Source organism: Gavia stellata, chromosome 4 (genome assembly GCF_030936135.1).
Source record: "Gavia stellata isolate bGavSte3 chromosome 4, bGavSte3.hap2, whole genome shotgun sequence".
Taxonomy (NCBI): domain Eukaryota; kingdom Metazoa; phylum Chordata; class Aves; order Gaviiformes; family Gaviidae; genus Gavia; species Gavia stellata.
In genome coordinates this window covers 58,010,060-58,077,969 of record NC_082597.1, presented here as the reverse complement: position 1 = coordinate 58,077,969, position 67,910 = coordinate 58,010,060, and the positions used below count along the sequence as shown (strand labels likewise).

Here is a 67,910-nt window from a genome sequence, read left to right as displayed (position 1 = left end):
CTGTTTTATGGCATTGTGTCTGTATGGTTTTAGATACCACAGGGTTCCCTGTGTAGATGTATAATACGTTACACTATCCATATAGGGCGAAGCTTGCAGAGGAGGGCAGAATTTTTTGTGTGATTGATATAAATTAATATATCCCTTAGACCCTAGACTTGTTTGTTCATAGTGCCTGTCTTAATAGTTCAGATAAGAAGCCATTCCACTTCTTCATGCTGGGTTGAAAGGTGCCTGTCCTTCTGTCTTTGCTTAGTAGTGATGCTTTTCTTTACCATGGTTGGTGGGTATTTGGCCTTCAAAATGGCCCCATTGACTGCCAGTTTGTTGACATGGCTCAGCGTTCCTAATGTTTCACGATTCCTGAGTGCAGTTCCAATGAGCTTGAGAGGCCTGTAATAACCCAAGGTCGTTTTGAGTCCACATCGGTAGGCAAACTCTGTACAAGCACTTTTGTGGGAGTCTCTAAAATGGCGTTGCGTTTTTGGCAGGCTCTAGGTGAACCCCTCTACCGGGTCAGCACTGGGAACTATGAATACCGCCTTATCCTACGTTGCCGGCAGGAGGCTCGCACACGCTTTGCCAAGATGAGGAAGGACGTGCTAGAGAAAATAGAGCTTCTGGACCAGAAACACGGTGAGTACCACTGCTGTGTCCAGCAACTGAAGAGGCCAGGCAGGCATCGCTTTGGCCTTCATGCTCCTCCTTCATCTCAGCTCAGAAGTCTTTGCTGAAGAACCCTTCTGTGGCTGTGTCTGAGACACCCACACTCAGAGGCCAAAAGGGATTAATGCGTAGGAGACTGTAACTAATACTGGCGAGGGAGGCTTGATCACAGCCTTCATGCTCTGCTTGTGAAGGGGGTTTTTGCCTCATTTGTTCCCAACTTGTCTCCACTACAGTGCAAGACATTGTGTTCCAGCTCCAGCGTTTTGTTTCCACGATGTCCAAGTACTACGATGACTGCTATGCCGTGCTCCGAGATGCGGATGTCTTTCCCATTGAGGTGGACCTTGCCCGCACTACTCTCAACTATGGGCAGAAGGACACTTACACGGATGGGGCAGAAGAAGAAGAAGGAGGAAGTGAGAGAGATGGTAGCGGGAAGGAGGAGGACGCAAATGGTGAAAAGCTCATTGATGATGCCTGAGTGTGCCGGCATGGCTAGAGGAAAGACTTTGCAGACTGTTAGAAAAAACATGTATTTCACATGGCGATTCATCCTCCATGACTTTCTGTGTATGTTCAACCTGGGATTCCTCCTCTGCTTTGGGTGGGGGTGGCTGGTTGGATTGGGACCAACCTCTGCTTTCCTCTCTCTTCCCTTGCTTGTTTCCCTGGATATTCCTTTTTCCTCCAGAGACTTCTGCCACCCAACTTGGGTACTGAGGTGTGAGAAGGAAAATCCCCTACCACACCGCCATGTGACTCTGTCTACAGGCAAGGACACTGTTGTGTGTGTGGGATGCACCACTCCCCTTGGCACATGGAAGCCAGTTAAACATCTGGAGATGATTACGAATGGCAAGAACAGTCCCTTCTGTCCTCCCCTTGTGCTATGGGAAAATGTTAGCACCCGCATTGTTTTCTTCACCCCACTGCTCACCGTCTTCAAGCTTCCCATTCTCTGGCCTGTTTCAAGCTTCCTCCATCTCTTCCATCTGTCCCCATGGGCTGCAGGACTGATTTTTGTAGGATGTTCACTTCCACCTCTCCCAGCTCTTTGCACCACTGTTTTTAAGAAATAGGAGCAAGTCCAAACTGATGCCTAGAACTTGTGGTGGTACATGTGATCTGATCATGCCCCCATCGGAGGGGCTGGGGCAAGCTCTCAAAGCACGGGCTGGTGGAAATAATTGCCTGGCATGCTGAGCTGCTGCAACGATTTGGGTCTCTTCCCCTGGCTACCATACTTTTCACAGTCCCTGAGCTCCTGCACAGTTGGCAATGTCTGCACACTCCATAGCTACACCCTAGGGCTAGAATCCTGCAGGATGTGGCTCTACGCTTCCCTGCAGGAAGGAGGGACCTGGCTCAGGAAGGAGCCCTCCTACTTGGCAGAGATGCTGAGGTGAGCATACTTGTCTGAGGCAGACAGGTTCCTGGGAATAACAGCAAAGCTGCATGCATTTCCTTTCCATCGTTTTCTTCTCTTATGGCTCCTTGTGATGGATTATAACCAAACGTGCTTCTTCAGGATGTGCAGCCAGTCCTGCACACTCTTTCCTTGTGCAGGTGCCGGGAGGAGCCACCTTAGAACTGCAAAGGAGATACCCCATCCTTAAACTAGAGAGGAGAGAGAGGAAGCCTTGTGGAGAGAGGAAGACATGGCCTGTAGGCAGAGACTTTAAGATTTTGAGTGGCACACGTGAATAACGTATCACCCCTACCACCCCCTGCTCTCCTTTTTGCACAACCATTTTGTGCTGCCTCTGGGCCAGCCAGAAGCAGTAGCTAACATCCCATTCCCCGGCACAAGGGAAGGAGGGAAAGTAAAACCCAGGTAAGTGAGGCTGCTTCTTTCCTCCTTCCTTTTCTCCCTCTACCTTTGTGGGCTGATCCCAGATGCAGATGGCACTTTCTCATTTAGCGGGCAGCACAACTGCCAGGAGCGGTGTGCTTCTCAGAGGCAAGCGTTTTGACTTCTCTGTCATTACATTCTAGTGGTAGTGAGAGAAGTTATTTAAGGGCATTAATTTATGATTGAGATGTTTGTTTTGTTTTTTTCTCTTTGATTTGTTTTTGGAGCTTTGTCATCTCTGTGGGTGCCTGGAAGAAAGCCATCCATGGTCAAGCTGCTCTGGAAGATTTAAGCAGACTGTTGTCTCTAATAAAGAAAAATGTGACATTTCATTTCCTTCATGGGTTTTCTTTAGAGATTTGTTTGCTCATCCTCCATTGGTTTTATTTTTAAAATACAATAATGGGAAGACGGCTGTCATGTGCTGGCTATTTTTTTCTTGCTTTCTTGCTTCTTGGATAATCTCTATGCCAAGCTGCGGTGGTCACTGCAGCACAGGTTTCCAGAGGAGGAGGCTTATAAATGCTGTAGCAAGGCCAATCCTCCATGTAATACCAGCTTCTCTGCATCTGGCTTCCCAGGGGAACAGCAGCCTTGTAAAGCCACCAGTTGCCTCAGTCCTGCCCAGTGGCATCCTTGCACCCCTCGAGGACCAGCTTGTCCACACAGCTCAGCTGTTGCATCACAAGCTTGAGCTGATGCTTAAGTCCCTGATCCTCTTTCAGAGCTGTTTGTTGTGCCAAAATATGGAGCAGTTAAGAGGAACAGAGAAAATACTTCAGCGGACTTGCCTGAAAGCCAACAACGCAAAGTGGAAGGCAAGCGTAGCCACGTTTTTTGCAACCTGCCTGGTGGAGGGGAGGGAAGAGGGCTGGGTCTCTTACGGCACCGGCTGTAGCAAGATCTTGTACACTGAGGGCTTTTATGTGCTTTTGTGAAAAGATTTAAGAGCAGGAGGCTTAGTGGGAAATGTTGACTGGTGACAAGGAAACAGAGGGGACCTTATTCTAGTGACCTAGAACACTGGTCAGTGGTGCTGACAAGGGTGGTTGTTTTCATGCTGTGGACCTTGGACCTCTGGGAAGTTGTGAGTTGCTTCTTGGAGGGGGTATTGGTGAATAACGAAAACCGGGCCTGGGGGACAGGGGTTTGAGGTTGCTGGGGAAAGAGCTACAGAGCAACTTGGTCGAGCAGAGCAGAAACAGTGATCTTACCTTGTGGGGAGGAGAGAACAAGCTTGCAGAGCAGTGAATGAATGCCTACAGGGCTCCATCACCCCTGCTGCTGCTTCTCATTCTCGCAGAGCTTCGCATCTGGGGTTTGTCATGGTGATTAGTCTGATTTGGGATGTTTTTAAATGGGTTTGAACAGCAAAAAGCCCAAAATCACTGCTGTGAGTGGCTCACAATCAGAGCTGACAAGGGTGGTGTTAGCTGTGGTGGGGACAGGGCACAACCACATGGGGTTTACCTTCTCCCCTCCAGTTTCCAGTTCTTATGTCTCTTCTTAAACTGACATTCTTCAGCAGCTTTATGTTGCTCATCATTTACTGTTCTTTGCTTAGGAGCAACTGGCATGAAACCCTTTCCTTCATGTCCCTCCTCCCCCTCTGGGTTTAAGTAGCTTTATGGGTCCTGCAGGCTTCGCCCATTACCCAGTAATTTGTAGTCAGTCTGGTCTGGAAGGAAACACCTATTTTGATGGTCCCATGAACTGCCTTCACTGTAGCCCTCTGCTTTGTTTTTGATCCTTCGCCATAGTCACAGGTTCCCCCAGGGCCTCTGAGGTGAAGCAGTTCAGGAAACCGGAAGAAAGGGCTTTGCCAGGGGTGTTTATAAAAGATCCAGTCCTAAAGCAGATTAGGAGTGGCTTAAGCATGCCAGGGAAGGTTGTCCTCTCTGAATCTAAAAATCCACCACTGCAGCAGGGGTGAGAGGATCATGCCTGGCTTACCACGTGCTCCAACACCCTCGTTAGTGGCAGCCAAGGGCTGTGGCTTGTCCTTCTTCCTTACCTTTGATTCCTTTACGTAAGGGGTTTTTCTCTATTTAAAAGGAACATACACATGCATCTGGTGCCATTCCTCCTGAGTGGGTAATTGCCTGGGACACGGTTATTTACCTGCCCTGAAACCCCCACCCCCATAGGGGCCAAGTTTTTCCCTTCACACGTCAACAGGACTCACTTCAGCCTGGATAAAGCTGGCTAGCTGCTATTCCTGTCAGCGAAGCTCCGTCTCGTGGCTGGTCGCCTGATGGCATTAGTCTTTCTTAGATGTCTTCTTGTTGCTCCTCAGCAGCAGCCTCTAACCCAGCACTTTCCTACTTGGAAAAACAGCATCATGTGTCACTGCCTCGCCTTTACTGCCCACAAAAGATGCTCCAGACAGAGGTTGTCAGAGCAGTTGTTGCACTGGTTTGGCAGCGCAGGGAACACAGTGTTTACCCCCATGCTGGCTGCAGCTGGAGGTGGCCCAGATAATAGCTATGAATTACACCACCTCCTAAGCCTACTGCCAGCTAGCCTGGCGCTATCCCGACCATGGAAGTGGGACGGAGGAAACACTGACACCAGACCAAAGCATACCAGATCTGATTACAAAGAGTCTCTAATTGTTTGTGTTCAGTATTGTGACAACGCAGAAGGAAAAGGAGAGTCCTTGGCAGCCTCTTCAAAAGACTTTCTCCAGGGCTGGTTTGGAAGTGAGGAAAGATTTTTTTTTTTTTTTTTGGTGTTTGGGCTGCTCTGAGCCTGTGTTGTACCAACAGGTGCAGGATGCAAGTAGACGTATCACTGGTTAGGTATGTGGACATATGTACATAAGGACCAGCTATTCTTATACCTCTCTCTCTTACTTCTCACATCTGCTTTTGTCTCAACTTTCTCCGCCCCATATCCCACCTACCCTCCCACACTGAGGTGCATGCAAGCAAGGCCAGTTTTATACATCCCTGTTCCTCTGCCCTGGCTAAAAACTGTCCCTCTCCACCGTCTGGTCAGCGTTGCAGGCGTCTCGTGACAACACCTCCCCGTCCCCCTCAGGACACCCGCCTCCCTCCCCGCTCTGCTCCTCTGCCACATGGTTGGCCTCCTCGCTGGCCGCCACCATGGTGTTGTCAGTGCTGTGGGCTGGCTGGTGGTTGTCACTGCTGTGCTCCTCGGCTTCCTGCATGTCAGATTCTGCTTCTTCCGTGTCACTCCCGCCGCCTGCGGAGGGGTTCTTGTCCGGGGGAGGTTCCTTCTTCTTCCCTCGGTTCAGGCAGCAGTAGGTGGCCATGGCCAGGAAGACAGCAGAGAGCACCACCTCTGAGCCCGCCAGGTAGAAGATCACCTCGTAGTTCTTGAGAGCATCAACCAAGCGGCCTGATGGTTGGAGAAGAAATGAGACAGTTAGCCTCAGCCTACGCATTCCTGCATGGACAGCCCAGCACAGGCGGGCAGCACCTGCATTTGGCTGAGGACTCATTTCTCACAGGAAGAGCAAGAAGCCTGAATACCTAAAAATCACCCTGGGCAAGAGCCACACTGTACTACCAGGGAGAGTACTGTAAGACTGCGGGGTTGATGTTTTCCCTTGTTTGGACAAGGTTAAATAATTGTGACGCACTGATGTTATGGTCTTGCATCGTGGTGGGCCATCATCTTCTTGCCAAGGTGAGACGAGCCTCTGAGGACTTGGCTTGTCCAGTCTCAGAAAAGAAACAAAATTTGAGAGGCATTGCTATTTCTTAAGCTATCATGTCAGGAGAACATTCAGGGGAGGAGAAGAAACATCTCTTTGGCCGAGAAATCACTTTGGTTGGCCCACACCTGATGATTTCTCGGCCAAAGAGATGTTCTCAATGTATCTTCTGAATGCACTGGGGCTGGCAATGGAGAGAGGGTTCCCAGTCCTTGGTGCTGGGGAGCCTGAGCAGTCACCCTGCTGCAGTCAGGATGGGGCCCTGGTGAGCAGAGGCTTCATCCTGGTCCCGCGTGCTCCTGACTGTGCATGTGACCCCCAGACCCCCAGTATCTTCTGAATGCACTGGGGCTGGCAATGGAGAGAGGGTTCCCAGTCCTTGGTGCTGGGGAGCCTGAGCAGTCACCCTGCTGCAGTCAGGATGGGGCCCTGGTGAGCAGAGGCTTCATCCTGGTCCCGCGTGCTCCTGACTGTGCATGTGACCCCCAGTCCCTGCTGCATTATGGTGCATGGCCTGAAACCAGCCCCAGGGCACACTGAGGTGCCTCCCGGAGCAGTCATGGGAGGCACGCGAAGATTTCCTCTGCAGGTGAATGTGTCCCTGTTCACCCAAGCCGGACACCAAGCGAGGAGCCTGCGTGCATGCGCACACGTGTGTGTGTGCAGCTTATCCTGTGCCAAACCCTCTCAGCCCCACAGAGCGAGAAGCAGCTCAGGAGGATTACACTAAACAAAGCCACTTTGTTCAACCCCCCCTTCTTCCAGCCAAGCACTGCTCCCCCAAGTCCGAGCCATCGGGTTTGCCAGCACACTCAAGCTTCCCGTACCAGGGGGGTCCTGCAGCAGCAGATCCCCATGGGGGAAATGTGGGAACCACACTTGGCTCCCCACAACACCGTTCTTTTGTGACCCTGCACCGTCTGCATCCCATTGTGCATGCACACAGCACCAAGGCACAGCTGAACTGAGGGAGAAGGGCTAAAGGATGTCCCCCATCACCACCCACTGGTGTGCCTTGCTCCTTGGAGCAAGGCACTGTTAAATCCCCCTCTCCTCCCATGATCTCTCTGCAGCTGCCGCCGAGACACGTATTTCTTGACCCTCCCTGGCCTGGGACTGCTGACTGCGCCACAGCTTGTAAGACGGGACATGAATTATTGTTAGCATCAAGGGGGGTCTTCTCTTGGCCACCAATTTTTACCTGAGAGCTGTGTGGAGTTTCTGAGGGAGGGTTTGGCTCATAACTGGTGGTATGTGCTGGGGAAAAGATCGTTCACACAGGGGCCTTTAGAGGGTCTAAAGCCCACTGATGGGCTTTAGCCCAACTGTTGCAGCTGAAGGAAGGGAGTGCAGGAAGCAACAGAGTGGTTCCTGCCTGGCGATTTGCCCATGGTCTGTCCCTGACACTCCCTCACAAATCGCACATGCAGGGAACTGCACTTCATTTGGAAATAGGCCTTTGGCATGATGTGGCTTTCTTAGACCTGATCAGACACTTAACAGTAACCTACATGAACCTCTTGGGTGAAGGGTCTCTCCCCATTCAACAGCCTGTTTATGGGCTGTTTGTGACATGGACCTTACCAGGGACTGTGGCCTAAACTAGACTGGTTGAGAAGCTGTCAGTGTCTTAATCCTCTTAAAAAAAAGTAACAGCAAATGCCTCAGGTGGCTCTACAAACTGTTTTGACTTGATTGACACCAAAATGCCCGTGCCTTGGTATTGGGGCCAACACAAATTGAGATCATTATTCACAGCACCAGTCAAAAGGCCATGGACACCAAGGAGAACTTTAAAGACACTCACCTTGACCTACTGAAGACTCTCAATGGTTTGCCTGCACCATGTGCCTGACCCTACCCATAAGATGATTTTATACAGCATTCACAGTTAAGGCAGAGACCTGGATCCCAGCATGAAAGAGAGGGAAGTGCCACTGATCAGGACTGAGGGACACTGTAAATCATGCCATTCTGGATAGTTCTGTATGCCTGCCATCGCTCAGGTCTCTGAGCAAAGCAGAGACGGAAATACCACTTCACATCTACTTCACATCTGCTCTGATTCGGTGTTGTGGTGCATGGAGTGAGACTGGGAGCTCTCACTTCAGATCTCAGCTTCCAAAGAAAATTTGAAGTTGAGAAACAGGGTCTTTCTTCAAGGACCATGCCCATGCCCAACACCTGCAATACCGTGGAATGGCAGCCAAACAAATCACCTGTGTTTTGCAGCAAGAGACCTACCTGCAGAGGGTGGACCAATGAGCACAGCAAAAGCCTCAATAAGTAGGACCAGCCCGATGGCACTGGAGAACTTCTGGGAGCCAACGATGGCCATCAGCACCTCGAACTGCAGTGCCCCCACCATGCCGTAAGAGATGCCAAAAAAGACACAGAAGATGACCAGCCCCGTGTAGTTGCTAGCCCTGGCACTGCAGATGTCTGTCAAGCCATTGAAGAGCATAGCAAAGCTGAACAGGTATGCCACGTGAGGGCGGACCCACTTCAACCCTGCCACCATGCCACAGGCTGGGCGGGCAAAGATGTCTATGAAACCAATGATGGAGAGCAAGAATGCAGCCTCTGTGTCTGGTACGCCTGTGTCCTTGGCGTAGTTCACCAGCAATATGGGGGGCACGAAGAGACCCAAGACCAGGATGAACTTTGAAATAGTGTAAATGATAAACCCTCGGTTGGAAAAGATACTAAAATCCAGAAGCTTCTTTCCTTTCTTGGGCTTCTTCTTGGCTTTCTTGGCTTTCTTGGTTCCATCAGTGGTGCTGATTCCCTCCTCTGATTTCCCTCCTATGGGCAGCATCTCCTTGGCTTCATATTTGTCCTGAGCTTTCTCCATCTTCCGCTTCATGCCCATATCCAGGGGTCTCATGACGGCCCCACAAGTGCAGCAGTTAAGCAGAAGGCCCCCCATGATAAGGAACCCTCCTCGCCACCCAAACTTCTCCAAAAGCACTTGCCCCAATGGTGAGAGGGAGGATAGGAAGACAGGGCTCCCAGCGGCAGCCAGTCCATTGGCAAGAGGTCGACGCTTGTCAAAGTAGGTGCCCAGCATGATCAGCGAGGGCTGGAAGTTCAACGCCATACCCAGACCTACATAAGGGCGAGAGCCAGGAAGGAGACAGGGAGTGCAAGAACATGAGACGTGGTTTGCAACAAGCTGAAAACCCCCCTCAGACTATCCTAGTCCCGAAGTCCCATGGTGGGATTCATGCATTCCTCACAAGCCTCTGCTCCTTTATGTTGGTGGGTTGCCACTGGAGAAGATGGGCTAAACCAGCCTGTCTACCTGAAGTGTATTTGAATCAGGTAACTGTGACCATGTTTAGACAGGACCTGTGCCTTAAACAGGAACTTTGCCTCTCTCCCCTACCACTACCATGCCACCCCAGTTGCCATGATCATTGAGCATCACTTATGTTTCTTCTGTCCCTCTCCCCTCAACCACAGGCCCTGCCTGTTTAGATCCAGCAGATGCATCTCCCACAGGTGCAACACTCAGGACTAGATGCCTTCTGTGAGCAGGTGCGAATAGGTGAGGGGAGACCTGGTGCTAGACATGGCAATACTAGAGGGAGATACAACACGGCCTTGGCTCTCACAGGTAAGTCTGTGTCGTCCCCCCGCAACTCCTGGGGCTCTCACCCGTCAGCACGCCAGCTGTCAGATAAAGCTCAATGATATTGGTGGTAAAAGATGCCAGGATCATCCCAGATGAAGCTAGCAGCCCGCCAATGAGCATCACGGGCCGGCAGCCAAACTGGTTCACCATGATGCTGCATACTGGTCCTGGGAGGAAGCAGAGGAGACAGAGTAGGAGACCAGAAGGAGACAGGACAAGTGGAAAGGGGCAGCCAGCTCAAGCAGGGCACTCAGGGAAGGTGAAACACTAATGATGGAGATCACTGCTTGGCTGCTTAGATACACATCCGTTGGACCTGGCCAAGGGAGAGAGGCTGTGGTGTGGAGACCTCTGATTTGCCCTGCCCGGGAAACAAGAGGGGCTTGGTGTGATTGATAGGGGCAGCACTTCAGCAACAGAAGCAAACCCTATGTCAACTGTCTGCGAGGCAGGTGGGGGTGACCCCTGAGGTCTCCTGGGGCAGAGGAAACAGGGACGTGAAATGCAGCACACTTCTAGAAGAGAAGTGGTGGGACAATTGTATTCTGCATGTTGGTTCATGACCAGGCCAGTGAGCGTGAGGAGAACCCATGGGGACATGGTCTGGGCCTGTAGCAGAGCAGAGGAAGGCACAAGTTGGGGCGGGGGAAACTTATCCAAGCATCACCTGTCCCATAGAGCATGGCCAGCATGATGGAGGAAATCCAGGCTGTGTCACTGTAGCCCACATGGAAATCTTTCATGAGCTCCTTGAAGTAGACACTGACAGCTTTCGGGAAGGCATAGGAGAAGCCGGTGATCACAAAGCAGCCGAGGAGCACAATCCAGCCCCAGCCACCATCTGGGGGCTTCATGGGAGCTGGGAGATGCCCTTCCTCTGGGTCAGCTCTACCCATCGTCTAGCCTGGGAGGAGAAAGGCAGACCAAGAGGAGGTAGGGCAACAGAGAGATAAGGAGAGAGAGAGAGAGAGAAAAATCTCCAGGCACTGTAAGGAGAGCACAGCAAGCAAACATTTACTACAAGGTTTCTCTCCATGGCCACCATCTCCAAGCTCCAAGAGCCTCACTGGGGGACCACATCATCTCTCTGCACCTTCATCCTGCCAGGCAAGGAAGGACTGCTTCATGGTGAGAGGTCAAGCCACAGCTGAGCGGAGTTGGGAAGGTCCCCCTGAGTTCAGGGCAGCCCACAGCTCCATAACCCCTGGTCAGATGCAGCCAAGCCAGAGTCACAGCTCCCAGCTGAGACTGGAGAGCTGCATCTGATGTGGTGGAGCACCAGGATCTGCAGCACTGCACCTGCTCCATATCCAGCCTTGCCTGCAGGCTGGTGCGAGGTGAGAGCCAGCAACATGAACCCTGCTGGGCTCCCACGATCTTCCTTTGAGCCTCTCCCCTCCTGGTCTGCTCCAGCTGGGAACCTTCCAGGACCTGCCCTGCTACAGAGCCTCCAGCAGTGGGGCACAGGAGGTCTATTAATCCCGCTGTGCTTTTCTCTGGGAGGCCTCTGTGCACAGCCTTCTCCCTCACCCTCCCTTCCCTGCCAGGAGGGGCCAGATATGGGAAATGGGTGAAGGGGGAGAGCACAGGCAAACGGGTGGCAGTGGTTATTTGCATGCCAGAGAGATTAGGGCTCTGTACCTACACGAAGGAGCCAGAACAAAGCCTAAGGGGGGAGAAGGAGGGAATTAGAGGGGATGTCTTGTGAGTCACTCTTGGGACTGTTAAGCTGCCCAGGAATTTTGCTCCAGTTGGCTACTGTGGGTATGTTTTTCTCATTTCTCCCCTAGGCACCAGGTCTGGGCCATACCCCTTCCAGCACCATTGGCCTCAGTTTCTTGGTCAGCCAGGCTTATTTTCACACCTGTATGCAAAAACATCAGTGGCCTTTGATTATGGATGCTCCTAAGTAGCATCAGACAGGCGTTAGAAAGCAGGTGGGCTTTCTCCATGCCTGAGCTGGGCTTTGCCAGGTCCAGTTTGCCCTATCACTGTCCTGCTGGCAGTACACCCCCAACATGGGTCCTCTCTGCTCCCAGCTTCCTTGGCTGAAGGACTACAAGAAGGCGGCAATGTCCCCATCCCTTGGCACTGACAGTCGTGGGAAATGCCAGCAGTCACACGCCTACTGGAGACTGCCAAGGGGACAAGGACACTCCTATGGATGGTATACACAGGACTAGCACCTGAGAGCTTTGGATCTGGGTGTGTTTCTCAAGGCAGTCCCTCTTCTTCGTGTCCTCCAAGCAATGGGGATGACTTGCCCTGATTCCCATAGCACTGCTGTTACTCTGCAGGCTAAACAAGTGCAAATCCTTTAGGCAAAAGCATAGATGGCACAGGCTGGGGAAGAGTCCAGGTAAAGGGCCCTTGCTTGGCAAGAGGTGGTCCTACCCTGTGACACCTCTGAATCTTGCAGAAAAGGAGAGTGACTGGTCTTTCTCAGGCTGCAGGAGGTTCAGCATGCAGAGCCAAGGCTGGAAACAAGACTGGGAAGTGCTCTGAGAGGGGTGGAAACCATAGTTCAGGGGATGCTGGAGGAGGGACTTGCAAGACAAGACAACTAGGCCAGTTCTGGACCCCTCTGCAAGGGACATGGCACCTGCACCCACAGTACATTGACATGAGAAGGAAGAAAATGGTCTTGGCTGGTTGGTTTTAGTCAGGCGCCTGAGACAAAGTTGACCTGTGGAGGGACTGGTGGGATTGGAGTCAACAGCCACCCACAGTGGTCTCCCTCCTTCCCCTCCCTGGGGAACCATTGCTCCTGAAAACGCTTGAGGGTTTCTTCACAGCAGCACCCAGGCATCTGCCACCGCTACGGCTCCCTACAGCAGAGATCCCCAAACTTTCAAGACCCCATCAGCCATGAAAAAAGAGAGCAGGATCTGGCTCTGAGCGTGGATTGGGCAGCTCTTCTGGATGGCCATACCCCAACAAACTCTCGGGCTGAACCACAGGGGCTGGCACAGGCTACTCCAGTCTCTCCCCACCACCCCAGGTCTCAGGGACTGTGTCAAAGGCCGGAGGCATGAACTGAGAATAGGGTGCTATAAAGACATTTTCAAGGCAAACAATCATTGCAAGGAAGAAAATATTCATTATAGACTCTCCAGACACCCATAGCTTCCCCCTCACACCCTTTCTGGTGTTATCTGGATCACTGGCACCAGGACAGCCAGACTGAACAGTATCGCTCAGCTTCTGCCATTAACCACCTGCTGCTCCTCTCCCAGCTCCACCTGACTGACAAGCTAGGTACAGGTGTACAAAAGGTGACCTGCTGCAAAAGCACAATTTCTCAAGCAGTGTGGGTGCTCCACCACTGCATCATCTGCTGCGCATTGCTACCTCAAGTAAGAGTGACTGACACCAAACACACCCTGAGCCTTTTTATCCAAGCCTCTCTCCCAGCCTCGCTCTTCTTGATCTCATCCTGCACCACAAATCAAATTGATCAATCAAACCATTGCAATTCATCTTTTTTCCCCCCCCAGTTTCCTAGCAAGAAAATATTTGTCCATCTGTGGCGTGCTCTTCACAGATTTCTGTAGCACCGCCTGTCAATGATGAGTCAATAGCATCTGATTTTGAAAAGCAATTTAGACAAATATCCATCAGTACTCTTTGAGTTTGGAGCTGGATGGGTACCTCTGAAGGAGCCACTTGCTCACTACTACGCAACTGCACAGCAAGGGGTTTTTACCTGCCTGCAGCTAAACTTTGGCTGAAAAAGATGAGGTGCACCAGAGGAGCTCACCTGTGGAGATGCCTCCAAAGCTAATATGCTATAGCAAAGCTCTGCTGGTGATTTATCCCAGCTCTGGGCCAAGCAGTTCAGAGCTGCCTGGTTCCTAACACCATAGCACACACATTGGCTCTTCTGCTCATGGCTGCACATGGTGGTTACACCATGTACCCTGCACCTGCCTTCGCATACTCTACAGCTTGCTATTATTTTCTCCTCAGTCAGGGAGATTTATTCACAGGTAAAAAAAGCACCTAAAAGCTCATCAGCATGGGCACTTTCCCATTCCCCATGCATCACACAGAGGTGGACCAGAGCAGGCACTGCCACAGAGCTAGCTGCAGGTGCGTGCCAGAAGACTTGCACCAACACCAGCCCAGGCTGGGAGGGCGAAGGCCACAGCAGGTTCAGCCATGGCTGCCAGTCCCTGGATACACACAGAGCACAGAGCAGTCAGTGCTGGACAATGCCCAGCAAAGCCCTGCTGTGCCAGGCAAGCTGCATCCAGGAGGGTCCACATGAATGCTAGGATGGCTCTCTGTGCCTCCACACAGTAGGGGGGGGGGGGGGGGGGATATGTCTTTTTATTAAATGCCAGGGCCACGATTCATGCCACTAGCTTCCCCAGCCCACAGAAAACACCCTGAGAAAGCATTCATTAGAGAATTAAATGAGCACAGCCCTGGGATGAGTTGTACCGTCGGCAGCTGGTGCCTGGATGCAACCATCTCTCCGCGCCACTGACCTGCACAACAAAGCAATGACCTCCCAAGCACAGGCTGAGCCTCCAAGGGCTGAGTGGACCTGTCAGCAGTGCTCCTTTCTCCCTCTGGCTGGCACTTCCCGGCTCTGGATGAGGGTGCCCCGTTAGATGGTCCCGCTGGCTCTTTGCTCCATGGTGGTCACGCTGTCAGCCAGGCACGGGGCGATGCCTGCAGGAATCCAGCGCCTGTCAAGCGGTCTCTTGTGCCACGCTCCTTCCTTTGGGGCAACTACGCCCCAACTAAGCTAATCCCCCTCTCAGCCTGCTTTCCTCAGGCTCGGATGCTGCCCAGCAAAGCCGCCCGTGGCCAATCCGGGAAGACGCCCCGTGTGGGGGACCCCCTTGCCCCCTGAGCGTGCAGGTCGTACCCCACAGCACTCCCAGCGTGGATGTGGGTCAGCAGCCACTTATGGTTTCAGGTTGGCAGAGACCAGTGGGTGCTGAGCGAGCAGAAAGCACTTCTCCACTTTTAAGAGGCTTTTCCAGCCAATGGGGAGAAGGTGGCTGCCTGCCGCGGCCCGAATCCCCCGGTAATCCCGCTGCACAGGGGCTCCTCGCCTTTCCCCCAGCAGAGCAGGGCAGGCTGGCGGGGGGCAGATTCGGAGGGACCAAGGGAGGAGGAAGCAGGGAGAGGGTGGGGAGTGCTGGTGATGGACCCAGCCAGGAGGGAGGATACAGGGGAGGGGGGCAGTGGAGGATGAGGGCACGGGCCCATGCTTTAGTATGGGGCACAATGGGGGAAGGGGCTGCTTTCAAAGCCCCCCACCACGTCCTCAGCCACCAGCCAGAAGGATGGGGAAGCGCTGGCGTGGTTCTGCAGGGCATGTGCCCCGCAGAGAGCAAAGACAAGGTGGACAGTCTGAGGAATCACTGCTGTCCATGGCTCGAAGGGGAGGATCCAGCCCACCCCTGGCAGCTCACTAACCACTCCCTGCCAAAACGAAACCCCTCAGCAGCTGCCACCCGGGAGGGTGTCTGGGGGTGCCAGGGACAAGCCAGTCTCTGGCCGTGCGTGGGGGAACTCATTTTCCTTCCAGGGAGGGGGCCGGGGCTCACCCTAGGTGGGATTTCAGAGAGGGGGGAGGGAAGGACCCAGGCTGTAAACCCCCAAAGCCCCTCAGCCCCCACTGCTGTGCCTTTCTTGTGGCAGGGCAGGGGAGGGCTTGCGGGGGCTTTGCAGCGCTCGCAGACGGGGTTTAATTTCTATTAATAAGGCTAATCGGCTAAAGCCCTGGCCGTTGCTCACGCTCCCTTCCTCCCCACCTCTCCCTTTGGCCCCTGACGGTGGGCCCCGGCTGGCCTCTGCCACAGGCCCCCGCAGGTCCCCGGGTGAACATTCCCCCCACACACCGAGCTGCCCCAGGGCACCCCTGGGGCCCATAGCCTGGGCAAGGAGAAGATGGCCTCCTGGCCTTGTCCTCCCAGGCAAGGCCTGCCAGCACGTGGTGGCCGGGAAGTGGGGGCTTGCTGCCCTCCAGCGGCAGGACAGCTGGCAGGGGCCGGGGTGGCTGGCGGTGGGTCGTGCGGCCATCCTGGTGCCTTCCATGTCCAGCCGGGCCCCCTGAAGTAGCGGTTGCCCTAGCCGGAGTCACGGCGCTCCAGCATTCAATGCCCCAACCACGGGCAGCCATCATGGCCCCAGTGCTGGCAGGGACTCCACGTCCTCCCCCTCTGTCCTCTGACCAATGTGATGTCCTGGCTGCTGGGACGGCTACAGAAGCAGCATTCTCCATTTTATTTAAAAAACCCCAAATCTTTTCCACAGGACAACAGGCAAAGGAGCAGAGCAGCAGCGCTGGGCACTGTCACCTGCCCCCGCCTTGCCCCAAGGCTGCCCAGCAATGGAAGGGGCTGCGCCGGGGTTGAGAAGGGGCAGGTGCTGCTACAAGCTGACACGGTTGCCAAAGGGACTGAGAGGAGACAGCTGCACGCTGCAGACCCCGTCAGCTGGACCACATCGCTGGAAGTCTTCTTGTGGCGTCCTCCCTTTGGGATTCATTCTTCTGGTAGCAAAGGGACTGTTTGGCGAGTGCCCTTCTCTGCCCACAACAGGGCTAGCAAAGCTTCAGCTCTCGTCCTGCTAGCACTGCTCCATGCTGCAGATGATCTTACCCACCCGTCCCTCCACCTCCCAGACTAGCAGTATCCCCTCTCCCAGGCCACCAGCACCAGTAACACCAGACTTCTCCCACTCAAGTACAGTAACATCACATGGGGAGGGGGGACGGGGGGCAATCCAAAAAGAGCGGCAGGGATCTGCTGCTGGCTAAGCATGCCAGACAGCCAGGCAACACGGGTCCCCATGACCCAGAGGGAAGGGATGGGAAAAGAGAGGTTATTCAGTGAGTGGCAGCACTAGGTTGCTGCCCAGCTGGGGATCACAGCCTGTCACTTGTATGCCTCCCCTTTCCCTGCTGAAATTCTCTGCCGTCTGCAACCCCGCTTCATCAGATGATGGGTGCCGAGCGGTCATTGGTGACTGTGGGACGCAGCTTGACTGTGGCAAAAGGGTTGGTACCTCTGGAAGGGGAAAGGAAACAGGCAACCATCAGGAAATCTGCAAGGACCGTGCGGGGGTCCTGCTGACCAAGTAAAGCCTTTTCAGTCCTGCTGGACAGCCACCTCCATGCCAAGGAGGAGAGTGTGGTAAAGCTGGCTGGTGAGTATGTTTTTCCCTCCTTAACACTCCCTGCTGCAGGTTCCCATGTTGTTCCCCTTGAGCTCTCTGCAGGGCTTCTCACCCTCTCTCTTCCATAGGATGAAGGGACACTAGCATAAGGCTGTCCCTTGAGGGCACTCAACACTTGCAGCCCCTGACCCTCCAAGCAAGGAGTCAGGGAGCAGAAAGAGTCAACAGCACCATGCCAGAAACATGGAGACACCAACCCAGCTGCAGGGGGAAGGAAAGCAGGGATTTATGGCAAGTCTCATCTCCACAGACCTGACTTATCAGAGCTAAAGGCCACATCCCATATGCCTCAGCCCCTTCCAAGCAGGCAGAGCTGCACGAATCATGTAGCTCCACGCTCAGGCTGCAAGCTGCTATTGTGGCTCTTCCAAGATGGATTAGAAGGAGCATGAAGGTCTGGCCATCTGCTCAGGGTGCTCAGGTCCTATCTCCTATTACCAGAGATAGGAGAGAGCCTTCCCAGTCAGCCAGAATGGCCCACCTCTGTGGGCCCACCTCCTGTCCTGGAAGGTGGGTTGTGCATTGCTTTCCTCCAGACACTTCCTGTTCCTCCCACGTTTGATAATCCAAAAGGTTAAATAATAATAGTATTGTAATAATGCCCCCCCATCTGATGATTCCAGAACACAGCTTCATGCTTCACTCACCGTGGGAAGAGTTCAGGGGGCTGGTCAAATACTCCTGATTTCTACAGTGAAAAGAAAGGCAGCAGTGAGTGATCCAGGGTGAGGAGGGGAATGGTGAGACAAAAGTGGGGCAGGAAACACCACACACATGGAGGAAGATTTCACAAAACACTTAAGTGAGTTAGGAGCCCTATTAACAGGGCTCTGACTCCTTATTCATTTAAGCTTTGCATAATCCCACAAATTCACCGCGACAGATAACACCCTGATTTCTGTGGTGTGGGGGTTGTCCCTACACCACAGGTTCCCTATTCCCCTAGGACACCTCTCTTTGTCTTGGGGAAGAAAGGAGATGCCTCAGATCCCCAAGGTGTCATGTCTGAAGAGCACAGCAAACAGTGACAGTCTAAGCTACATTTCACCCTGTCAGCACAGCCAGAGATGCCCCCCTCACATTGCCCACACACCCTGGCAAAGAGTTTATCATCAGTGCCTTCACATGCTTCCTGCATCCACAGGGAACTCAAGAGCTGTAGTGCCGCACCCTACGCTATACCACATACTGCTTAAACATGGACCAGCCTGATGGAGAAAAATGGACCTAGGCCCTGTGGCCCTTATTCTTGGCCAGTAGAAAATGAAGGAACAGTGACAACTGGCCTGCTAAAGTACACCGGCTTCTGTAGCTGGTGGCAGACAAGAAAGCCATGTGTGGCGATCTGTGTTCCAGCTGGGAAGTCAAACTCGCACCCATTTGCTGCTGGGTCAACTGGAGGATGTCTTGGGCAGAAGTTTAGAGCAAGGCTGGGTCTTTCCAATCTTATAATGAGGCTCAATTTCTCTGTCATGGTACTCTAAATGTTCCACATGCTTCATTGCTCAATCCCAGGTCTATCCCTACACCTTAGACCCGGGACCAGATGGAAACCAGTGACCCAGAGGGGAGGATAGGCTGCAGAGCCTGTTCTCCTCTGTGTTGTGCAGCTGGAGGCTACCTGAAACCACAAAGCAGGACATGAAGGGAAAAAAAGAGTAATTAAATGTTACATTTTTCAGTCCTTTGAGCCATCCAGTTGCTTGCAACCTCGCACTGGCCTGGAACCAGCGACTAGAGATGAGGTATCCCAGCCTCCTATGAGACTGAGCACGTAAATGCCCCACAGACAGCACCATCCTTCCCTCTCCCAGGTCTTCATCTTTAACTGTTCTCAACTTTAACAACTCCTCACCAGTCAATTCCCCACAGCTGGAAGTGGTGATAAATGGAGCCATAAGCCATGGATTGGACACAACTTGTTCTAAGGCTCTCCAAAATGGCTGTGGTCTCAGCCTTTGGCCCTAGCTTTTCCCCTACCCCAGCTGTGACTTTAACCCAACCCTTGCTTGAATTTAGAAGAGGAGCCCTACTAAACTCTCTATTCTCTGAAGGGAGAAGGAGGATGGCATCTCTGTTAGCTGGTCACCCACTCCCAGCCCAGCCTGATCACTCCATGGTCCTACTATTAGCAGAAAGAGGTGCTGCCCTGGAGCCACCAGAAATCAGGCTGGGAGGTCATGGAGCAAAGGACTGAACTGAAGGGTCCCTGGTGAGCAAAAAGAGAGATAAATGAGGAGGGCAGGGGCAGAAAAGCAGTCCCCTGGGGGAGCAAAGCCAAGCCCTGAGGATCTGCACACACAAGGCTGACTGGCAGGGGCCACCAGGACATGGTGGCATGCGAACAGACTGGGTGAGAAAGACCAGGTCTAACAAGACCCCTTAGCTCAGGAAGGGAGGTCACACACCAACATCGGGAAGGTGTTTTTCTTTCTCAGCAGGCCAATGCAGAAAAGGTGTGCCTTGGACGATGAAAGTCAGACGTGGCCCACTCCACACACACACACCAGGCACTCCTCCTGCACTCACCTTGGAGCCAGAACTGACCAGGGTGGCCACCCCACTCTGGTGACTGCTGGCACCCACTGAGAGGGGAGGTGGGGTTAGCAAACTGGACTGGGCAGCCCCAGGCCAGTAATTGCTAGAGGAAGGAGTGCTGGGACGGTCCAGGATGTCATCCATACTGTGACTGCTTCGCAGTGGGAAGGACCTGAGCAAGAGTGGGGTGAGAGTCAAAGAGCAAGGAATTAGGGAGCAGCACACGTGCTAGTCACATCATGTATCTATGGGATGTCTCTGGAGAAAATACACATGGCTTGGACTGGCCCAGTCACAAGTGCCTTTGAGAAGATATTGCACGTGTTAGGGAAGCCGTCTTGGGTAAGCCTGTGAGATCTCAGGGCACGGTGAGGCTCTCAGCAGATGCTCCAGCATGGGAGCACTGCAGCTCTCCACAGGGGACACCCCAAACAGGTAGCCCACTGGCGTTAGTGACCTACCAGGAGCCACTCCAGCTCCCGCCTGGCCAATTGCTCTCCTGTTACCTGGTGGCTGGCTCCTCCATTTCCCTCGCATCCTCCAGAGGCTTGACATAAGCTTCGGGGAACCAGCCGCATCTAGGGCACAGGAACAGAGACGAATGAGGTCTAGGCAGCCATGGTTTGTGGTTCTTCAGATCCAGCTGCCCAGCACTCCCGATCTATACCCATCCCACACATCAAACAAGCTGCTGCTGCCACTACCACGTGTGACAGGTTTCTGCACATCGTTCACCCCTAGGCGGGGCACGGGGTTATTGCGAGACAGACCTTGAGCTTGGAGCAGGGCTCGCTTATCTCAGAGGCTGTGCAAAATGCCTGCTACCGGGAGCAACGCAGGTGCAATCCAGGAAGAGACACTCTGCCGAGCATGGTCGCCAAGGCCAGTACACAACGAAGCTGTGCAAATCCCTTCTCCTCAGGGCAAAGCAGCTCCACCTCAGAAACCCCCCAAAAAGGAAGGCACTGCTTTTGCTCATCTCACATCTAAGTGTGAGCTTCCCTGCAGAGCATGATGCAGGGATGCCGTGTGAAACAGGGCAGGCTTTGCACGCAGATATTGGCCGGCAGTGCTACAGAGAGTAATTCAGTAAGTGCTGGGTGCAGCAGTTTCCATGCCCTGTCTGTGCTGGAGGGTGCGGCAGCGGTTGTGGTGTGAACTGAGAAATGCCGTGCCTCTCGGGTAACTCCAGCCATTCACAGCCCTGAGCTGCGTCCCATGACAGGAGTCACACAAGACAGGAGGGTGTCACTGCATCCCTGGCTCTTCTACCCAAAGGCCCTGGAGCTTCCTCAGGCAGCTCATCCACCCTCACCCTGCCCCACCGCATCTGCTCAGCTTGGACAGCCCCCATGCTAGCCACAGCCCGTGACTGAGGACATGGCCATGTGCCACCCAGATGGTGGGTGAGATGCAGTGCCCAGGCCACGCCAGGAAGGGAGCAGGGAGATAATTTCAGGCTTAAGCCTTCCAGCTCCAGACCCGACAAGCCTGCATCAGCCTGCCAGGCCAATTTACAGCACCGAAGTCACATACGTGGATGAGCCCTCCAGCTTGCCATACAGCCAGCCGTTCTGCACCTCCGGCATCAGCACCGTGATGATATCCCTGGGGTCAAACCGTAGCAGGGTCCGGTTGGTGCCCGTCACGTGCGGCACAATAGCCTGCACTCTGGTTGTGCCGATCCTCCTCCTACCTTCGCTGCCGCTGCTGGTCTCGCCAAAGGAACCCGAACGGGAGGTACGGCCAGAAGGGAGCAAACCTGCAGGGAGGCATCAGAGGGATCTGGCTGGAGTCCAGCATCCTCCCGCAAGACCCACGCTGCCTCGAAGAGACCAGTGCTTCCCCAGGTAAGTAATTATCCTAGTATATGGCCTTTCTCTGCAGGCAGAGAGCAGGGCATAGCATGGGAAAGAGTAAAACATTCATCTTGCAAGAGAAGATCAACTCAAGCTGAAACCACCTGCTTTACACTTTGGCCAGATGTCTAGGGCACAGGCACTGCCTGCTAAATGACTAGCTGATGTCCCTCTTCCCAACACTGCTAGAGCAACTGAGGATTTGGGTTGTTTTCCTCTCCCCCTGCCCTTTTTAAAAAAAAAAAAAAAAACAAAACACTTTAAGCTGAAATTTTTCAGGAAGAAAAAGCAGGTGAGACATGATGTAACTGTCTGGGTTTTGTAGGGCAGGGTAATATTTAATCTGGTAGCGCTAGGGAAGGTGCATTACCCAAATGGGAACTCCAGTAAGAACCAGCCCTCATGGTTCAAGGAGCCTTGAAAATTGCACACCTGTAGGTTCCCCCCCTCACACAGCCAACCAGGAAACCTGGCCTTATCCTGGATGGACCCTGCTCACCCCCCACTTCATTCAGCCTTGCCCTCCCCAGCTCCCATATGCACTGTCCTCTCACCATGCCCAGGAATGTGGCTGAGGACCGGTCTGATAGAGTGGTGGTCCCTCCCCAAACCCAACCCTGTTCCCAGAGAGGCCCAGCCCCTGTCTCTCCCCACAGCATTGCTACCAGACATGGGTCATACTGGCTGATGGTGACCTCCGCAGCGGCTGCCTGGGGGGCTCTGCTTGAGGAGACAGTCTCATTTCTGGAGGCTCTGGAGAGAAGATGCTGGATCTACTCCCAGTCATGGGAGAAGCAAAGTCCCCAAGGGGTCTCTGGGGCTGTTGGAAGGAAAGGAGGCTGAATCCACAGGGGCTGCATCAAGCAGGAGATGCTCCGAGAGATACCCAGTCCCTCTCAGAAAGCCAAACCCAGCATGTTCCCCATTGCAGCCCATACACACGCTTCCCTTCATCTTGGCCAGGAAAGGCCACGGAAGCTGGATGAGGCAGCAAGTACCACAGTTGGCCAAGGACTGGCCTTGCCCTGCAGCCTGAAAGGGGCAGCTGCAGCCTTGCCACCGCCAAGGCAGAGGCTGTCTGTGGGCTCCTCACCATCTCGAGGTGGGTGGGGGTGAGCCGGCCTGATGGATACCCCTGGCCATGGGAGGCTGCAAGAAGCCCCTGAGAGTGGCTGTTTAAGGGGTTGCGGCTGGCCTCCAGCTGCTCCTTCCACTGCGGTGCCTTGGTCTGGATCATGCCCCGGGCCTGGGAAGAGAGAGAAGAGGGTGTGATGGAGAGGGCAGAACAGCTAGAGAGGGAGCCGAGGGCTGCCATGTGCATTAGATTAGGGACCACGTCCTCCCACAATTACGTTTGTGGGAATGGCTAAGCAGAGCCCTGCAGGAGTGAATTTCTAGGATGGCACCCTCTGGCAGAGACTGCATGGTCCCAATAACCCTGTCCATAAACACCTACGTCACCCTTCCCTCTCCCATCCCTCACACACCCAACTAACCCCATGTCAGCATCATCCTCACCCGTGGCCATGATCTCTCCGCCTAGTACAGTCAGCCTGGACCCCACAGCAAGAAATAAAATAGAGTTCCCTGCCTAGTCCATGCACAGATGCTGCCTTCACCCAAGGAGCGGCTCAGCCCTGGCTCCCTCCTGCCTGCATGCCCCCCCTCCAGCCATGCTGCCTGTTCCCCTAGCTCCGCTCCCCGGCACACCAGGGCCATACCCTGCTGTAAAACTGGAAGAGAGTGTTGTAGAGCATCTGGTGCTTTTCAGCCAGGAAGCGGTAGCGGCGTTTCTCCTCCAGCTCAGCCTCCCGCTGACTCTCAGAGATGAATGCCTGCATCTCCGAGCGCAGTCGCATCACATTCTCCTGTGCCACAGGGGAAAGAGGGAGGAAGGGATCAGTGTAAATCCAGCAGAGTGGGCTCACACACAGCAGGGGAAGGGGTGAAATGGGTCATCGTGTCTACCAGCTTCCCACTCCACTCAGAGTGCTGGAGCAGCACAGAGGAGCTAGAGTAGACTGCCAGGGACCAAGTCTTTGCTCACTGACGCTTGCTAAATGAGACAAGGGCTTGGCAGGATTGAGCACCACGGGTCAACAGCACCCTGTAGAAAAGGAGTTTCTTCCTTTCCAGATAAGCCTGCTGCCTTTTGAACGTTGGGGACAACCCCCTGGCTTTTAAGGAAGGACAAGGTTGCTCAGAAATCAGTCCTGGCTCCAGATAAATCATCCAGTTCTTTTTCCAACTCCCCTTCCTGCAATCACTGCTCACCTTCATCTCCCGGACGTTTTTATCACGGGCCCTCTCCATTCTCCACAGCTCTGCCATGCAGTTATCCAGGTTGGTGGCTCTGCGCTGGTACTCCAGCTCATACTGCTTCTGGCTTTCCTGCCAGGGAGAAACCAGGCTGGGTGAGGAACCAGAGACCCAGCCACACTGTGATGCAGCAGGGGTCCTGTTCTGATGGGTGGTTGAGCATCTGAGTCCCCCTGAAATCAGGCTTCCCCTGGACCTCTTATAAAATGTCTTTCTTTACCTTTCTCTTCATTTTAAGGGCCCCAGAGTGCTAATGAGCCTCAGGATCTAAGGAGCAAAAACTGGTGCCCACCTCCTGCAGCACTGGGAGCAAGCCCCCAGGCCTCTGTCTCCCTCCATGACACTATCACCAGCATGGTCAGCTGGGCCACAACAGCACAGGACCCACACCCATGCAAAGGCTGTGGTTCAGGGAAGCTGGGAACTCTGCTTTTGGGATGCCAAGTCTCTCAGCCCCGTTGAAGCATTCAGCAAGTCCCACTGCACAAAGAACAGTTGCCCACCCTCTTTAGCCCTCCATCATCAGACAAACTAGGGGGGGGGTTTGGTCCATGATGAGAGAAGGTAAGGCTCCCTAACTCCTGCTGAGGAAAGTCAAGGAAACACCTCAAGTGCTCAAGCAAAAGCCCTTGGGTAGAGGGAAGAGGGAAACGAAGAGGGTTGAGGAGGAGAAGGGACTTCATCACTCACACTGATGAACTGCACATCCATTTTGGTGTTCTTCTCCATGTGCTGCAGCAGGTCCACGTGGAAGGTCTGAGCCTGGAAGAGGCAAAGAAGCCATCACCCTCATCCCTTCACCATATGGAGTGAAGGGGTGGCTCGCAAAACCCACAGAGCTAGTGACTCCTTTGCCACCTGGACCCCATACAGAAGCCAGAAATAGGCACATTAGGGCTCCATGGAGCAGCCCTGCAGCTTGGTGGTCAGCACTCAAGCAGCCCCCCCACCGTTAACCCCCAAGCTTCGGCACGGGCACAAACAGCAGTGTCTGGAAGGGTTAGCATCCCCTCCACTCCTGTCCCACCACTGCCACCCAGGGAAAGAGAGGATAGCCTTGCCACATCTTCAGAGCTGGGCATTGCTCAGTCTACTGTGCACCTGCCACCGCTCTTGCAGAGGGGTGGTGACAGTCCACCCACAGCACCAAACATTGAACAACAGCCAAGCTCTGGGTATGCCAGCTCTGTAACATGCCTCTGTCACACACAGCAGGGATAGCAGGGAGGCAGGCACCTGCCAGCAGGCATGTCAGAGGGCGGGAAATGGGGCAAATCAGGCAAATGCCAGCATGCTTTGGTTAAGGAAATGCCTTCTTTCCCCACCTGCACCAGCCCCTGGGAAAACCACTCACCACGACTTCCAAATCAGAGCTCAGGAGTCTCTGTGTGTTGGACATCTGCATCAGAATTTCACCTTCCAGGAAAGAGACAGGGGAGGGTGGAAAAATCCTGTGGCCATTTCCTTGTGCGCCCAAGGAAGCAGACCAGTAGCACGCGACTCAGGCTGATGATATACGGGTGTGAAAGTCCAACAGATATCGCAACGCACTGCTCTCTGCACCCTGAGAGAGGCTGCTAGTCTTCCTCCCCAGGGCTCAGCTCCGCCACCACTCCCCAGGCACTGCCAAGAGGGGGTTGGTCCAGCCCATGAACCTGCCAGACCAGCGCTCTGCTACAGCCTGTAGCGCCGGCAGGCAGCCTCCGCTCTGGCATGGATTCTGGATGCTGGGTTTCCGCTCTGCCACAGCCCCTACGAGCCCCATTTCCACCCCCAGTGGCACCCCAGCTACGGTGCATGGTTCTGGCTGTTCTACAGGAAAGTAGCTACAGCACCTGCTGCTGATACTGTGTGCAGTTTCACTTCACCTGTGTTGACATTATGAAACCGTGAAGGGAAGAGACAGATGACAGGGTGTGGAAGAGTGAGCTGGGTGGTACAGATGATGGTAGGAGTCTGCAGAAGGGACACATCTGCTGGAAGTCTTTTACTAAAGTTTTAAGTATCAGAGTAGTTCCCTGAACATATCTTCAGCAGCTGTCATTAGGCTGCAGAATTATTTGCACTGCTGAGTGTAAGCCCCTCAGCTCTAAGCTGCTGTTTCAGATGGCTGCAGGCTCAGGAGGACAACACCCCATCAGATGTTGTCAGTCCATGCTCACACCTGCAAGGAGGAGCAACATAGTTCCTCCAAGATGAAAACTTCAGCTCTCAGGTCAGGATGCCTCAGCAAGGACTGGTTTCCATGAGAGGTCCATCCCAGGAGCTGGGGTCAGTCACTGCTCTCAGAGAGATACAGGGGAGAGTGCTGGGGCCTTGGGGGATATTCGAGGATACACAATAAATTTGACTCTTACTGCCTGGACAGGGCCTGGCACTGTGAGACACCATTTAGAGGAGCTGTCTTCCTTCCCCAATACCTGGAAAAGGATTAGCTAAGGGGGAAGGCCAAAAAAATGTAACTGTGGCTCATCACAGGACAGAGGATGGCGAGCGGGAAAGCCTTACCCAGCACATGTGAGGTGGAGCTCTGCAGTGCTTGCTCCCCTATCTTCTCAATCGCCTTAAAATACACTTCAGCCGCTTTGGATAACGCTGTGGGGAGAGGAGAGGGGAGGTAAGGATCTGGCCTGCCTTCCCACCATCACCAGCCCCAGCAAACAGCACACAGGACAGCCACCCCCTGGTACCTCGCCTATAGGCAAGAGCACCCTGTCTCTCCCAATCTGTGCCTAATAACAGCAGTGGGTCCTAGAGCAGGAGAAAAGTGAGTAAGAGCAACTGAGGACATGCCATGGGGGAGACCAGCAGCCTTGCCCTGGGTGACAGCAGTCCCTCCTGACGTACAGTGGACATCCAGGGTGGATGCAGCAGCATAATCTGGAGCCTGGGCCATGCGGGACCCCACTCACCATGGAAGGCACGCAGGTAGTTGTTCCCCAGGTACACCAGGTTCTCCAGCGCGGGGTTGAACTGCTCCAGGATACTCTGTGGCCAGGCAGAAGCACGTTAATGCCAGTCTTCCCCAGTCTCAGCAGGTGGATGCCCTCCTGCTGCAGTTCAGCTGGGTGCAGCAGGGACCCAGAGAGCTCTCCCAGCCATGACGCTGGATGGCTCTGGTGATGTACAGCCGTGCACAAAGTCAGCTCCCTGCATTGGAGGTAGCTGGGGCCTTCAGCTGCCCTGAGTCCTCTCCAGCCAGCTGGGAGAGGAGCAATGCCAGAGGACAAGGTAGCTCGTTGGAGAGCCAAGTTGTCACCTGAAGGTGGCTTTCTCCCAAGGACCCACACTCACTGCAGACAGGGGAGTAACTGCAAGGGGATCTGAGCAGCCTTTTCCCTCACCCCTGAGCCACTGCTTATTATACAGGCATGAACATGACTTTTTCCTGGCCAGGGTTTGGTGCACTGCCAGAGTCAGCAGCTTGCTAAGAGAAGGGATGGACTGCTTCAGACTAGCCTCTCCACTCTTACCTGCTGTATGAATCAAAGGTGTTTATTGCCTACAGCAGAGACGACCAGAGGCTAGAGTAAGCAATCTCCCCTTCTCCCAGCCTTCACGACCTTGGTCCAGCACAGATGTGCATAGGGAAGCATTTGTGAAATCAGACTGCTCTTGCCAGCAAAGGGGAAAACAGCTGACTGAGCTCCAGCTTCCTACCGGCCGCCAAGGCCTGTCACACTTCATAAACATGTTCCATGTCCAAACCACCCTCGTTGCCCAGTTCCTTCCCTTATCTGCCTTAAGACCCCCACCACCCTCCCCTCCTGCCAGCCGTCTGCTCTCAAACACAGCCCAGAGCCCACAGGAGCTGCTGCAGTTCAGCCTGGGGATGGATCCAGCCCTTGGCTCTCCACCCTTCAAGAGAACCTTTGGCAGAAAACAGCTCTTCTCCTCGCAACCGCATGTCTCCCCTAGGCAGACAGGAGCAGCCTCTGGTGTCAGCACTCACCTTATAGATGGAGATGGTAGATCTGTAGGACAGGTCCATTTTTCCTCTCCCACAGAGAAGCAAGGAGCAAAGGAGAGCACAAGGTGCTATACTGGCTCGGAAGACTTTGCTTCTGCACAGCTGGCCGGATGGAAAGAGCCCGTCAGTGGCAAGGTAGGACAGCAGGAAGACACAGACGTGGTACAAAGGGAATGGAGCACTGCTAGAGTTTAATAATTCACCAGCCAAGATGCTGGAACTTGATCTGTGGAAGTAACCAGACTCTGGGGAGAGAGGAATCCTGCAACAGCCAGCAAGGGCATGTGACCGCCTCCTTGAATTATTGATTGCCAGCTCAGTACCCAGCTGTCCCTGCCCTGACACCTGCAGAGCCAACCACCTGCCAGAGTAACCGTCTTATGGCTCGCTGCCTCCGTCACTGCCACTACTCGGAGGTGGCTCGCTCAGCCTTGCTGTGCTAGCGGAGCATCTTCAGGTCCCTCACACACAGCTTGTGATTGCAGGCAGCAAACAGCAGGGGCTGGGGGGAACATAAGGAAAACTCAAACCAGGTTTCACCTCTTCCTTGCCCACTGTTCCCCCACTCCAGGCCTTAACCCTCTGGCTCTTAGCATCCCTCCCACTCCCTGTCTCTGTGAGACTCCCTAATGGCAGGCATGAGCTTGTGCCTGAACCCTTCTGCTCTCCCTGCCTTCGTGCAAGGAGCCCAAGCACAGATCAGCCTGGAGAGTCCCTGCAGATGGTGGAGGCTTATAGAGGGGGAGAGTGCAAGCCAGGGGCAAAAAGCAGAAAGGAACTCATGTTGTCTCTATCCCAAGATGTGGGGTCTTCGTTTTTCACAGGAAGGGAAGCCCCTCTGTTATGTAGGAAAAAAAACCTTTACTCCATGTTAAAAGCCCCTTAATTCCGCAATCTCGTTTGTGAAAGTGAAGATCAGAAGGCAGATGGTCAGTTTTTAGCCCTATTCATGACTCTGCACCCACACTCCTGCCAGAGCTGTCCCTTAGGAACCAGTGGGCACCAGGTCCAGCAAGCTTGCAGCAGTTACCTTGTCCAGGAACCACCTGGGGATACCAAAGTTAAAGCCCCATCTCCAGTCATTTGTATCCCAAGGCTTTTCAGTGTTCCTCTTTTTAGACCAGACCAGCTCCAAGAGGATTCTCACATGGGAGCTGGTCCAAAGCCCCTCCACTGGCTGCAACTCACAAGCCCAGTATGCAGTGTTGTGCTTCGTGGGACAGCCAGCCACTCTACCACTCACATGCTCCCAGGGCTTGCTGCAGGGACAGGCCATTCACCTCTTCAGCCCATACAAAGGGTATAACCCTGTGCCTCAAGGAACCCAATTCCCGATTTTCTACCTGTAAGAAATTCAGAGGCTGCAAGCTCGGAAACCCAGAGAGACAAGACAACCATAGACTGCATGATAGTGGAACCAAAATGCAAACCTCTCTTTATTTCAGGTCATGTTACTTTTGCATAGGAGCACTGTTAACAACAGCAGTCCATCCAGTCAAAAGCAAATGATTAAAAATTCAGTTTTTCAGGTTACTCCTCAAAACGCTTCCAAAAAGATACATAAATTATTTATAAATACGAAAATTTACTGCAGAAACATTGAGTAGTGTATCATTCAAATTGGAATTTCCAGCAGTAAAAAAGTAAATCAAAATTGTCACAGGGTCAGCTGCTTTGGCGGGAACTGATCTCAAAGCATTTCAATTCCACGTTAAGAATAAAGAGAAACGATCTCTCTACAAAGCCAAGGCTAACGTCCCTCATCTTGAGCATGCTGTGAGTAAAGACAGGCTTTCACATCTCAGCCCTTGAGCAAAGAGTAGCACAGCAAGTCAGGTGGCACAAAGCACTCTCTGTGGGGGTCTGCTCCCACCCTGGGCACAGTCAGAACCCTGTGTTGCCAGCCCATCTCGGAGGGGAAAGGGGAAGGTGCTACAGAAGACAACTGGCTCAGGAAAGGTTCCCCCTTCTCCTAAGGCCAGTCGCAACATTCTGCATCGTATCTACTGCAGAAAGTTCCAGCATTTCTGCCCCCCTTCAAACCGGGCACATTGAGGGAAGAATAATCCCTTTTCCTCATACTAAACACTCCGAGACACCTTGGCCCCAGTGGGCTGAGTAATCCCTGAAGCTTTATCTGGCATTGGCCCATTCTGTGTTGTGGGAAGGTACACAGTGCTTTGCCAGTGGAGATGCGCACAGACAGGAGACAGACTGCAGCTGCTACAGCTCAAGACAGGTAGGTGGGGGCTCTACCTTCTGAGAAGGGCTATACAGTCAGAGAGCAGGCCAGCAAAACTGAGCACAGCAGCAGAGATGGGGCTACAGTAAGAAGATAACTGTCAGCATTTCGCAGCTGTGTGGGAATACATGTGTATGTGCGCTGTTGTCTATTAAATATCATTAATTCCTCATTATTAGTAGTAATAGTCCCTCCCCCACCTCAACATCTTGGTTCAAGGGCAAATCCAAGCCATTTCAGCGTCTGCTGCTCCTTGCCATGGGGATGCTGAACAGGAACCTCCAGGTCAGTCATCGGCAGAGATGTTGCACCAGCTGCTCAAACTGCTCCCGCTGCTGGTAGATGTAAAGCTGGGTGTCCCAGAGAGCGTTCACCAGCACAGTGTCATTCACCTCGTCCAACATCACCTCCGTGTGCAGCTGAGGGCTGAGCCTGCATACGGCAAGACAGCATCACCAGCTAGGCACAAACACAAGCACAAGGCAGCGAGCACGCCAAGCACAAGACTTGTGCGAAGTGGCTTCCGCTGCCCTGGGCATTCGCTTCCCCTTATCTAGCAGGCTTGCAGAGCGGAGGCCTTCCCCCTCCTTTAAAGCACAACCACACCCAAGGCTGAGACTCAGTTCAGCAACTGCGCCAGCTAAGGCACGAGTCTCAAAACACACTGTGCGTCGTGGAATAGGGCAGGATGCACATCCCCTAAGGACCCTGTTAGACAGCATTCCCTGAGTCCCCACTAACTGACCCCAGACAAGGTGTGCTCGGTGCATCAGAGTGGGCCGTGGCATCCTCCAATATGTCACCAAGGCATGAGGAGAGGGGGTGGGGGGACAGGTCTGGGCAGGCATGCTGGCGGAGGGGACACAATTTGGGATGACGCATGCCTCAGCAAGGTCTGAAGTGAGAGGGCTAAAATTAGGTCTGTGCAGAGAGCGGAAAGGAAGCTCCTACCGGAAATATGGGACATCCATCATCTCGCACCAGGCCCTGGCACGATCCACAGCTGGGCCATCTGCATCAGTGCACTGCAGGAGAAGGCCCACAGTTAGAGCCTGACTGTCACACCGCTCACCCCCTGCCTGCAAGAGGCTCCCCTGGCACCAAGTCGAACTTGCACAAGCTGCAGAGGGAGAGGGAAAACCAGGAGCAAGTGCATCCTGGTTGGCAACGTTCACCACCAAAAGTGGGATGGCTTTTTCGTTTTGGTTGTTGTTGTTTTTTTTTTTTAACGTAAGAACAATGCTCCTGGATCCTTGAGACACAAGGAATCGCACCCTACAGATCCTCCATCCATCCCAGCACTGAGCGGATTCCCTTAAAGAAACCCCTAGGATGATCTGAATCACAGCCTCGTTGGGATTTCATCTCTACCCATTCCTGTCCATTCAAGCCCAGTACCAGTACAGCCTGTGATTACTGCAGGTTTTCTGGGCTATCCAGGGACAGCTTCCCTGGGAGCCCTGAAATAAGAGACAGGGGAAGCAGAGGGACTCCTCCGGGTAGTTTCTGGCTTTAGGAAGCTAAGAGGAGATAAAGCCACAGAATTAAGATTATAGTCAAAACCTCAGTTCTGATCTTTCTGGCTTTCATTAATGTTTTCATGCACAGCATTCAATGAGCTTCTCTTTCTGAGGCATCCAAGAACGTATGCCTATTACACACTCCTAACCACAGCTCTGAACTACTGCTTTTTATTAGTGATACTCCCACTTCTCTAGCATTTGCTAATTTCCCCAGTGGGGACAGCAAAGCTTTTCTAAAGAAAAATTAATTGCTGTTTCCTGAGGCATGATTTTTTCGGTCCAGGTTGCTTAGATGATAATCAATGCTCCCTGGAAAGATACTGAGTTTCATGAACTCACACCTGCATATGTTCCTAGGGGTCACTGACCACCATCCTGTTCTCAGCTCTCCCACACCTTAGCTCCTTACAGCTGCAGGAACTGCACCTCCCTTGGCACTTGAAACCCCGAACAGGCAGACAGAGCTTCAGACCTGCTATGCTCCCACAATTCTTAGGTTAACCACTACATCCATTCCTTAAAACTGGCCATGGACGGAGCAATTCCAAGTAAATACAATTTTATTCCAAAAGGAAGAAGCCAAAGACTGGAAACCTTTGCTCCCTCCCTGCAAGCAGCCCCAGGCATCTTCCCCCATCCCCTCCTCCTGGTACTCACACAATCCACCACCATCTTGCCAAGCTCCCTGGCCCCAAAGACGGTCTTCGCCAGCTCCCAAGGGTTGGAGGGGCGGAAAACATCCACAGAGTTCACTGGGACCTGCGGAGGCTTCCCTGTCCCCAGGGAGACCACCAACCCCAATTTTCTTACTTTCTGCCTCTGACCCTGTGGAAAAACAATAGATGTGTTTGTAAGGCCCAACAATTAAGATGGAACATGTCCTGCACAGCAGTCTCGGGGAAGCTCTGAAAGCCAAGGAAAAAGGCTCGGGAGCCTTTTCTCTCCCGCCATCCTCCCCCTTTAGTACTGCTTGGTGAGACAGGTATAATCAACGTGATTTCGACAGCTGCACTGTTCTGTCCCCTACATCCCTGGCTGCAAACACATGGGATCACCCCAAAGTTTAGTCTTCAGACCAGATGACTGTGAAACAGTCCAACTCTTTCAGTCATTTCAGCTACAGGGAGCAGTAGCTGCCAGTAGTTAGTCATCTTTCTGAGGAACTTGCCACACCACAGAAGGCATTCAACTCTTCAGCCTTGGAGAGTGACCTACCATTCTCTTATCCATTTATTTTTGGGTAGAAAAAGGCCCTGCAGAGCAGCATCAAGGGCCACACACAACCATCAACTGAATCATCCTTGCTCAGAGTAGCAAGGACAAGCTGATGGGGCTGCCTCCCCATCTCTCACCCTTGTCAGAAGAGGTATTTCACCTCTCAGCCACCATTCCCAACACATATCCCCCTCCATACACTCCCATCTAGGGTGCTGCACTGCTAACTTGTTTATCCACTAGAGAGGCATCCAATACCAAACCCTCTTCCCCTTCAAGGGAGGCTCAGTGGAGCCAATAAAGCCCCAGTTACGCATCAGGGCCAGGATTTCCCTCACCTTCTTGATGAGCGTCTTGTTGTACTCATGGATCTCCGTCATGGCATCGAGGGTCGGGTTGTTGGCTAGCAGCCCACCATCCAGAAAGCGGCCTATCGGCCGGAAATAAGTGGGAGCTGCACCGCTGCAGCGGGCAGCGCGCCATACAAGCTGGTCTGGAGGGAAAGAAAGCATACAGCCTCTTGCAGCAACTCTCCTGTGTGCAAGAAGCACCCCACCTTCACCAACACAAAGCAGGAGGGCTTGCAATCCCAGAAGACCCTGCCCTAGATAGTTGTGCCTCTTTCTCCTAACAGTAAGGTCTCTGCTTAGATGCATAGGATTATTTTGGGGAGCTTTAAAAGATGTTCTCACCATTTTCTACGTAACCTGGGTCAAATTCACGCTTTACCAGTTATTTTGATGGTGAACCAGTTATATTTGCTAGACAAAGAAAGAAGCAAGCTGGAGGGGGCTGCATGTTTCAGTTACACAGCTTTTCCATGTTAATCTGCTCCTGAGAACCCAGGGGAAACTACTGACTGTACACAGGACTCCTCTAGCAGACCCCTTCCTCATGAACTTCAATAGCCAGCCCCGGTTCCTGGCACAAGAGAAGCCAAGGGAGAAGGAGAAGGGAGAAAAGAGAACCATCACTAGGACCAAGCTACAAGTCAAGATTAGGGATAAGCCATCGCTGGGACACCCCGATTTTCAGAGCAATGGAAGGAAGAACAGAAAATCTTCTGTCTCTGAGAAACAGCCCCCTCCGCTGCCAACCAGGTGGACTGCTGTGTGCCAGCATTTACCTTCTGGCTGAGTGAGTGGTTTGAAAGATGCGCTTGTTTTGTATTCAGTGGAAGTTTTTGTCTCTGGTACAGGGTAATTCCGGAAAAGGTGGAGTTCAGCTGGCTGTCGGTCGCACAATGTCCCTGTCACCATAACCCTGGGGGAGAGGACATCACAGAACAAGAGTAAAATGGAAAAAAAAAACCCCATACTTATGGCTTCAATGGTCTGCACACCACACTCCTCCAGATCTGCTCTAAGGAGAGGCTGAGCATCTCTGCTGAGAGGGGTCTAGAGCACACTCAGGAGAGCATCAACCAGCACAGCCCCAGGCAGGACTTACTTGGGTTTCTGGACATCCGTCATTTTCGTGTTTTCCCCAAATTCCTTCTTCAGGAACTCATCCAGGGGCTCTGACTCATAGGGCCGAGACCCCCGGAACACCATGTCCTTCATGCGGAAGTACAGGCAGCGCATGTAGTCCATGGACTTCCCTGAGATGGACAACAGCGTCAGCAGGAGCAGATGGTTGGAGGAAGGGCGCAGGCAGAACAAACAGCACATCAGAGCTGGAACTTTCCAGGACCAGCGGGAGATGGGAGGTCACTTCCAATCCCATCCCCTTCCCAGGTTGCCTGTCATCCGGCTTAGACCTCAGCAGCATGACTGGCAAGGATTAAAGAGGAAGGGCAAGCTTGGAGGGTAGTTTCCCACTACCAGAAACTGCCAATCACCTTGTTGTAAACCCCCCATGAAGAGAGCTGGAAGAACAGAACATTGCACTCTGCCACCACATGATTCCCAAAACCCAGAAAGCTGCTCAAGGCCAGCTGACGTGAGAATAGAGCACAAAGCCAGGTCTGGGCTTTCCTCTGTTAAGAAACATCCCTTCCCTCTTTTGGCAGGGGCAACAAATCTCAGTCAGGACTCAGAGAGGCAGCTCTCACCCTGCTTCCACTCCCCACAGGAGTGCTCCAGCCCACAGGAGTGAGAAGGGGCCCATTATTTACAGTGTCCTCACCATGTACAATAGCCAAGGCCAAGATTCCCCCAGTGCTGGTCCCTGCAATCCAGTCAAAAATTTCACGAACAGGACGGCCTGCAGCCTTTTCAATAGCCAGGAGGAGTTGAATGAGCACCAGGCCCCGGATGCCCCCTCCATCCAGGCACAGGAGGCGGTCGTGACTGGGGAGAGACAGACGTAGATGACTGGGAGCTGTGGGACACCTTACAAATCACAGCACACCATGTGGGAACGCAGCCCTGGGGATGGGAAACTAGGTCGTTAACAAGAACGCTACTGTGGACAGTGCAATCAGTGAACAAATAAATCCAGTGGTGCTTCCTCAGCAAATAAGACCTAACATGGCCAGATAAGCCTCATCAGAGCTAGTGCAACACCACTTGCTCTTTTAGCCATCTCTAACCTCTACACCAGAGAGACATTCACAAGCTGAAAATGCATCCAAGTCCCTTATTATGCAATAATAGATATTGCCCCATAAAATAAATAAATAAATAAAAATCAGGCAGCCCTAAGTTCCAGCAGCACTTCACTGCCAACCCTCCCTCTGTTCCATGCAAGGTGAGGTGCACGCACTGCCAAGGCAGTGCACAGGCTGGCAAAGGAGCTGGGTGAGCATCACGGCAGCACGTGGAGATGGGGAAATCACAAAGCCAAGACAGCATTTGGTGCCCAGTGGCAGAGGGAAGGGACAGAGCAGGGGTTTCACCCGCTAGTTCAGGTTCCACTGCAGTTCCAGGACTGGAGGCAGGAACAGGTGATGGTCATTTATGGGAACAGAGATTTATCGCAACAGGGCACAGGGGCGTTTCTGGCAAAAACTGCAACATTAATGGACACCAAATAATGTCAGCTCTGAGGATGCCACTCCCATGGTTGTGGGTGGCAAGAATTCATACACATGGCTTCCACCTTCAAGTTGCACAGGAGCCTGGACAGCTGTTCCTCACTTACTTTCTTCTACCCTCACTGGGCGAGTCCACAACATCTGGTGCCTTCAACAACTGTCCAAGTGTTGTAGAAACATATAGAAGGTCCTTGTACCCTAGAGGGCCATGAACATGCAAAAGAAAAAAAAAATTAGAGACCACTTTGCTACTTGAACCCTCTGATACATGCCCCAGAGATATTAGTCATTATATTATGCTTAATCAATTAGAAAACCTTCAATTACTCTTCCTGCTTTCTCTCTGTCCCCAGAAAACTTGGTCAGGATACCCAAACCTCCCACCCCTGCAGTAAATCATTTCCACCATAATCACACAGAGAACATCCAACTCCCTTCCCAATCGAATAAAGCTCCCTGCAGGAGACACAAGCCATCTTACCCATAGTCACCAGGTACCCCCCCAGATTAATCTCCACACCAAAGAGGAGAAACCCCATCTTTTAGAGCAGGCAGCTGGAGATGCACTGGCAAAGACAAAGGATTTGTAGAAGCAGATGATGAGCACAGTAGGCAAGAGAGAAGGCAGAGCTTAGCAGCGTGCCCACTACGCAGTTTACTGCAAGCCCTAAGATAAAACCTAAATCTACTCCTGCAAGGTACCCTAGGCAGGAGAGCTGTGAGGACAGGGTGGTTTGTCATTACCCCTCAGCTGATGTACACCCAGGCCATGCTGGGTGTGGGGCACCAATCCAGCCTAGGTGAGAAGCCAGCCTGCGAAACCAAAAGAAGAAAGAACAGGGGGAGAGAAGTTAAAATACTCCTGCCAACGCCAAGGCTGGAAGGTGGCTGTGAATGACAATGAATGTGGTGAGGAGCTTCTTCAACGGCCAGAGTCCAGGATGGAAAAGGGCCTTGCTCTGTCACTGCATTAAAGCTGAAACTGGAGGGGGGTCACCTTCAGAAGGCCATGGTGAGAAGAAAGTCCTGGTGTCACCAGCCAGACTTGTGGTGACACAGATGCACTCCAGGGCCTGAGGGGGTGGGGGGTGCGCGTTGTCCTCTAGCCCCACAGGAGGGCCTTTCCAAAGGAAAGCACCAACCTGAGAGGGGAAATAGACCACAAGCAGCTGTTATCTGCCTGCACACAGCCCCTCTCATGAGGGTCAGAGCCTCCCTCCAAGCCAAATCACCCACTGCCCACTCCATAGCCCCTCATGCTGCCTCTGCCTGAGCTCCAGAGCTCCCCAGAGGAGGAAAGCCCAGCACCTAGAATAGAGGTGCTAAGAATCACAGGCTTACTCACACAGTCTGGGCAGTACACAGCACAAGCTACGACACAATCGTATGTCCTAAGGTAGGCTCTTCCTATGCGTAACGTAAACCCTGTGACCAGGGTCTTATCCTTGGGCTTCATCCCTTTTCTCTCTCAGCTGCTGGCCTCCAGGATCTGAATGAGCAACGCTTCTTAAGTCCTTGTGCCCAGCATGACATTGGGAGGTCCTCAAGGCAGACTGGCAAATATGACCTTCTGTACATGACCCAGTGGATAAAGTGCATGCAAGCAACTAAGTCCTACACCTCTTCCAGAGGGGTGAGGGAATCAGTCTTCCCTTTCCTTTTTACAGAGCTGCGTTGTGTCAGGTCTATAAAATAAGTTTAGAATACACACACAGGAAAAACAGAGAAAAGAGACGGGATCCTGCAACAGCTGAATGAAGACAGAGTCATCAGAAAGTGAGAGCTAGGAGACAGTCCCCAGAGCACAGCCCAGACTGAAGAGGAAATCTGAGACAGTACTGTGAAGCAAGAAGGGAGGAGAGTGATGGAGGGCCAGGGGAAGCTTTACCTAAGCTGTTGAAGCTGCTCCACGAGGAAGGTTGGCCTTCCAGGAAGAAGGAGGTGGCAGACGGTGCCAGGCTGGGGGAGTCAGGATTGGGTGGGTGGCAGCGTTCGGTCCCTACCGTTTGCAGCAGGTCTAAGAGCACTTTCCGGTTCGCACCTTAGGTGACGAAGGGGAAGTCACAGATCAGAAAGAGAATCAGTGCACGCACACACTGGAGGGGCTCTGCTAAATTCACAGAAGTCCTGACCCTCACAAAACCTCTGGGATGACCTGGGGAAGGGGAAAGCATGTCCCAGGTTTGTCCCCGAACACCAGGCAGCAGGACTTGTGCACTGCGGGGGCACCCAGTGCTGTGCAGCTTCAAGGGTGTGTGCCACACACTTGCCACTGAAGAACCGCCCATGTCTGCTTATACCTGGGCAGTTCAGCAGCACTGCGTCATCCCATTGTGAGCCTGCAGTGCCTGACACCGTGACCTGAAAGAGGGGGAGTGCATGCCAGCTTTTCCTCTTGCATCTCTGTCTCATAGAAGAGAAATTCATCAAGAGCCATTAACACAAAGCCTATGCTGCTAGCTCAGGAAGTGAGTGACTAGAAGTTGGGGAAGCATGTTGGAGAAGCATCGCCCACGTTTGACATGTTTTCACCTCTCCCCAAGACACTGTTTTGGCCACCAAGGGGAGACAGGATGCCAGGTTCACCCTGTAAGGCTGCTGATGTGCTCCCTCACCTTTGCTGCTCCTGGCTGCCAAGAGCCCTGGTGTCTCCCCGAAATCATTGGGGATTTCGACATCTCCTCCAAACACGACGATCGCTTTGATCATATCCAGGTGGTCATGCTAGGGGACAAGAGAAAGCTCAGTCAAGAGTCACGCACCCCTTGGCTACATCATCTCTCATTCCCTCCCTCCTCTTTTCATTAGCCAAAGCACCCATGAAAGACAACAGCTTGAATTTCAAAGAAGTCTGTCCCTGCCTCAACCCTTCAAAAAAATCCTCTCTCTCTTTCCCAGCAGCCTCTGCAGAAAACTCACCTTCATAGCCAGGTGCAGAGGTGTGTTGCCATCCTGGCCCCTGGCGTTGGTGTGGGCCCCATGTGTCAGCAGTACCATGGCACAGTCAAAGCGTCCCCTCTTGACTGCAATGTGCAGAGCCATGTCAGCTGTCCGGCTGGTCAAATTCACCTCAGAGCCATACTCAAGCAGCAGTCGTGTCATCTGTGCCCAAGCGTGCACATGCCACATCAAGAAGAGAGAAAGCGACCATGAGGACAACCGCCTGGGCGCTCAAACGATCCAGGTCTCACGGCAAGCACAGCAGGGGAAGAGGCGGGACCCTTAGGCTGGACACAACTGGCTGGCAGATGCCATCTGCATTGTTCCAAACACTGGAGATAGGGTTTCTCTGTCTTACGACAGAACTAGTTGGTGGTTTCACAATCTGGCTAGAGCTTCTGGATGTTTTGGGACTTAGATATGCAAGTGTAGCAACTGACTGAGAGCAATGGAGAAAAAACAGTTCCTACTCAGGCCAGAATCCTTGCAGACTGGAGGGAAAAAATCTGCTTTTTGATCTTCTCCTTATAAGCCAAGCAGCTTTATGTCTGCTCTGAAACTCCACAGGACATTTCTGAGAGGAATGTGATACTGCAGGAGGGAAAACGCTCCTGCCATAGGAAATGTCCTCTGCTTGCAATAAGCACCATTCAGGTGCTCCAGCATGGCATATCACACCACTGATCTGCCCATCTCTGGCAGAATATGGACCATAACCCACATGCCACCACGCTGTGCCTACCTCACACTCTCCCTGCAGTTTTCAAGGCATCAGACTGCTTCCTTCCGTGAAGCTGTCAGTAATGAGAAGAGAGCTCCCCCCAGGGGTAACAGTGACACTGCTACAATTTCCCCAACAAAAAGGGAAAAGGGACAAGCTGGCAGTTTCCCAGCCAAGGATGACATACTAGGGACGAGCCCACCAGTTTGTTTCACTGCAAGGCTCCACTGCTCCGTTCCCCGTGGCAAACAGCACTGATCAGGCACAGGGCAAAGAGAATCAAACATCGGGCTACTGGCTGGGCTCTGACACTCCCAGGGCTCTGCTCTGACATTCCCAAGGCTCTGCACATGCACTCAGGAAAGGGAGAGGTCAGAAGCAGGAGAAATTAACCAGGTGCTGGGCAGCAGCACAGGCCTTTGCCATAGCTTGGCACCATTTACCTCTGCCTTCTTCGCCCAGTGCAGCGGAGTGGCTTCATAGCGCGGGTCCTTGGAGTGAACCTGGCTGGCATCCACCTCAAGGATGGCCTGGGCGCACCTGGCAAAGACAATCACGGGCGGCTGCCGTCTTGACTCAAGACCTCCACTCACCTCAGCACCTGCCTGCTGCCCAGTGCCTTTCAGGAAACCCTTCAGCAGCAGCAGGATCTCTGCAACACCTGCAAGTTCCTCAGCTGCAGGTTTGTTTTGCTCTTTTTAGAAAGGAAGGGCACAACAAGAAGCATAGAAGCAGCACAACACTTGGAGGAAGCAGGAGAATCCCTTCCCAGTTCCAAGCTGTGGAGGAACATCTGGGTGTTTCTCCAGTACAGGAATATGGCATTTCTGGAAACTCTCAAGACCCAAGGGAAAATTCTTCTCTTCTCCCTCTCCCTCTGTGGAAATGTGGGGACAAAACTGAAATAGTTAAATACTTGCTGAAATTAAGAATCTGTGTACTCCCCTATGAGTGAAAAATCACATCTATTTTGAATAGACTAGTATCTAGTGCCTAGAAAGTGTGGGTAGGTAGACTTATGAAACAAGCATACACTCTCCACTCTGAAACACCACCAAATAACCCATGCACAAGAGATCAAGCCCCACTGCAAACTAAAGGACCTAAGCACATTTTTAGCTTATGAACATGTCTCTAATGTTGGAAAGCACTTTTCAAAATGCTGAAAAATCAGCTAGCAGCAGCTAGTGTTGACTTGAGTACCCTATTTGTAGAGCTTGGACACTATGAAAATTAAATCTTTTAAAGCACATACAAAGAGATCAAATTTATCCAGGGAAAACAAAACGGGGAGTAAACACCATGTTTCTTTTGATTCAGTTCCAGAGTGTGCTATTAAGAGTCAAGAGTACCTCTGGCCCACAGAAGACAGGAATAACTACGCTTTGAAATGAAAGCTTATTAGGATGCCAGCAGTCAAAGACAGAGGTACAGCAATTAGCAATATTATTTAAGCATCAGTAAATCATCTTTTCACAGCTCATTCTGAGGAAAAGTATTTCACAAACGTTTTTTTAAAAATCCGTGTCTTTCTCCTGATGTCTGATACTAAATAATACATGGAGATAAATTCAGGGAAAAACTTTTTTTTCTGAAAGCGTTTCTTTCTTTTCCACACCAGCACTTCTCTGTTCTTTTGCCAACTCGATGATGCAGCAGAGGACAGCATAGGACATGTTCCTACTGAGCACTGCCCTGAAAGGGGTCTAGTCTTGGACAACTGTGAGCAGACAGGTCCCCAGACTGAAGGAAGAGCCCTGTTCTGGCAGCCCAAGCAGTTACTTACCCCTTCTGGGAGAACTTCAGTGCTGTGTGGATGGGGTAGCCCAGCGTCCCCATGATGCTGCAGCTGGCACGGCATTTCAGCAGAGACTGAACCATGTCCTCTTTGCCCAGCTGACAAGCAAGATGCAGAGCGGTCAGACCTTCATGGCTCAGGTGGTCCAAGCCAGCAGATGGGGTTCTGCCCAGAAGCTGGGAAGAGCAGACAATAGATAGATAAAGAGACAGACATGGTAGAGCACCATCTCTCTTCCTGAGCTCCAAGGAAAGACTCTGGAGCACAGGGTTCCTCATGATGCTACAGCCTATCCTCTCCACCCCTGCTTCCAACACAATCGCTATGGAAACGTTCCTTGTTTTGTCTCCCCAAAAGGTTTATCGCTGCTCTCTGCACCCTCTTTCTCTGGCCCGTGTGCTTCTGTGACACCCCTCAGCTGAAAAGGGCTCGCACCACCTTGAACCACACAGCCCAGCAGACTCCGACCACCTCCCACTGCATGAGCCAAGCTCAGCCCAACCAAATGAGAGCACTAACTGAAACCAGTAGTTTCCCCTCCTGCTGCGGCCCCATCAGTTACCACGGCCAGTCAGCAGGCAGGAGCTCAACCTCCCCTGCAACTCCACCATTGCTTTCAGATACAAACAGGATTCTGTTTAAAATATACATGCAGGGATATGTTTGAAGGAATTTTCCTATTCTCCCCGTAAATTTTAGACCTGTTACCAGATGACTGATTTGTTATACAAAAACATCCCCCTGCCATACTGGGGAAACCCTGCAAGCCCTGGTGCACACAAGAGAAGCAGGAATTTAGAGTTTCTTTTCTCTGATTTAGCAAGGAATCAAGAGAGAAAAGAAACAAACAGGAGACAGATCCGACCTGGAAGTATTTCTGTAACAACAAGCCAGGTTGCTGCCACCAGAGAAATAAAGGAAGAGGGTATCTTTTTAATACAAAGGTCCTAACTGCCCTGCTCTGCAGCATGGCCAGCCCCAGTTGTGATCCCTCCCCGATCACGCATTAGGAAACCCTAGCACAGTGTGTCAGGCAGAGGGAGAGCTGTCATAACAGGTATTGGGCAAATGTGCAGCCGTAGGAGAGAGCCGGTCTCACACTCGCACTGGCTGCTGGGGCACTGACAGACCTGAGAAACCAATGTGGAAGGCCACCCACACCCTTACAAACCCTGTCACTCTGCCCAGCACTTCTCAACAATTGAGAACGCCTCTGGCTTCAGACTGTCTCTGCCTCAAGGCTCCGATCGCCGTCCCCTGTGCAAGGCCGCTCAGTTCAAACAACAGGTTCTGCAGCTCAGGAGAGCCCAGGGCGGCTCTGAACTGTCCCTCAGTCTGTGGGCAACACACACTCCCCCACGGGAGCACTCTGCCCAGAACCAAATACCCGGCTCGGAGGAGATGGAGAAGGGACAGCTAAGGTCCTGAGGGAAGGCAGGATGAAGGCCTGATGCAAATAGCAATGAAGGACACTTTCTGAGGAAACTTGCTTAATATCTCTGTTCCACTGCAGGGTGGAATCTGGAGCCTGCTTACAGGAAACAACACCAGTAAAGGGGGAAGAAAGAGGCTGAAATCAGCCTCAAGCATTAACTCAATGCTGCAGCACAGGGAACGGACTTTCTCCTCCCGTCTGCAGCTATTCTCCTGTCTCCCTCCTCACAGCCCAGAGAGGACCCATTCTAGTCCCACTGCCCCCCAGCTTTGAAATCACTCCCACCTCGATGATATGGGGGCTGTTCCCTCGCACAGCATAGTGGAAAACAGTCTCCCCATCCCTGTCGGTAACGTCCACCCGCGCGTGGCACTCCAGCAGCTCCAGCAGGCACTCTATGTCTCCCTTACGGCATGCCAGGTGCAGCGGGGTGCAGCCATTCTCACTGTCTGTGCTGTTCACGCAACTGAAAGAGACAAGTCAATGTGAGGCCAAGGAAGGGCTGGCGAAGATGAGGACATGCAGCTGCCCCGGAAGCTGATACAAAGACACATTCCATGTCTGCAACTGGGCCAGCTGGTGTGAACCACGAGGTTCACAAAAGCCCAGCCTCTTGCCAGGGAAGGAGTACAGGGAAGAGCCACCAAGCAGCCCTGCCACGGACCCTTCTCCCTGACATGCTGCTCCTTCCTCTGCCCCCATATAGGAGCAGCTCCCTCTGCCCAAAGGAAGGCAGGAGACAGGTTACAGTCAGCAACCTGGTAGAGGTGCTGCCATTAGTCCCCCAGTCCCCTAACTCCTCACTAGTCTCCCCTATCCTCAATGAACTTTCCCATGGAAAGAGACCAAGGGCTTGTGGCCAAAAACCATTTCCAGAAAAACAGTCCTACTGTATCTCTTCTCTTGTGGTTTACAAAGTCAGCCACAACCCCCTCCAGAAAGCAGCTCCACAAGGGTTTCAAGAATCTTACTAGCACCTCTAGCAAAATACTTCAATCCTTTACCTAAAACACCAGGGCTCCAGGCTTTAATGTCCACAGCAGCAGGTTGAAAGCCCACCAATAAGCTTACACAGCAACCATCAGACCCCCTTTGCTACCACATCTATCATTCAGGCAAGACACACCAAGGCTAGCACTTTTAAACTCAACCTCCGCACTGACCACAGGTGTTAAACTCCCCCAAGAAGCAGCCCCCATTACTTTAGTACATCAAGCCAGGATACCCTAGCCTGCCCTCCCGAGCTTGTTCCCAGCACCAGGCCCACTGCAGACCCTTCCCGCCCTTGCCTCAGAACATGGTTGTGCCGGAAGCTCTCACGATGACCTAGCTCCACTGCGACATGTGCCGAGGACCAGCTGGGGTGGTTGCGGAAGCAGTCACTGAGCTGCTGGAGATCCTCCAGCGACAAGGGCTGGCGCGAGCTCTCGTAGAAAGGGCGCAGCTGTGTGGCATACTGCTCAAAACGCACCAAGGCATCTCCTTCATTGTCGAGCTGGAAGAGCCTGGAGGAAAGGCAAACACAGCGTTGGTCTTGCTCAAAGAAACAACCTCCCTCCCACGTATCTGAGAGAAACAGCTCTTCTCCAAACGTTAGTGCTGGGGACTTTCCCATTCCTCCTCATCTGGTGTTATGCTTGTTCCAAGGGAAGATGGGAGCCTACTTCATAGCAAAGAGCATCTCCTCTTCCTGAGAGACGTTAACTTCTGGGCTAAAGTATCCTGTGTTCCAGACGCTAAAGCAGCAATGGATACCCATGGAAACGCATGTACCTGTGGACATTCTGACCCGAGTACCTGTTTCACAGTTGCCTGTTCTCACAGTGCTTGGACTCTGTCCTACCCTGCTCTCACAAGCGGTTTTGATGATGACTCCTCCACCAGCACACACAAGTGCCTCCCACTCCTCATGAGCCCACCTGCTGATCAAACACATCACCCCACACCCACAGCCGTGGAGCACTGCGGTCCTGAGATCAGAGATTTCAGGTCTTTAGTTTCACGCTTGAGTAGCGATTGCTAAAGGTCTGCCACTTACCGGAAAGCAACCTGGGGGCTCTGGGGATTCACCAGCAGGCAATCCCACGAGCGAGCGAGGCTGTTCTTATACAGGGCCACCCTGCCTTCCTCCCTCAGGCAGGTATGAGCGGCATACTCTGCAGCTGGCACCTCCTTCACTCGGTAAGGGTTTGTGAATATTTGGGTGACGCTGTTGATGGTATTCACCAGCCGGCCAAAGAACTGCATCTTTCTGGAGCCTCAGGCGGCTTCTCCCCAGGTCCTGAGGGAAAACCGGCCACAGGCTCCACCCGGCCCGGCCCCTGCCCTTCCCGGAACTTAGCGACCTAGAGCCAGGAAAGAACTGAGAGCTGCCAGGGTGACACACCGCCCGGGACGAACGCCCGGCACCGGCACCTGTGGTTTTTTTCCTGGCTCCTCCGGGAAGAGCACCCGGTTCTCCTCAGCGCCTCACGCCGACCTCTGACCTCTCTCTGACGGGCCTTACTCCGCCGCCTCGCAGGAGACGCCCCCCTCCACGGCCAGCCCCGGCGCCCTGCCGCCTGCCTGCGCTGGGAAGAGAGCCGCCCGCCGCCGGGGGAGGCGGGGGGGGAGGCAGAGCGGAGGGCTGGCGGGCCAGGGGCGGACCCGCAGCCTGGCGGGGCCGGGCCCGGCGCCCAGAGTGCGACAGCTCCCACAATGCACGACGGGCCCCCAGCATCCTCCGCGCGGTAACCCCCGCCCGCTTCTCAGGCCGCCTGCTCGCCAATGGCCGCACCACGCCCCGGGGCGGGCCAATCAGAGAGGCCGCGCTCGGGGAGGGGCGATTGGGGCGGGGGAGCACGGCGAGCGCCGCTGCGTCACGCCCGCCGCCATTCCGGAGGAGGGCGGAAAGGCAGGGGGCGCCATCTTTATGAGGGGCGGGGGGCGCTCTTCTTAAAGCGGCAGCGGCCCATTGCGCTGAGATTGGGTGCGGGCGTTGTGCTCCCGGGTATGGCCGTTCCCTGGCCGTGCGTCACCCCAAAATTTGGGGGAACAAAAGCAGTTTTGGAGCGTGACTGCATTCACGCCCCAGTGCGTTTATTACTCTGGCAGCGTGCAAGGCGCGGGCGTCATTCCGGGCGCTTTAGGGGCAGCGGCCGCTTTAAGAGAAGGGGCCGCCCCGCGCGGCGGCGGTGGCGAGGGGGCGGGGCGAAGGTGACGTCACCGCATGACTGTGTTTTTATGAATGAAAAGAATCCGCGGGTGAGTAATCGCGGGGCGCGGGGCTGGAGGCGCCGCCCGACGGCCCGACCTGGCAGCGGCCCCGCGGGGACCGGCGTAGCCTCCTGGTAAGCACCGGCCGCGGTGGAGGGCAGAGACCCCGCCGGGGCGCCCCCTCGGCTCCCGCCTCCGGCTCCTTCGCCCGGCGGGTCGGCCGGGAGAGGGCGGTGGCGGCATTAGGCACCGGCTGGAGGCCGCTCCGAGCGCGGGGGGCCGGGACCGGGACTGGGGTGGGGGGTGTCCCCGCTCGGGGCCGTCCGCGCTTTCCTCCCGAGTCCTGGCCGCCGCCCGGAGGGAGCCGCTGCCGCTCCCCCGGCTCCGGCGGCGGCTCCCCGGCACGGATTGCATCAGCTTCCAGCCGCCCCGGCTCCACCTTCCCCGCCGCCCCCTCCAGCCCCTCGTCTCCCCGCGGGGCGCTCCCGGCCCCCCTCGCCCCTTGGGGGGGGCTCTGCTAACGGGGAGGGGGCTCCGCGAGGTGGGGAGAGGCTGCCCGGCTGCAGCCCGGGCTCCCGGCCCTCTCCCCCCTCCCCTAACCCGCGGATGGGGAGGGACCGGCCACCGGCGAGGGGACAGGCGCCGCTTCGGTGACTTTCCCCCCTGGGCTGCTGAATCACGGGGAGGCCACCTCTCGCCCGCCCGTGCTGCGTGGCCGTGGCCCCGACCCTTCGCCCCCGGAGCCTGCGGACACCCGACCCTCGCGCCGGGAGCCGCGGTGCCCTCGCCCGCCGGGCACGGGGGCGGTGAGGTGGCACCTCCACGCGGGCCCTGGCGGGGTGGCTTCGCCATGGTTTTGCTCCGTGGGGCTGCTACTTTTACTTTCCTTTCAGCCTCGGGCGGATCTCGACCGGGTTTCCTCCCCGGTGGGAAGCCTGGGCCTCCCCGCAGCCGGGCTGGGGCGTTTCGGGTCCCCTGGGCAGAGCAGCATCCCGACCACCTCAGGGCAGGATGAAGGAGGGGTGGGAGGTCCAGCCTTTCCCCGCTATCATTAGTTTTTGCAGTCATTATTACTATCATTATTATTACTATGCACTTTTTTAAAGGAGTAGGGATGAGTCACATGGCTGGTGGGGGGTATGTGAGCACCAGTCGGGGGACAGCAGGGCCCGTGCCCCCTGTGCCGAGGCGAGGGGCCTGGGCTGGCAGTAACCAGCTTTTCTCCTGGCTGCTCGGCAGGGCCAGCGTGAGGCAAGGATGGCTGCAGACGGGCTCTCCAGCAAGGCCCTAAAGGTGAGCACCAGCGGGACCGGGGAGTTGGGGGTCAGGGGTCTGGTTTTGGGGGTCTCAGGTGACCGCCCCTCCCTCCGGCAGGTGAAGCGGGAGCTGGGGGAGAACACGCCGCTGCTGTCAGACGAGGAGCTGATGGGGTTGTCGGTGCGGGAGCTCAACCACCACCTGCGGGGCCTCTCCAAGGAGGAGGTGGCGAGGCTGAAGCAGCGCCGGCGGACGCTGAAGAACCGGGGTTATGCCGCCAGCTGCCGGGTGAAGCGCGTCTGCCAGAAGGAAGAGCTGCAGAAGCAGAAGATGGAGCTGGAGTGGGAGGTGGACAAGCTGGCCCGGGAGAACGCTGCCATGCGTCTGGAGCTTGACACCCTCCGTGGCAAGTACGAGGCCCTGCAGGGCTTCGCCCGCACTGTAGCTGCCCACGGGCCCCCTGCCAAAGTGGCCACCGCCAGCGTCATCACCATCGTCAAGTCCAGTGCCAACCAGGCCGCCTATTCCTAGTGTTGGCCCCCGTCCCCCGGCCGGGCACAGGCCCCCCCGGGGTGCCTTCCCCCACGAATCCCCTCCTGTATGCTCCCTGACCTCCCTCCCACCAGGACCTATGCCTGAAATCCTCCTTCTCCCATCCTTTGACCTCTAGCTCCTCTGTGTAGAGAGAGCTGCCGCAGCGTGGGCACTGAGGTGGAGGACAGGACCCCACTGGTGGCCCCTGCAGCCCCCTCCCCTCTGACCGAGCCCCGTCCACTGCTGCAGCCCCCCTGGCTAGGCACCCCTCACCCTGGGGGGTGCAGGCAGGAGAGGGCAAGCCTGTGCAGGCAGCAGTGAGGAAGCATCCCATGGCTCCAAGCTGGCAGGAAAACACAAGGTGCCTCTTTTTTTTGGGGAAGGCATAGGAGAGCTGAGTGTGGGCCAGGCACTCCCAGGAGCATGTGCCAGGGAGGGAAATGGGGAGAGAGGTTTAGCAGAGAGGGGCAGAAGGCATACGATAGAGAGGTGAGGTTGGCACTGGCCCTGCAACTTGGACCACGGCTGGAACAGGGAGGGAGGTGGCAGCACGGCTGGAGCTTCTGGGCATAGAGATGGTGATGGAAGGTGGCAGGTCAGAGGGGAAGAGAAAGTGGCTACAGGTTGGTGTCTGATGAGGGTGAGTGGGATGGGAAAGCACCATGACAGCCTGTGATGCTAGGGAAGCCCAGAGGTGATGGTGGTGGAGGAGGGACCCTGGGGCAGGGGAGAGCTGGGGAATGTGAGCAGGTCAGCCCAGGCTGTCTATGCAAAGGGAGAAGCAGTGGTGCTGTTTTATCTCTCTCCATCACGCACATCCTTCACGCCTCTTCCTGCCTAAGGGATACTCAGCCCAGCCAGCCGGGTGTCTCCGAAATGCAACAGCACCAGCAGGAAGGAAGCAGAGGCAGCTGGAGCAGAGATAAACACTGTTTTGCTCAGCACAGGCCAGCTTGTACGGCCCCACCAAGCACTCCCTGGCGCCCCACTGCCTACAGAGCCTGTGGAAAAGTGCTCCTGGCCCCCGAGAGCCAGAGCTGCAGAGGCAGAGAGGGGGGTGGAGGTGCAGGAGGTGGGAAGCAGGGGCAGAGAGCATCCCTGCTCCTGGGAGCTGCCTGGCAGGCAGGTAGGCTCCTCCCTTTGTTTTTCCTCCAGCTTGGACACTGGTGTGGAATAACCAGCTCTTCAGCAAGCTGAAATGCTGGAGAAAAGTTGGGTTTGCTAAATACAGGCAGCACAGGGGAGGTAACAGGAGGCAGACCCTTCTTGGCATCTGCTGCCATAGATGGTCCCCCCCTTTCTGCCCCTGCCTGGGTATTGCCGTGCCAGCTGCCCTTGGCTGCAGCCTCCATTCCCGCCCCAGAGAGAGGTGCCTGCAGCTTGTGCAGGGGGCAGTGGTTAGCATCCCCCCACCCCAACTCCTCTTGGGTTTATTTATTGCACGAAACATAAGTTATTTTCACATCCTCTTTGCCATTCCGCCTCTTGGCACAGCCAGGATGTTGGTACAGAGCTGTACTTTATATTTTATATATGCAAATCACATTTTATCTTATACTTATATAGAGCAAAAAAATACTTATTTATTTTCTGACTTACAGTATGTGTCCTACCTGACTCCTCTGTATTTTGTAGACTTTGCAAATAAAGCAAGTTCTTTTTTTTCCACAGTGAGAGTGTGTTTGGTCCTTCTTGAACTTCAGGACAGAGCTGGGTCTCGGTGAGACCAGGTTTTCTAGCTCCCTCTAGCTTTGCTGCAGGACACATTCAAGAATGTGCCCAAAAGAGATGGGATGGGGGGCAGCTCATGACTTCTTAGAACAAGCAGGTATTTACAGTCTCTGGAAGGGCTCAATAAGCAAGCTTAATGCTGAACATCACCCCTCAAAGCACTTGCTTTCAGGAGCAGTTCAGCTGTGCTGAATCAGCTTTTCCTAGGAAAGATAATGCTTTTTGCTAGATAAAATCCCTCCAGGCTAGATAAAATCCCTCCTCAGACCTAGTGTGGGAGGAGAAGCAGGTGCAATCAGGGCAGCTCTACCCCAAAACTTCCCTGCTGAATGACCTCATTGCCTTACTTGGTAACAGTGAGGAGGAAAGCAGGAAGCTTGCATCTGTGGGTAGCAGGGGAAGGAAGCATGGCAGGCACCTTACCTGGAGGTGAAGCCCAACCTCCTCCCTGTGGGGAAAAGCCACCCTTCCTCAGAGCTGAGGTGGAAGCAACGAGCATGTTCCCCTGATGTCCAGGTGGGCCAGGTCCCAACCTCCTAGCAGCTTGCAGCGCTGACATGGTAGTTCTGGGTTTTACGTTCGTGTTCCCTCTTGCCATTGCAAACTGCCCCAGCCCCACCACCACTCATGAACAAAAGCCCAGAGCTGCTGTTTGCTGGGGCCTATGTCAGAGAAGGCAGTCGTCTTGCTCCTACAGGTCTTTTCATGGAGCACCCAAGATCAGGACTCATCTCTACTCAAGGTTTTTGACAGATGGGTTTTGTTCCTGCCATGGGCCAGCAGTGATGTCTTGGCCCCAGGCCACTGTAGTGCCACCTCTCCCTTAGCTCCTGCATGCACGGATGGCGTGAAGCTTTCCTCCCGAGAAGAGGACTAGGAGGATGAGACATACTGATCCACTAAGCCTCAGCCCCTGCAACAAGCAAAAACTCAAAATCAGTTCAGAGAAGTCACCCAGACAGCATCACACAGAGGCAGCTTAAGTACAATCTATATTATCTCTATATTTTTATTTGTCATCATATTTGCTCATTTCTGCAGAGTATAACGTCACAAAGACGAAAATAGAGAGTGGCTTGTCGCTGAGCTCACATCAGTTAAACACAATAGGTACAAAACTAGGTGACTCTGTCTTATTTATCATACTTTTTTTTTTTCAGTTGTTTATATACAAAGAACTACTCTATATGGAAAAATAATAAAGAAGTCAAGTCCCATGGGTATGTTACATGGTAAACAAAATGGATGGAAGGAAGGAAAGGGGAAGCAGGTGAGGGAGAGCAGCTCCAAGGGCCTAACTCCTCGAACCAACATATTTGTTGGGGCCCTGGGCTACCGCGAGCAGACCTGCAAGACCACAGGATGCCTTGGCCTCCTTGGTCTCGAGCTCCGGGTCTTAAGAGACATTTGTTCCTCCAAGCCAGAGCAGCTTCAAAGACAGTCCTTGCTCTGGCACTTGCCTGTTGTGAGGGAGAACAGGAAGCTCAGAGATGATTTTGTGTGGTGTTAAAAAAAAAAAAAAAAATATAAAATTATAATGCATGGCAGCTGGCTGTTGTTTGGGCACTAGTTCTTCACCAAACTTCTCCAAAGGCAGCTAGTGCAAAAGGGTTATACTTTAAACCAATACACACGGGAAGCTTCGAGAATATCTAGATGCTCTGCACAGCATATATATGCAGCATATATTTCAAAATATTTTTTTTTTAAAAAGCTTCCCCAAGCCTGCATCATCTTTAAGCTCAATGGGGCAAGCCCAGAGATTTCAGATCTCAGCCACCCAATGCAACAAAGACTAGGGACAGTCACAAAGTAAGTGACACTGGGACATCATCAAGGCCTGCAAATGCAAGCAAAGGGGAGGAAGGGATCATGTCTCATCCCCCACTTTCCTAAGAGAGAGGGGAAGTTTAAAATAAATACATCAAAGCCATGGAAGATGGAAGGAAAGCCCATTCAATCTTCAGCCCTGCTTTCCGGGCAGCTTATGGCATGAGGAAAAGGAGTTTTACACCAAGCCCACACAAAGCCTGGCAGATAGCATTTGCACGTCCATTTAAGCAGCGACAGATTTAGGAAAAGCAGTAACTAACGGCGTGGCATCACAGGATGTGTGCAAATGGGGAAATCCAGCAGCAGAGAAGCTGCTAGATCCATCGACCCTGCCTCCAGCTCCCTCAGAGCACCAAGTATGGAAGGAGACACTGTCCTTATGCCTTCCCCCACCTTATCGTCACAGCAGGGAGCAAACCTGCCTCTTTTCAAGCCCTTTTCCCTCCACTCCTGACCACCAGCTTCTGGCAGGGGTGCTGAGAAAATGAGGTGCTCTTTGCTCGCAGTCGCTTCTGAGAAAGTGAATGAGCTAGCACATAAATTAGGATACAAGAGGAAAGGTAAACTCCAGGAAGTAAACCAGACTCCAGTTCTCCTAGCACAGCAATGAGGGGCAATCTGGAAACGCGCAGGTCTTCTGATGGCAGGGTAAGCATCCAGCAGGAGAGGAACAGAGGAACCACAGCCAAGAAGAACAGAGCAGCTTGCTCCAACCTCTCCATTTTACATCCTGCTTGGGTATAGGGGCATCCGATCTATGGCACTTGAGTGTGCTCCCCCCTCCTCCCCTAGACAATTTTAAGCAAGCAAGAGGCATTTCCTGGTCCCTGGATAGATCTACAGAGGGATCATTTCGATTTTGGCTCCACTGAATACCTAATCCAAAACCCAACAAAAGCAAGGGGAAGCTGGCTCCACCCTTGATAGCATCATAGTTGCTGCAGGGCCTGTGAAGTGTGCAGCAGCAGCAGCTACTGCTGCCTGGGAAACTAAGAGGGACAATTTTAACCAGCTAGGCCGTCGTATGTTGTATCAGGTTTCAAGTCTGCTCCAGTTTGGCCCGGAATAGCTAGGGAGATAAAAAGCAAAGGAGGAGCATGCAACATCCCTTCCTGAATACTCCAGCCTAAGGGCAAAACTTGTGCAGCTCACAGGGAAAGTCAGTGATGAAAAGTATGGGGAGAGCTACCTGTGAGAGACTAGGACCTGCTCTGGCAGCTACCTGGTGCAATACACACCTTTAGGAGAGGCAGCTATGTTGGTGGGGGACAGGAAACAAGAAGAAAAAAACATTTTAGTGTTTACATATCTTCCTTTCCCAAAGAGGGAAGAGAGGGCGAGGGCAATACAAACTTCCACCACCTATCATGGCCAGCCCTCAGTCTTGTTAGCAGGAAACAGATGCTCCAGGGAGGCTTTTTGCCACAGAAATGCAGGGGAGATGGGAAGCTTGGATGCCTGGTGATTAGAAAGCCCTGGCCTTGTGAAACAGTAATTCCATCCCTGCTGAGCTTCAACAAGCATTAGCTTTGATGGGGAGCTGGGGGGATGCAGGGAGTGGAGGAACAGGAAGTCCTGTCCTTTTCCCTCTCACCAGCTCAAGTACAGGACTACACGACCAGGTGCTTAGGAGGGTCGAGGCAGGTGTTCCTTACTAAGCATTCAAGGCAATGGCTATAGACACACCAAGCTCTGGTCTGGTCCTCAGGAATGCGTATTGCTGCATCCTAATCCCATTTCCCAAGGATCACAGAGATGTTAGTACCAGGGAGCTGGGGGAGCAAACTGTGCTGACATCAACCATCCAACCATTCAGGAAGAGCAACCATTCAGACAAAGCAGTCGGGTTGTCCAGTTGGGAAAAAAAAAAAAAAAAATATTTTTGGCCACAACTCCAGGCTCTGGCCAGTCATGCTCCACACCAAGCACGGCAGGTGTGGGAGGCCAGAGCCCCAAACCCTGGAGTTTTGCTTCAGTTAATTCCAGTCGATTGCTACTGTAAGGAATGGGCTTGAGAATAGAGTCCTGGCCATTCCCGCACCTCCGCATCACTCATCGTGTCTGTACCCACAAAAGCTAATGGGAAGTGCCCACTTCTGCAATCTGCACTTTCTAGGAAAAGATATGACTTGCGTGTTTCTGCTTCAATAAATTAAAAAAAAAAAAAAAAAAAAAACAACAAAAGAAGGAAAATGACAGCCTGTGCTGGCAGTTTCCCCTCCTAGAATTCGTCATCAGAGCTCAGCAAGAGGGTCTTCTCATTGTCACGGGCACCCGAGCAGCTGTGGGAGCGTGAGATGACATGACTGCCATTGCGCCAGGGTGGACCATGCTCCAGCGTTGACTGCTGGGTGTACTGCTGGTAGGCTGGGGAGAAGTTGTGGATCGCATCTTGGACTATGTCGTGGGGGTTCATGGTCTCCTTGAGGCTGCTGGAGATGCTCTTCATGGGAGCACAACGACCTGTTGGGGTAAGATGGGGATGGACAAGTGAAGAATACTGCTGCCTTCCACCACATCCCTTAACATGAAGGTAAGGGGAACAGGGAGCATGCACTCCTAGGTCCTGCAGAAGTTACTTTACAGACTTCCTTAAGCAGCTGCTGAGGAAATGACACACAAATGGTGTCAAGTTTTACCAGTAGTGCTCCTGAAGTCCAGCCACTGCTAGCCAAGCAAATCTACCTCAGCACCAAATGGGAGGCATGCCATGAGAATGGGACATACCCACAGCGACAACCTCCACTACATACTACTTGTGCTGGCTTGGATGTGCAACGAAGACAGTCAGATAGGGAGGTGCTCCTGTAAAGGAGGGTTTCAGAAGACAAAAACTAAGGAAATTCTAAAAATATAGGAGAAATGGCATTTGCCATTCCCACTCATTGGAAATTAGATTGATAGGTGGTATCAAAGTGCCCACAGGAAAGAGATCATAGAAGTGGAAGGCAGCGCAAAGGAGGGAAAGGAAAAGAACAGAACAGGCAGTACTAGAGGCAGAACCACCCCACGGGTGGAGAGTGTCAGTAATACCATGAAGGAAGCAACAGGTGGAGATTGGCCCACCCAAGTGCTGAGCACAGAGGAAGGCTGTGTGTCCTTCTAGGAGCTGCCATTTCTCATGGCTTCTAGGTCCCATTTCCAGCATAGGCTTCTGGCACTGCTCAATCCTGGGGATGAGCTCCCCAAACAACCAAGGCATGCTGATCATCCATGGCAATTATGAAAGTGAAGAGAGGCTGGGCAAGAGAGCAAACCAGCTCCTTTGAGAGCCTGTGCAACTCTGGGAGAGAAATTCATGCAGTCCTGACAGAAACACCAGGTATTATGCCACTGCCCATGGAGCTGTTTTACAACTTATGATGCAGACGACCCTAAAGCAGCTGTGTGAGGCAGCCAAGTTACAGACCTACAAAGAAGGGGGACCAAGGGGCAGAGCACGCAGCAGGCAGGCTGGGAATCAGGAGAGAAGAGCATCCCAGTTAAAAACCAACGGAGACAAACACATAGAGCATGCTGTACCTACCGTATGGCCCATATGATGGAACAGCTGCATCAGGGACCAGTGGCCAAAGCAAGGGAGAGACACAAGGGAGAGGAGAGGAGAGAGAGACAAAAAAAGAAAGAGAGAAAGAGAGAGAGGAAATAACAAGAACTGAACAAGACCCACCACCAAAACATCCCCCACTGTACTGGCCAGCAGTTTACCCTTTCATCACACACAGATCTCATCTCCCCCAGCTGCAGCCATTGTCCTTCCAAAACATCTGGGGCTGGCTGGGACGGAGGGATCATCTACATGAACAGTGCCCAAGGGCTGCTGTCTTCCCAGACCCTCAGCACAGACTCCCCCCAGCAGGAAGGAACCCCTTTATTTGGGGAACACTGAATGTACTTGCATAGACTGGGCACAAGAATCCCCTTTTCCCAGAGATAACATCCACCTCCCTCTTCCCTGAAATAAGATTTCTAGCAGCCCAGCCCTCACGAAGTCGTTACAGGAAGATCCTCCTCTTGCAAGCCAAACATATTGCCAACGCACAGCCTCATCTTCCTGAGCCAGATTCAAAACAGCCTGTTTCAGGCCCTGTCCCTCCTGCCTTCAGTCTATTGCACAATCTGGAGCAATGGAGTTCCCCTTTGGGGAGACAGGAAGAAGGACAAACCCACTCTACCAAAAGGATGCAACTTCTTGCAGCCCTCAGGTCTGCAACAAGCTCTCGTGGGTGGCATACTGGGGAACTGAAAAGGGAACAATGCAATTCAGGCAAAAGTTTCTGCCCTGCAGAGCCATTGCACAATCAATCTGTTCAGACATCACGGAGGAGGGGATGCGATGTTTTTCCAAGCACTCAGGTTGGGAGTCATATCAGTGTGTTGGCTGCCAGAGGGACCAGTCTCCACCCAGTCTCACTACCAGATAGACACGCCATATCTGCTGGCTTGTTTCCTACCTTGGGCATCAAGTCTCTTGTCCACATACACCTTGTATGTGAAGGCATGGCGTAGGGCGATGGCTGCAAAGAACATCTCCACGCAAATGATGAAGTCCTGATACCCAGCAGCTACTGTGCCTTCACCAACAGACACGCTGGCAGAGTGGATTTTAGGGATGGCACCACACTTTTCCAAGATGGCCAACAGCATCCCTAAACGAAGCAACATGCTCATGTAAATGTGCTGAAAACATGATTGCATACTAACCGTGAGGAATGGAAACAGCTGTCTGTGCTGTTGCAAATCCATTTAACAAAGAAACTACAAACAGAGCGGCCTAGACACTGCCATCTACACTCACCTGTAAAACAGAGAGAAGAGGAGTAAATGAGACAATATGTTCAAAGAAAGAATGTTCAAACACTGACCCTCTTCTATTGTCAATTGACAGATGATCTGTGGAACTAGCTGCTGCAGAACTTAATCAAGCCCAAAAGGATAAGAAGCAATCAGGTATTTCTGTGCACGAGCTTGACACCTCCACTAGCTAGAGCAAAAAATGAGGTAACAGAGCTTTTCACTTTAATCATAAAGTGGTTTTGACACAGCATGCAAGGAAGATGTTCCTCCCTGTCCATAGCCAGGTGGCTTTAGAATTCCAGAGAAGGCAAAAAGCATGCGACCAGATGGCTCAAGGTGATAAACTAGACAGCTTATTAGTTTGTAGACAGGGAGGATGGGCTATGCTCCAACAGCCTAAATTCCACCTAAGTTCCTACTCAATTAGCCTTTGAAGTGCAATTCAGTAAACTTAAGTAGGGCATTGAACAGGGAAATGCTTAGACCCAATTAGTAAGAAGCACTAAGCTTAGGTGGAATTTCAGCTTTCTGAATGTGCCTCTGCATCATGTGTATGTATTCTGAATGTCCTTCTGCTTGGTGGTGGTTCTGTGGCAGCACACACTGCATTCAGCCAGCTTGCTGCTTCACATGAATCACAAACATACCATTAAAATTATATTTATGGAGCACTAAAAAAAAAAAAAAAAGTACTAAAAATTTTTAGGTATGCCACTTTAATCAATAAAATGGCAGCATGCAGATAAAATATTGGCAGCTTCTGCTTTATGATTGTTTCAGGAATGCAAAGGACTCTTCATCCAAACAGCTGATTTTACCAGGCAGATATGTGGGTGAACACCCACACATACAGGGATAGTGACGATTTAAGAGCATAGAAACAAAGATGAAAATGAGCAAAATAGGTCTCCCAGAGAAAAGCAATGAGAAGACTAAAAAAACCAATAATAATAATAATACAGAAAGACATTCTGGCTATTAATCAGCATCTGCTCTATCAACTCTAGTGTCTGAGCCCCTGCAGAGAGCTTTTTGTGCCTACCAAGGGAAGGGAAAACTAGCTCACCTTGCCAGAAGGACAGGAAAATGACAGACTTCACCATGAAGAATTTGAGGACTGGGCTATAGGGACTGAGCAGTTCACGTGTGGCAAAGTAGAAAAGGAAGAGGGCATACAGTGCCAGGCTGACAGAGATGTTGTAGATGATCGTCACGTAGAGGTAGCCACTGGTTACACTGAAAAGAGAAGATACATAACCACCTGAAATTTCAGGATGATCTTTTCCCCTTGCCACTGTCACTGGGGAGTAATAAGACTCTATTTCTTTCCTACCTGCCTCCCTGTCCCATTCCCTCCCCCAAACCAAGGTAGAGAAAATGTGGAACCAACAGGCTTACACCCCTGCCCTCTTTTCTCACGTGCATGTTCAGCCTGTGTTGCCTCCCCGTCTTTTCCCACAGCCCAGCACACACACAGACCATAAGCACAGCTGAGCAGAGAAGGGGCAGGCAAGGCCTACATGACAGACAAACTTACTCAAAGTCACCATCCTGGTACTTGCCAAAGGCCTGAAGGACGACTGTGCTGATCGCCATGAGGGGCTTCACCACACAGAACTGCAGGGTAGCCTACAGGAATGAAAGAGGAAGAATGAGAAGACAGGAGGTGCAAGAGGCCAAGTCCCCAAACCAGCACCACAATGAAGTGTCCACTGGGACAACTCAGCAAGGCAACACAATCCAGCCCCAACAAGGAGTCTGACCCCACTGCTTGCTAATTGATTGTGGTTGAGGACTACAGCACCCAACAGGACATAAAGGAGATTCAGAAGAAGTATGTGTGCTATCTACTTGTCCAGGATGGGAAGAAAAACCTCCCTGAAGGTTGCTCCTAGAAACTGCTCAGCTACTCTCTTCCACAGCTGTCTTTCATAGGCTGTGCTGCAGCACATTTATGCACGGTAATGGCATGAGAAAAAAAATCCCACATTGTGCTATGGTACGGACAAAGCAAGTTTAAGAAAGGGATACCAGGGAAGGGAAGCAAACTCCAATCCATAGTTGACAGAAAGCTAGGCAAGATGATCCTCTGGATAGGAGGGGAACACAGCTCTCCGAGGAGGAACTTTGACAACTGCCACCATATTAAGGCATTTTGTATGCACAGCGACGTGCATTGCCAGACAGAAGTTAAGAGCTATTCTGTTGTCACCCACACAACCTTTACTGCATCTCCCCAAAGGCTCCATAGCACTTAGGATCAGCTCTACCCATTCTGCCAGTATAAATCACTGCTCCCATTGGGACGACTCCTCTCTTAAAGCCACTCCATTCTTCATCTTTCTGGAGACACTGAACTTCAAGGTCCTAAGAAAGTGGAAGGTTGTGACCCTAAAAATGTCACCCATGTCTCCCTGAAGAAGGTTGGAAGAGCCTGGGCAGGTGCTGACCTGTGCACATGTGGCAAGGGCTGTGTATGGAAAGAAGACAAAACCAAACAGGAATAATTGCTTTGGATACGATGCAATTTGTTAGTGGTCATAAGACTTCAAGGAGATTAAAAACCCCAGCACATGCCAGTTTGTGAGTCACTGTAAATATGTGAACTGGAAAAGGTCAAGCTAATTGGTAAACAACTCTGCCCTCTGAGCTTCCCCTCCTTCCAATCTGGGGATGTTTTAACCATTTCCCTGCAATCCAAACCACCATGTCCTATTTTTAGTTGCTTCCTTAGAAGATGCTACAGCATACGGGAAGCACATGGATGGTGCGTGACCCATCTCTGAGGGTCACCAGACACGGACCCAGCAAAGAACCTTGATCAAGACATCTTTAAGGAAACAAGCTGTCCAGATTTTACACTGCAGCCACCAGCACACTACCCAACTGCTGGGAGTGCTGCAGCAATGCAGACAGAATGACTGACCCACAGCAGGCACCTGTCTGAGAACAGCTTGGGGTGAGGGTGAAGATGAAAAGAAGGAATGGTTTTAACATGCAGATTCCTTCAGGATGAAAGGTGCTGGGAAGAGCAGAGAATGGACAGGTGGTGGTGGGAGGTAACAGGAGTGCTGGAGATGCTGAGAGCAGGGATAAAATGGGCAAGGTGCTTCTTCCAGCATGTTCCTCCTCCTGATCACCACAATGGTGGATACTGTACAGATCAGCCCTGAGATGTGCTCTGTTGCCCTTTTGCACCAACCTACCCCGGAATTTGCCTTGAAAGGTCTTCCTTGGCAAACCTGGAAGCCTAAAAGTACTAGAAAGTGAGTCTTGGTGTCGAAGATTTCTCACTAAAGCAACATGTAAGCTTGAGCCAAGAAGCATGGAAGTACTTAAACATCCCTTTGCAAGACACCTCCCTCACAGCCTCCACAGCAGAGTTAGCAGTTTGCAAAGGGCAGGCCTGACTAGAATAATTGCTGCCAGACAGCAGCAAAGCAAAAGCAGAATATCCACCTAAGCCTGAGTTACCAAGTGAGCTGAGTATTTGTGGAATCCAGCTGAATCCCCCACCAAAAAAGTGCTTCTAGTCTTCATTGTTGTGAAAAAACTTTCCAAACACAGCCAGGTGCAACCCATGTGGAGATAACAGCCAGAGGCTTTGGGACACGAGAAACAAGAGGTCGAAGGGAAATTATTTCTCCATCACTCATTTCTCCATCACCTTGATGGGTGTTATGTTCACTTATGACATATTTAAAAGGTAAAAGTTAACATTAGGAGCAAAAAGAATAGATAATGCATCAAATCAAACATGGGGTGTACAAATGAAGCCCAAGAGAAACAGGTGAAGCAGCATACTGGGAACAGCTTAGAAAATAAAGTATCAGGGAAGAAAAAAAGAAAGCCTTGAGCAATGAATATGTGACAGAGACAAACAGAACAGAGAAAATAAAGATGTGATCCTTTGAAAAAGGCCAATCATGCTGCAGTGATTAACACTGGATATTACTATGAGGCTGCATTGTACCTTTGGTGTTCCTCCACATTACTAAAACACAGAAGATGGGGCAATGATGTGAAGGAGAAGCCGGGGCAGATATCTAGACTCAGTGACCGGAATTACAGTGACCTGGGCCGTTTCAAAGAACCAGACCTGCTTCACATTGTCTCCAGAGAAACCTCATGTGTTCATTTCAGCAAGTGAGCAAAGACTTGAAACTCACCTGCTGTTTCATGGCAGCCAGAGGTGACTGACCTGGGATGAGCAGACAAGGGCTGTATCGAGGTTTAGATCTCCCCCATTCCCTCCCGCTTGACATACTCAATTCAGACAGACAGACACACATGGTGAGTAATACTTGGTTCCTCCTACAAAGCATTGTGTCACGCTTAACTTCCACCCCCTCCTCAACTCCAAACCACAACAGCAGCACTGGGAATTCAGGAGGCTGTTACACAACTGTGGGGTGTCTGCAATACAACACAGCCATCAATTTCTTAAAGTTGGGACCTCTGCAATCCAGAAAGGGAAGAGGAAATCAGAATTTCCTCCCAGGGCTAACATCAGATCCAGGAGATAAATTGGGTCTTTTGCTAAGGCCTTCCTGATGCAGCGCTGAGTAGAAAATGTTAAGATCATTCAAAACAAACAACCAAACCAACCCCAAAACAATCCCTCTTCTGAACAGTCTGCAGGCCTCTCAAAACAATATTATAAACCCCCTCAAAGGAGTGCTCATCTCAGAAGTTCAGCAGCAAAAGGCACCACTGCCACCCACACACACTTCATTCATTTCTAGCGGATGGCACAGTTTCCTCCAGCCCATACCTGTTTGCAGAACCTCAGGAATCCAATCGAATAGGTCTTTCCCCACAGGCAGCAAGTCCCATATACACAGCTGGACCTGAAAGAGCCAACACAAGATGACAGGGTTCAGAAGCAAGATTTGGGCTAGAGTGCAAGATTCCTACCCTCTTTATCTACCTTTCAGTTGCAAAGTTGCAGGACTGGTGCTTTCTCCAACCATGATTACAGTTACAGCCATATCCTCTTTCGGAGACGTGTTTAAAATAACATACTGACTCCACACTCCAATCTTTTTTTTTTTCCCCCCTCTTTTTTTTTTTTTTTTTTTTAACTGAGAGGCATGGGGAGAAGCACAGATCCTAGAGGAAGCACATACAACAAACTGAAGACAGAAAAGATGTAAAGGAGCAGAAGGGAATAAGAAAAGAAACAAAGGAGTAGGCAGGTGTCCAGAAAAGCCGTGAATCAGTCCAGCTTGCCTAAGAGAATGTGATCAGCCTGATCTGTCTCAGAGCAGCGTACTGGTAAATCATCACCATCCATGCTGCCCAGTCCCAGCGGACATTTGCCACCTGACACAGTTTTTCAGGGCAGAGATAGAGGCATGGTAGATCAGCACAGAAGGAGGAGAGCACCATGCTGTAAGCACAACAAATACTCACTCAATTGGTTTCCCTCTGATCTCAGACATGATGGAGCTCTCCCCTCCCAAGTACTCATAGCAGAGGCTGAGAAAGTTGTATATTACAAAGGCTGCAAAGACATCAATCAGAGTAAAATGACAACCAACTTCAAAACAGGTGCAAGGACCAAAAGTACAAGGCAACAGATCAAACATTAGCAAGGACTGCTTATGCAGCATCTTTCCCTTCAAAGCACTCCAGATTATTTTCACTGCATTTATCATCATACCTCAGCGCTCACAAGACTATCTGAACTGGAGTTTGGCCAAGGTCCCAGGCCAGTTCCATGACTCATGCCAAAAGGGTCACAGGACCATTTAAAACTATGATCAGTCTCTGTTTTATTTGGCATCCATAAGATGCCATTCTTTACAGGGTTCCTGTGCATTATTCCATGACATTACACTGGTACTAAATAGTTTGGAAAAGTTATCTCTGATCCATCAACCATATCTTATCTCCTATATTTAACCTTTTAGGTGATGAATACAGTTTCTCTCTCTAAGGTAACCACACTATAGACATAAGAGTTGGAGAGACAGAGGGTTTTTACCAATCAGTGAAACTGTTTTCATGTCTGGTGGAGCTTTTTGAAAAGAAGGCTCTGTGCTTCATTTCCTCAGAAAGCTGAAACTTCTTGCATACTGAATAACCTCCTCCTTGGGCCACCTCTTTTCTGCCTTCTCCAGCAACCTGGTACAGATGAGGAAGAGCCTTCTCAGACTGACCACTAATACTCTGCCCCATTTCAATTCTCTTCAAGGCTCAGTTTTGCTGATACATATAAACTGAGGTGAAGACACTGTGGGGAGGGTTCTTATCATAACTACAGACATATTTCCTCTTCCTGGGATCCAAATCCACTGAATTGCACATGGAGTAAGCCTGTACGTGCCCTGTCTGCCACTCTCTTGACTCGTTATAATTGCTCTTGGACCCTCATACAGTTGTGAGATTTTTACTGTACTCCTAAGTTTGCTACATACAGCCTTGGGGCAAAATGACAGGCCAAGTGACCCTTCTTTCAATGTTATTTTCTATGATAGTCTGTACCTGGACATTCCCTGGAATGCCAACAGCCAAATCCTGATTTTGGCCTCCAGCATTGATATAATACAAAGAGAAGATAACTTGGGATGGAAAAAGAAGTCTTGAGGAACTTTGAAATAAGAGCAAAAGCCTAACAATGTACAGTGCTGAGAAGCTGACCTCACCAAGCAGCCAGTTATTAGACCTGAGGTCAATTTTCGCAGGTGGATGAACCTCCAAAGTAAGAGACAGACATCAACTCTAATTCTCCTACAGGCATCCAAACTATGCCCTGGAAAAGAGGTACTCAACACTCCCCCAAAAACTCATAGTCTCAAAACATTATATTTATGGCTTGTAGATGTGCCTAGCTGGCAAGAATGCTACAGCACATAGAAGCAGGTATACCACTGGCTTTTATGCATGTAATTGGGATTTTGTTATTCCATCTGTAATCCTTGTTATTGAACAAAGTTAGGTATGTTCACACAGTAATGATTTTGTGAAAGCCTTAATTAGGAGAGAAAGCACCAACCATGGAAAACTTATTTAAATAACTGGTAACCACTTTTGCCTGCAATTTTCCTGCAACTTAGCTGACAGCTCCCAGAGGAAGAAAAGCTGAGCTTTTCCTATTGTCCTCCAGTGACCCCTGCCCTCTGATGTGGTCATTACAATACCAGCTGCCGATTCCACAAGCACTAGGGAAGAGATGACATCAGAGGAAGAAAACAAAAACAAACAAAAAAAAACCACAAAAAAGGGATGGGGAAATAACTGCCCCTCTGTCCCCAAAAGAAATGAGTGCTAACTATCAAAGCTCACCACACCAGCAACAGAACTCTTCTCACATTCCTCATCCACATTCATCAGATGGTGCTCATGACATCAACATAACAAAAAAAAAAATCTACTTGTGTTAGTGTTACTGACACCCAGGTTTGTAGAGAAGCAGAATCACATGAAAGAGCAACACCAAAATATGCTCATCCTAATGCACGCTATGAAATGCAGCCCATAAATGGCCCAAGACAGCTTTCAAAATTTATTAACGGGGTCTTCTCCCCCTGTTCCCTAACAGAGCTCCCCCCATTTTGCAACCTAATACCTTCCCAAAAATGAAATTATAAGGTAGATGGCAAGGGAAGTCAGAGAACAAAAAGACCGTTTCAAAGCGGACCCCAGAAAAAGCAAGGGAGAGAATGTGCTGACCGAAGATGCTTTCACCTCCACCTGTAGCCTTTTGCACAGCCCAACGTGCCAAGGTGAATGCTGGAGCATGGGCTGCCTCCTGAGCAGACGCTTGGATGTTTGCAAACTCCCCAAGCAAGCAAGGCAGAGGGATACTGGCTGTTGCTAAGAGAGGAGTTTCACAGAGCAGCAGGATTCCTGCTAGACCTACACACACATGCAGGGCAGGGAAGTGGGGAAGGAAAAAAAAAACCCAGGCCCAAACAAAGATGCCTTCTGTATCACGTGCATGCATTTGTCATCTGCTGCTGCATCTCAGAGCATTGTCGTGGATGTGAAGTAGGGCCTGCTGGTCCCTTCAGCTGACTAACTTGTTCACATGGCCAGGGGCACCTCTCCGCAATGCAGATCTCACCAAAACAACTGCACCAGTGAGTTACGATTTAATGAGTGTATGGCAGTAAACTGTCCTCAAAAATACACTGCTACAGTGCAGTTTCTCCTGCTGGATGGGTAGAAGGCTCCTTTCTGGATGAGATCAGGAGGGAAGTTTAGATAGCATTTATTGGAGAGTAACTGCTTCCCTTGCATAAAATCCTAGTGGTTATCACTTGCAGCAGATAACCGAAAATGAAGCAATCTGTAACTCATCCTGAACATGGCACCCTGTCCCCTGCAGGACTCCAAAGCACTTTATACCTCACCAACACCAGCATGTGGTGGCTGTGATACCCTGAGTGATCACACAAGTGGCCACAGGATGGGACCAGAAGAGCATGTTGCTAACAAACTGCACCAAGAAAACAGGACAAAGCAAGCGTCTGGCTGCTAAGTAAGTGCTGTTCCAAGAACCGTGAGCTAACCGATACCTCGCTTTAAACACCCAGCTAGAATCAGATTTTTTGCTTTACGCCTTCCTGAAGCAAAGGACCCAAGAAAACAATAAAATTTGTTTCTACAGAACATTGGAGGGAAGGCTCAACAGATCTTGTCATGCTCAGAGGCCAGCGAGGGAGAAGGTCAGGTTGGACAGGGCTTTGAGCAACCTGATCTAGTGAAAGATGTCCCAGCCAATGTCAGGGGTGTTGCACTAAATGATCTTTAAAGGTGCTTCCTGACCCAAACCATCCTCTGACTCTATGATTTTCAGTCACTGAGCAAGCCATGGTCATCCAGTGAGGCACATTGTAAAACTTTGTCTCAGTAGGTGACAGTGATGCTTTCTCCATGTTCCCAACCAGAAGCAAAAGTTGTCTCAGGGCAGAGACTTCCCACCTCCCTCATTTTCTGTCTGACCCCTCCTTACCTTCATAGCAGTCCCGCACTGTGCCAAAGTAAACATAGTACTGGTCATTGGTGAAGAACAGGAGACTGAGCCATGAGTCAAAGGCGTAAATGGGCACAATGAAGAGGATCCGAACAATGTAGCGCTGTTCATTTGGGCAGCTATAGCAGCGAAGGTGCATGTAGATCTGAGAGGACGGAGAGGGGAGACCAGGATCAGTGGTATATGGAATAGAGAGGAGAAATTAGAATATCTCATGTCATTGATATAGCATCTCTTAGTTTGCAGAGAGGGGGAAGGAGGAGGAAAAGGAAGTGGAGGCATTTCTAATCTAGTTTCTTATAGGGAATTAATTTACTGTTATTATCATCACCTTGCCCACATTCTTTTGTTCATACCTTTTTTTCCAATTATCAATCCTGTATTTCTGCTATCCTGTTTTAAGTACCTAGTATTCACAACACTGCAGGCTGCTTCTCTCTGAAGAGGGAAGAAGCACACACTTAAGCACATGCTCATCGTAAACACTCTCACTCTCTTGGCACTTTTGGATGCTTTTGAGACTTTCACCTGAAACAACCTAAGAGACCCCTTCACAGCACTGCCAAGTGCTGATAAGCCACAGCCCATCTGCTCAAAAAGTGCCATTCTGCACATCGGTGACAGCACAGCCATGAAGTGTCAGCCATCAAGGGAGCACCAAGCTTGTGCAGCGTGCTCAAAGGAACCACACAGCCACACGGCTTGTTTTGTCCGACTGTCTGCAGACATGCCAATCCATCTAAGTCACTGGCTGGGGGGAGCACAATGTTCCCGCTCTACCTGCTCCCACTGCTCACAGTTTGTTAGCCATCATTAAATCCCACACCTAAGACTCTTTTTCACAGAATACCCACCTCCTGGGAAAGGTATTGACTATAAGCATTCCCTGAAGATGAGCACCACTCCTGTAATGGCCTAATAACACAGCCAGAGCTTCGGCGCAAGTTGCAGGTATGCTCTGTTGGCCACGGAGTCAGTAGAGGGCACGTTCTCCAGAGTCAAGGCCTCATCAAGCTGCTGCCCCAACTGCTGGGATTAATAATAGCTAGTTTATTACATACATGCCTCACGACTGACCAATTTTGCTGCCAGAAGAGGCACAAGCATTTGTCTGAAGCTTCACCCTGCATTTGGGGGTGCAGTGAGGATTCTCCAAGGTCTAACGAAGCACACATTGATGCTCTTACTTTTCCCTCATAAGGGAGAAGGGTTTGTCTTTCCCCAGCTGTCTGTTGCTCAACTTTCCCTGCCTCTTGGCCAGATCTGGTCAAAATCAACTGAAGGGCTCAAAATACTTCAGTTTCCTCTCCCTATCCCACAAAGAGCTCACAAAAGCCTCATTTCTTGAGGAGAACAGGTTGAAAATAAACTAACAAAACTTAGGGATATTTTTTCCTCATGACAATCACAGTGACACACCTCACCCAGCACAGGGACAGCTGACACTGGAGTTCAGATGACTCTAAGCTTTGCCCTTGGGATGCCACAAGACCCCTGTGATCCGTGTGTCTACAAGAGCACAGGAACTGCTGCCTTGTAACACAACAACAGCACGTTTCAATCAACAGTGTCTCTCTGGCACTGACCTCCATTGGTTTCTTCGGAAAAAGGCATTAATGCCTAACTGTGCAATGCTATACTGCAAAGGAAAGATTTCTTCCTACCCTCAGTAGGCAATCAATCTGTGCTCTGAAACAGGAGGATCCATGGCACTTGTAATTGTTACCCAAGCTGGTGAAACTGCAGCTGTTACTCTTATTCATCACTGACTAATCCATTTTTTGAACTTCACTAGCCCCTGTACTCCATCAACAGCCTGTAGTTTTCTTGATCCTAGTCATCACTCTGGAATCTACAGACCAACAGGTACAATACACAGGTTGATAAATAACAGGGTTTGCGTTTCCCCACTGTGTTTTTCAGTTCACATGACAACCGCATGAAAGAGAGGTACAGAACAGGATGTAGGGTTTGACTTGTTCTGGCTCCCAGGACACCTGCCCCAGCAAGAGGGGAGGGGAGAAAAATTAAAACAAAACATATCCTTCTACTCCTTTCCACAGCAGAGTTCAACCTGTGGAATCCACTGGCAAAGGAGATCAAAGGAGGTATGTCAAACAACAGATGACCACGATCATTTAGCTAACAGATGACACAATAACAAAATGGCTAGATTCAGCTACAAGACCTGGGAAAGGATGGCTTGAGAAAACACACCTTTCTGCAAACACTCAAGAGATGGCCAAATGTTTTACATCTGCTAGTTTTAAAGAGTTTGCTTCCTCTCGATTCACACTACAGAAACAGTCAGAACCTGGGCAGAAAAAGGCCTTCATATAAAAGTTGCCACCTTGATCAGCACAGATAATATATTAGACCCCAAAGAAGAGGTCCTGGTATCCCTCCAGAGTCTACAAACCCCCATCACACAGCTGCATCTGGCAGAGATATGGCAGGGGACCATATGTGTTCCTCCATGTGGGGAAAAGAAAAGGATGAGAAGTACAAGTGACAGGGTTTTACCTGATGGCAGGTGATGAGCAAAGCTGTCCATACAAAGAAACCCGAGGTGGCCTGAGCAGCGGTGGTCATGAGGAATATTGGCTGCTCCACAGCTGTGGGGCTGCCATCCTCTGGCATCCAGGAGAAGTTGGGAGCCACAGCTGGAGTGGTGGCAGCTGACCCCAATCTGGGGGCTGCAGTGACGTCAGTCATCACTATCATGTTTCCTTTTGGTGTGAGGTTCCAGTTGGGATTGCTAAAGAGCCACCCACAAGCCAAGACCTGTCAAGGAAGAGAACCAAAAAGCAATTGAACCCAGCCGAAAAGACTCAGGAGCATAACAGTAACAGTACTTTGCATCTCTCACATGCCTTTCACCAGGCTGCTCACATGCTTTATGAACAGGACCTGGATAAGTCTGTCACCACAACCTCTCATGATACAACAAATCATGTGGTAGTCAGGAACCTCTCTACCACTCACAACACAGCCTCCCCAAGA

At 51.9% G+C, this 67,910-nt stretch overlaps 6 protein-coding genes across 8 annotated transcripts in view; 2 read left to right on the top strand and 4 right to left on the bottom strand.

Moving 5' to 3' along the window:
- The window catches only part of PICK1 (protein interacting with PRKCA 1), an 8,546-nt gene extending 7,132 nt beyond the window's left edge, over positions 1 to 1,414 (top strand). The window contains exons 11-12 of the mRNA XM_009817142.2: positions 492 to 636; positions 903 to 1,414. Of these exons, the coding sequence (XP_009815444.1) occupies positions 492 to 636; positions 903 to 1,150 (393 nt within the window). The 3' untranslated portion in view covers positions 1,151 to 1,414. The remainder of the gene's footprint in view (positions 1 to 491; positions 637 to 902) is intronic.
- Positions 1,415 to 5,489: 4,075 nt separating this feature from the next.
- Positions 5,490 to 10,736, bottom strand: SLC16A8 (solute carrier family 16 member 8). The gene is made up of 4 exons (XM_009817029.2): positions 10,508 to 10,736; positions 9,864 to 10,007; positions 8,448 to 9,311; positions 5,490 to 5,884 (listed from the first exon to the last, which is right to left on the bottom strand). Exons 1-4 carry the CDS (start codon positions 10,734 to 10,736, stop codon positions 5,490 to 5,492), a joined length of 1,632 nt encoding a protein of 543 aa, XP_009815331.2.
- A 6,062-nt stretch (positions 10,737 to 16,798) lies between these two features.
- BAIAP2L2 (BAR/IMD domain containing adaptor protein 2 like 2) lies at positions 16,799 to 27,747 on the bottom strand. The gene is made up of 14 exons (XM_059817045.1): positions 27,709 to 27,747; positions 26,669 to 26,744; positions 26,265 to 26,351; positions 25,111 to 25,172; positions 24,447 to 24,518; positions 23,712 to 23,828; positions 23,159 to 23,305; positions 22,531 to 22,683; positions 22,119 to 22,257; positions 21,115 to 21,340; positions 20,085 to 20,156; positions 19,570 to 19,750; positions 17,688 to 17,728; positions 16,799 to 16,871 (listed from the first exon to the last, which is right to left on the bottom strand). Exons 1-14 carry the CDS (start codon positions 27,745 to 27,747, stop codon positions 16,799 to 16,801), a joined length of 1,485 nt encoding a protein of 494 aa, XP_059673028.1.
- Positions 27,748 to 29,149: 1,402 nt separating this feature from the next.
- On the bottom strand, positions 29,150 to 44,883 carry PLA2G6 (phospholipase A2 group VI). 2 transcript variants are annotated; one of them, XM_009810873.2, is made up of 16 exons: positions 44,616 to 44,883; positions 43,867 to 44,082; positions 42,863 to 43,043; positions 41,131 to 41,318; positions 39,788 to 39,884; positions 38,603 to 38,785; positions 38,299 to 38,407; positions 37,572 to 37,724; positions 35,791 to 35,881; positions 34,834 to 34,997; positions 34,156 to 34,306; positions 33,833 to 33,969; positions 33,045 to 33,199; positions 32,149 to 32,316; positions 30,920 to 30,993; positions 29,150 to 30,400 (listed from the first exon to the last, which is right to left on the bottom strand). In XM_009810873.2, exons 1-16 carry the CDS (start codon positions 44,822 to 44,824, stop codon positions 30,259 to 30,261), a joined length of 2,418 nt encoding a protein of 805 aa, XP_009809175.1. In that variant the 5' UTR covers positions 44,825 to 44,883; the 3' UTR covers positions 29,150 to 30,258. The 2 variants fall into 2 exon arrangements, with proteins under 2 accessions (XP_009809175.1, XP_009809176.1); XM_009810874.2 differs by lacking the exon at positions 37,572 to 37,724.
- A 916-nt stretch (positions 44,884 to 45,799) lies between these two features.
- MAFF (MAF bZIP transcription factor F) lies at positions 45,800 to 49,175 on the top strand. Of its 2 annotated transcripts, none has more exons than XM_059816796.1 (3): positions 45,800 to 45,820; positions 47,012 to 47,065; positions 47,147 to 49,175. In XM_059816796.1, the coding sequence occupies exons 1-3, from the start codon at positions 45,800 to 45,802 to the stop codon at positions 47,558 to 47,560; spliced, it is 489 nt and encodes a 162-aa protein (XP_059672779.1). In that variant the 3' UTR covers positions 47,561 to 49,175. The 2 variants fall into 2 exon arrangements, with proteins under 2 accessions (XP_059672779.1, XP_059672780.1); XM_059816797.1 differs by lacking the exon at positions 45,800 to 45,820 and adding an exon at positions 45,865 to 45,906.
- Positions 49,176 to 53,294: 4,119 nt separating this feature from the next.
- On the bottom strand, positions 53,295 to 67,665 carry TMEM184B (transmembrane protein 184B). Its single transcript, XM_009816685.2, has 8 exons — positions 67,431 to 67,665; positions 64,887 to 65,052; positions 61,340 to 61,430; positions 60,699 to 60,774; positions 57,462 to 57,553; positions 56,991 to 57,160; positions 55,582 to 55,776; positions 53,295 to 53,590 (listed from the first exon to the last, which is right to left on the bottom strand). The coding sequence occupies exons 1-8, from the start codon at positions 67,629 to 67,631 to the stop codon at positions 53,349 to 53,351; spliced, it is 1,233 nt and encodes a 410-aa protein (XP_009814987.1). The 5' UTR covers positions 67,632 to 67,665; the 3' UTR covers positions 53,295 to 53,348.
- Positions 67,666 to 67,910: the final 245 nt, after the last annotated feature.

Bases quoted from the DNA above. Each gene is read 5' to 3' on its own strand.
- SLC16A8 (XM_009817029.2), bottom strand. From the start codon at position 10,736: ATGGGTAGAGCTGACCCAGAGGAAGGGCATCTCCCAGCTCCCATGAAG. The intron at 10,008-10,507 runs GTGATGCTTGGA...GCTTCCTCCCAG, and splicing joins GGCCATGCTCTATGGGACAG to GACCAGTATGCAGCATCATG. The intron at 5,885-8,447 runs GTAGGTCTCTTG...TCCAACCATCAG, and splicing joins CATTGGTCCACCCTCTGCAG to GCCGCTTGGTTGATGCTCTC.
- BAIAP2L2 (XM_059817045.1), bottom strand. From the start codon at position 27,747: ATGGACCTGTCCTACAGATCTACCATCTCCATCTATAAG. The intron at 23,829-24,446 runs GTGAGTGATGAA...TCTCCCTGGCAG, and splicing joins TGGATGTGCAGTTCATCAGT to GAAAGCCAGAAGCAGTATGA. The intron at 17,729-19,569 runs GTGAGTGCAGGA...TTTTCACTGTAG, and splicing joins TGGTCAGTTCTGGCTCCAAG to AAATCAGGAGTATTTGACCA.
- PLA2G6 (XM_009810873.2), bottom strand. From the start codon at position 44,824: ATGCAGTTCTTTGGCCGGCTGGTGAATACCATCAACAGCGTCACCCAA. The intron at 44,083-44,615 runs GTAAGTGGCAGA...CCTTTCCTCCAG, and splicing joins AGCCCCCAGGTTGCTTTCCG to GCTCTTCCAGCTCGACAATG. The intron at 38,786-39,787 runs GTAAATGGTGCC...GCTTGGGCACAG, and splicing joins ACTGGGCGAAGAAGGCAGAG to ATGACACGACTGCTGCTTGA.
- MAFF (XM_059816796.1), top strand. From the start codon at position 45,800: ATGAATGAAAAGAATCCGCGG. The intron at 45,821-47,011 runs GTGAGTAATCGC...GCTGCTCGGCAG, and splicing joins TGAATGAAAAGAATCCGCGG to GGCCAGCGTGAGGCAAGGAT. The intron at 47,066-47,146 runs GTGAGCACCAGC...TCCCTCCGGCAG, and splicing joins TCTCCAGCAAGGCCCTAAAG to GTGAAGCGGGAGCTGGGGGA.
- TMEM184B (XM_009816685.2), bottom strand. From the start codon at position 67,631: ATGATAGTGATGACTGACGTCACTGCAGCCCCCAGATTGGGGTCAGCT. The intron at 61,431-64,886 runs GTAAGGAGGGGT...ATGTCTTTGCAG, and splicing joins AGTGCGGGACTGCTATGAAG to CCTTTGTAATATACAACTTT. The intron at 55,777-56,990 runs GTGAGCTAGTTT...TGCTTCGTTTAG, and splicing joins TTTCCTGTCCTTCTGGCAAG to GGATGCTGTTGGCCATCTTG.